Source organism: Mesoplodon mirus (assembly GCF_964341445.2).
Source record: "Mesoplodon mirus genome assembly, chromosome: 16".
In the NCBI taxonomy this organism is placed as follows: Eukaryota; Metazoa; Chordata; class Mammalia; order Artiodactyla; family Ziphiidae; genus Mesoplodon; species Mesoplodon mirus.
The window spans coordinates 44,626,680-44,698,768 of NC_138992.1; the positions used below are offsets into that span (position 1 = coordinate 44,626,680).

At 37.2% G+C, this 72,089-nt stretch overlaps 1 protein-coding gene and 1 pseudogene across 2 annotated transcripts in view; one reads left to right on the forward strand and one right to left on the reverse strand.

Moving 5' to 3' along the window:
- The first annotated feature begins 10,741 nt into the window (after window positions 1-10,741).
- TMEM64 (transmembrane protein 64) lies at window positions 10,742-44,313 on the forward strand. The gene is made up of 3 exons (XM_082600980.1): window positions 10,742-11,799; window positions 28,574-28,729; window positions 41,652-44,313. Exons 1-3 carry the CDS (start codon window positions 10,999-11,001, stop codon window positions 41,841-41,843), a joined length of 1,149 nt encoding a protein of 382 aa, XP_082457106.1. The 5' UTR covers window positions 10,742-10,998; the 3' UTR covers window positions 41,844-44,313.
- A 20,369-nt stretch (window positions 44,314-64,682) lies between these two features.
- The window catches only part of LOC309791990 (vascular cell adhesion protein 1-like), a 9,574-nt pseudogene continuing 2,167 nt past the window's right edge, over window positions 64,683-72,089 (reverse strand). Inside the window, exon 2 of the transcript in view lies at window positions 64,683-66,875. The product of the transcript in view is annotated as a vascular cell adhesion protein 1-like (transcript). The remainder of the gene's footprint in view (window positions 66,876-72,089) is intronic.

Genomic DNA, 72,089 nt, shown 5'->3' on the forward strand with positions numbered 1-72,089 from the left:
CAGAAGTCATTGTTAGACACTGTTATGATTAACCATTGTTATTTACTTATAACTCTTTAAAATTCTATTATAAAATATCTGGTTTCCATGAGGAAGTGTTTATCTTGACTTCTTGCCCTCTACCCCTTTACTCCTCCACATGGTGGTGGAATGAATTACCTGGGAGGAGGGTAAGAACTTAGGTTAATGTGTCTGTCCTCCAGATTCAAACTTTTCCTCTACTGGGTTGTCCAAAGGACTAGACTGGCAGCAGGTTGTTATACTTGGCTCTCACTCTAAGATACATTCTTCATCAACGTTTTGAACTTCGTTTTCCAGACTCATGTCTCTCTCAATTAGTTCAGAATTTATATGGTGAGAAGAAGGAGTAATTTATTAACCCCCTCTAATTCCAATAGTAACTAAATGCATTATGAAGCTTTTGTTTCCCACAGGAATTATGAGCATAAGAGAGTGAATCAGAAAAGTCCCTGGAAGGCTGCAGCCAAAGACTATATTTAATGTTTAAAAACAGAGTAGTATTTTCTGTCTAAGGGAGGGATCTGTTTCCAGTTTAGACCCAATCTGAAAGTTACTCTTCTAGTCAAAAGGAGAAAAGTATACCACGTACCTTACCCCCACTCTACTCCATTCTCTTCTTCCAACCTACCCCACCCTATCACTACCAAGGGGCAGAACACAGAGGCTGCAGCCCAATGCAAGAAGCACAGAGGGTTAATGGGCTGCAAAAACAAAGAGAAGTTAATGGCTTGTAAGTATTTAGCAATGAGGATTGAAGAAAGCAACCTCCTTAGAAATGCTATTGGCAGAGATTATACTGATGGAAAATTTTTTTAATTGCAAAAAGATAAAAAATGGTTTATACAAAGAGCTGACCATTTCAACAGCCCTGCAAGAGAAAAGAACAGCACGAACAGAAGAGGATCAGCAGAACCTTAAGAACAACAACATTCAGAGAAAAAGAAAGCAGATCAGTGACCGTTCCTTTGTTACACTTGGCTAAGGGATCAGTTGCTAGAAGGAGAAACTAGAAGTTAAAATCAAAACTTCACTGCACGTTAACAATGGGTTTAACAGAATTAGGATCAAGTTAGTCACATATACTTCTCTTTCCATTTTGTGGTTTCAGCCTGTCTCAATTTATCCTTCATGTTACACCTATAAATTCCTATGTATTGAGGGAACCTCCTACAGTTAACAGTAAACTAAGGTCTTTCCAGACCACAACTGATACTTGCAGTCAAGGTTCTGATACTCAGAGTAGGCACACTGGATAAACAGCACCCCTAGAAGGATGCTTCCTTAGGAAGGCTTGATCTTACCTGAGTGGGCTTCATGTCATACATTTTTAAGGTGTGACTGCTGAATGACCATGGCCAAGCCATCTCACTTCCTTTAGATGTAAAGGTCTAACCTGTGACACTGGCAAGAAAATGATCTGAAACTCTGAATGAATTGTTGGACCCCACTTTTAAGATTTTGGTAGGATAAGATTCTTTGAATACCTAAGTATTATAATGTTTCATTTACATTATGGAACATAATTTTAACATTCTGAGATTTCTTCCCTTTCCTTCATTCCCCATATTAAATCATTCCAAGCAATCCTGATCACACCTCAAGCCATTCTATTTCATCTTTCCAAAAATATGTTGAGGCCCATATACTCTGTCTCTTAGACATGTGAAATAATCTACTAATCCTTCCCTGATTCTCCTCATAACTTCCAATAAACTTTCTAAATTCAAATCTGACTCCTTTCTCAGCTATAAAAATTCCAGATATTCTCAATTGACTATAGAATAAAATCCAAACTCTAGAAAAGTGGTTCTTAAGGTGTGTCCCAAGACCAGCCTCATCAACATCACTAGGGAATTTGTAAAAAATGCAAATTCTTGATCTCCCTCACCCCAAACCCTCAGAATCAAAATCTCTGGGGGACCCAGTAAACTGTGCTTTTAAAAGTACTCTAGGGGAACTGATGCATGCACAAGTTTGAAAGCTACTACTAGAGAATGGTGACATCTGCCTTGCTTCCTCCAGACTCACAAGTGTGCTCTGTGCATCTGTCCTCAAATCTCACCACTTCCCAAGCATATCGTACTTTTTCACACTTCTGTGCTTTGGTACTGCCTGTGTCCAAAATGCTATTCCACTCTTCCACTGTGTGGTCAACTCTTACAAGGCACATAAAATCCTTTTGGAATGAGCAGGATATAAATTAGTGTATACTCATCCTTTAACACAAAGCTCAAATAATCATCTTTGCTGCAAAAATTTCACTCCCAGACTTAGTCATTCCTTCCTCTGTGCTGTCATTGTGTGTAACATGCTGTGTGACAGTTGTTTATGGTTGTAGCACTGGAAGAGGAATCCTTGAGGCCCAGCCTCACCCTCAAGGTGCCCTTTAAAATACTGAGATTATAGATTTTCCCAAGTAAATTATCGAGTAAGATCTTACTGGGTGGTTTAGCAGGCAAGTCTGTCTGCGTCTCCTGTGTTTGTTTGTTTTTTTAACTCCTTTATTTTAACTGAAGATGAATTCTCTTCTTTCTGGGGAGATTCCCTTCTTCATCCTCTTCAACTGAGAGCACAGATTTGAGAGGGGATGACACGAAGAGATGAGGGGAAAAAGTATCAGCCAGATGGGTTATTTATGCTTGGAGATCAGCAGAGTATGCCTTTCCTCCCTAACTGACACCTAATAAATGAAACAAATACTCTCTATAAATAAAAATAGACTATAATTTTTTTAAAAAAATACAAATTCAATTTTTTTAAATGTTCTCTAATCATATATTGTCTTTCAATTTTGACTTATGAGAAGAGTTGAAAGCCATGAGTACTTAATAAATGTTGGAGAAGATATACTTCCGTGCATGTGTGGCTAAAAAATAAAGGATTCATTTTGTGGAATTAATCAATATCAGTCTCAATATCAGTATCTAACCATATTTTCTATACTGAGAAACAAGGCTCATTAGCACTAGGATATTCTAAATTTTCCTTTCTCTTTCTAACAAATTTTTTTTGTTTTGTTTTGTTTTTTTGTTTTTGCGGTACTCGGGCCTCTCACTGTTGTGGCCTCTCCCGTTGCGGAGCACAGGCTCCGGACGCGCAGGCTCAGCGGCCCTGGCGCACGGGCCCAGCCGCTCCGCGGCATGTGGGATCTTCCCGGACTGGGGCACGAACCCGTGTCCCCTGCATCGGCAGGCGGACTCTCAACCACTGCGCCACCAGGGAAGCCCCCTAACAAAAATTTAAAGGTGATATTTTATACTCATTTTTCTCCCTGATATCCTATATGGTATTAATTAGTGTAGAGGCTAGACTGAGCAGTACCTTGTGTGTACATCAACTTACACAGTAACAGAATTATAACAACTGCAAGGTTTGGCATTTTCATCCAGTATCATGAATAAACAACAGTTTTCTAATTGAACCCTGAGTTACTATTTTCCACAGAATTGAAACTACTTGAAATGGGAAATACAAATCTTTCTGACTATTCTGAACTGGAAGTTTTATCTGTAGAGTCAGCCTATTGCTTTTCATTTTCTTACTGTGAGTAGTAATTACTAAACAATTACTTAGCTGATATGAGTGCATTCTTCCCTTCTTTCCACTAATCCTTACCTGCCATCTCTGACAAGATCCACTTCTTTTGGGTCAAATATATAGTGAAGAGCAATGAAAGAGGAGAGGGGAGCTGGAGATCCTCCTCAGGAAGATGTGTACTTGGTAAAGGATGGACAGGCATGTAAGCGAAAGGATGGCAGATCCAGTCTGGATGAGATTGTTGCATTTCCCACCATAACTGTAATGCTGGACAGAAGGCATTGTAGAAGATTGATTATATTCACAATTTAGCTCAGGTAATTAAGGAAGCCTTTAATTGGAAGTATTCTAGTTAAATACAACCCAGGAACAGAAGTAATAGCACTCTTTGGAAATGACTACCCCATCAGTAATTATCTTCCTTGTCTCTGCCATCCCAAACCTTTGGCATCACTCTGATGCACCTATCACACATGATTTGTAGTGGAGTTATTTTTCTCTTCTCCACAATTAGACTCCCCAAAGGTAGGAAATGCCTTTAATTCATCTTTACATTCTCAGTGGAGTCTATCAAAGTATGTACCTTCAATATGCTCTTGTTGAACAAATAAGTTAAATACACGTCATTCAGAAAGAACTAGTTGCTAACACTGAAATAGCAACTTCATACAGGGTCCAGATATACTCATTTAAATTATATATCTTAAGCAGGTCTGAAAAGAGAAGGCATTTGTCTTTTATACAGTGCTCCAAAAGGGTGTTCAAAGTATCCATCTTGCTAGCTAGAGAGCCTACTGAAGAACAGCCCTGTTCTCCTGTTACTACCATTTGATGCAATACTTACACTTACACTTCCTTTGGCTGCAGTAGTCATTGAAAGATGCCTGACGTGTGTTTATTTGACACAGAGTTTGTCATGAAGAATTCAAAGGCTTCTGGAACCCTATTATAAAATAAGCCAGATTCTAATTTTGATCCCAGAGCCCCAAAATCTCCCCCAAAACATACCAATCAAAGAGATAAATAGAAGCAAGAGAAAGGCAAAGACATCACAGGCCACCCAAGTCAGAAGAAAAAGAGATGCCTAATAGTGCATGAGAAATAATTTGCATGAATAATAACAAATCACAGCAAGCCAATTTTAACTGTTAGCTTCAATATTCACATATCAAATTGTATTTATCACTACTTAAATTTAAGTGAAGGTAACATTTTACAGTTCATGGAAATCCATAATTGTAAAATAGATAATTCAGAGTTTGCAGAGTAATTTACCATTGAATTAGTTTTTAATAGCATCTTCCCATTTTGCATTTAAATATGATTACTTAACAATGTTTGACTGAATCCCCTCTTCTACCCCATTCCCTGTTCTCACAGATACTAACAAAGAAAGGTATCTAAATGACAAGCACAGTGGAAAGTCTACAACAAGGAGGCTGGAAAAGTGTACCCATTGTATGACTGACACCTGAAGAGCTGAGAAGACAAATCAGTCCTTATTTGTGATCAGGGAAATTCATGGAACTCATGCCCTAGGCTACCAAAGGAGAAAGAAAAACTATCAGCATCTCCCCAAATACATTCAAATAAACCCTCAAATGACAGACTCCATTACAATTAGAAATAAGCACTGGCAACTCTGCATTCATTTCTATATCTCTTCTTTGAACTTCAAGCATTTTCTCCTCTGCATCTAATCCTTTCCCCAGATCTTAATCCCATTCCTTCTAATCTCCTTCAGAACCTGGCTTCATCACTTACTTTCCCCCTTCTGTTCCTTAACTGTTTTCTCACTCCAGCCTTCTTTATCTCAGTTTATAAACACACTGGAACATCTCACTTATAATATCCCCATCTTCCTCATCTTGCATTACCTTCTAGCTGTCATCCTTTCTTTCCTTCCTTTTTTTTCAGGATGATCAGAAGAGCTATTTAAACTCACTCTTTTTTTTTCTCTAATTTTCTATTGTAAAATACTTATAAAATTTACTATTTTAATCACTTTAAAATTTTTATTAAAGTATAGTCGATTTACAATATTGTGTTAGTTTCAGGTGTACAGCAAAGTGATTCAGTTTATATATATATATATGTATATATCTACACATATATATTTTTTCAGATTATTTTCCATTATAGGTTATTACAAGATATTGAATATAGTTCTAAGTGCTGTACAGTATGTCCTTGTTGTTTATCTATTTTATATATATCAATAGTTGTGTGTATATGGTAATCCCAAACTTCTAATTTATTCCTCCCCCTCTTTCTACTTCGGTAACCATAAGTTTGTTTTCAATGTCTGTGAGTCTATTTCTGTTTTGTAAAGAAGTTCATTTGTATCTTTATTTTACATTTCACATATAAGTGATATCATATACTTGTCTTTCTCTGACTTACTTCACTAGGCATTATAATCTCTAGGTCCATCCATGTTGCTGCAGATGGCATTACTTCATTCTTTTTATGCTAATATTCCATTTTATACACACACACACACACACACACACACATACACACACATACCACATCTTCTTTATCATTCATCTGTTGATCTGTTGATGGATATCTAGGTTGCTTCCATGGCTTGGCTATTGTAAATAGTGCTTCTATGAACATTGGGGTGCATGTATCTTTTTGAATTAGAGTTTTCATCTTTTCTGGATATATGTCCAGGAGTGAATTTCCTTTTGATTGAAAGTACTTTACCTAAGGCCCTAGTGGCTACTTTTGAAATAGATACCTAAGGGGCACTTATTGGTCCTTCTCTCACCTTGAATCCTTTGCTACATTGGGCACTGCTGACTCTTCCTTCTTTCTTAACATTCTCTTTTCCTTAGATTTCTAGTATAACAGTTTCTCCTGATCTCCTCAAATTACATGAACTTACTTTGAATTTGAAACCTGATTCCATCACTTTCCCTGTATAGCCTTTGGTAAGTTATATGAACACAGGTGTTGTGTTGAACTCATCAGTCTCTGACCTGTCCACCTATGTCAGTCAGGGTCCCAGCAGCAACAGCAGCCATAGTAAAGAGTCTAATCAAAGGAGTTTTATAAGGGATGGTGAAGCATCAGGAAACCATTACCAGAGCTGGGAAAGAGCTGGAAACTTAAAGGCCACTCAACAGGAACTTTGGACATGGAAGAATTCAGTTACTACCAAAAACACAGTGAAGCTGGGTTGGGAAGAGGAAGAATTCAGTTACTACCAAAAACACAGTGAAGCTGGGTTGGGAAGAGATAAATACCCTGACCACCTCTCACTCTACTATCATCCAATTTTCTTCTGGTGACTCTCTTTGGTCAAACCTAATTGGAAACCCAGAGCACAATGAAGATTGGGTGATGCAAACTCTAGAAGTCAACCTCCTGAGATGCACAGCAAGGCAGGGAAGAGTAGAGAATAAAACTGGATAGAGGACTAGCGAAAAATAGCCAGTAGATGAGCACACTACCTACCATCTCCTTCATTCACTTAAAAAGTATTTTGTGGGGCTTCCCTGGTGGCGCAGTGGTTGAGAGTTCGCCTGCCGATACAAGGGACGCGGGTTCGTGCCCCGGTCCTGGAAGATCCCACATGCTGCGGAGCGGCTAGGCCTGTGAGCCATGGCCGCTGAGCCTGCGCGTCCGGAGCCTGTGCTCTGCAATGGGAGAGGCCATAACAGTGAGATGCTCACATACCACAAAAAAAAAAAAAAAAAAAAAGTATTTTGTGTGTCAGGGACTATTCTCAGGAATACAGGGGATCACAAGACAGAAAAGATGCCCATTTTCATGGTGTTTTCATTCTCCTTGGGGAAGACAGATAGTAAAGCAATAATCATACAAGACAATTTCAAATGGTAGGTACAATGAAGGAAAGGATTATATGACTCTAACATAGATGAGGTGATGGCAGAAGAGCTTAAAGTGGATAATAAGAAGAAAGGAATAATAAGAAAGCTTTCTAAGAGGTAGGGGAAGAGTATTCAAACAAGGGAGATCATCGAAGGCAGAGTGCAAACGTCCTGAGGTTGAAACCAGTTTGGCTTATCCAAGGGAGAGACAGGAGGCCAGTGTAGCTGGGGGAAGGGTGGCAGGAGATGAGGTAGGAATGGTAGGTAAAGGCCAGATCATAAAGGGCTTGTAGGCTAGGCAAGGAGTTGGGTGTTTTTGCTAAAGCAACAGAAAGGTTTTAGGCAGAGGGTGGGAGGTCGGAACATTTGTAGGTTAAGACACATCTAATTAACATTTGTAAAATATAACTTTCACAGTTCTTTGAAAAATAAATTGTAGTGGGACAAAAATGGAAATGTCCCATTATAGTCTGACCAGAGCTCCCATGTTCAGGAGTGGTATTTTGCAAAGTGGTGGCACTGTTTGGATCAGGATGGGCACCTGATATAAGAATGGCCCAACCACAGGCTGGTTGGCAGCCCATGATGTAGCTTAGAGCTATGGGCTCTTGCAACTGAATTGTGCTCCTCTGAAATGTGTATTATAGGATAAGAAAAGGGTTAATTAGCTGTCAGTAGTGTGAGAACTGATCAAAGAGGTAGAGAAAAACAGAGATACAATGGGAAAGAAAAGAACAGCTTCTCTTTAGAGGTGCCTTGATTCCTAATAGCTACTAATATATCCATATAAATACTCCTGCTTCCAACCCTTTTAATTAAGGTGGCTTCTTGGTCTCTCTTTCTTGCATGCAAATAGTCTAATGAGCACACTGGTTTATCCAAGTTTTCGCTCTTCTTCTCATTCATTCAGTAAGAAGTGACAAAGATTTGCTCTGAAAACAAACAAACAAACAAAAACACCCTCAAATCTCAGTTGCTTTAAACAACCAAAGTTGACTTCTCATTCACTTTAAATACCATCATGAAGTGGATGGGACACTATGCTGCATCATCCTTCCAAGACCAAGATTAATAGAGCATATTCTCTGGAACATTGTTGACTGCCATGGCAAAGAGAAAGAGAGTTCCGGAAGGTCTTGCATCAGCAATTGAACGCTGTGCTCATGATGCATGGGCAGAATGTGTCACTCAGCTCACCCCAACCACAAGGAGGCTGGGAAATGCAATCTTACCATGTACCTGAAAGACAACAAGAAATATTTGACACACCCACCACCATTCACTCATCCATAACCATGGCTTTAACTGCTGTCTATATACCAATGTCAAAATTTCTAGGAGAGATGCCCCATTTTCCCTCTTTATCCATATTTTCAACCACCTACTAACATGCCACAACTGGATTGTATCATAGACATTTCAAGTCTCCTGTACCAAGACTGAACCCTTCATCTTTCTCACAAACTTTCTGTATTTTTTCTCTTGGTCAGTGGCTCCAATATCTATCCACTACCTCAAATAGAAAACCCAGGTGTTATCTTTGACTCTCTCTTCTAACACCCAATCGGTCGACAAGCCCATAGCTTCTAATGTATCCCAATTCTACTAACTCCATGACCATTACCTTACTTTAGTCCCTCCTGGATTCTTGCCCAAACAATTCTGTTAGCCTCCTGTCTGGTTTTCCTGCCTTCATACCCTCCCTTGTAAACTGAAATTTATTCATTCAACAAACATTTAAAGAGTGCTTACTGATTCTTAGATTAAATAAGTAATGGGCCCACCTTGAAGAAATTCAGTGTAAAGAGGGAAACATTGATGTAAACAAAAAATTTCAACACAGCGGACAAATGATAACTATGTAAAAAGAGGGTTGGGAACAGACACCAAACTGGGTGTGATGGTGATGGGAAGGTAGTGTTGGAAGCTTCTAGGGAGAAAGTAAAACTTTAGCTAAATAAGGGAGTTGCTCCTCCATGTGAACCACAGGAGTTAAAAAAGAGGTGAAGGAAGCAGCTTGTGCCTGACACCTTTGAGAGACTTTGACTCAGCCAAACCAACATGGATTGAGAGGAATAGCATGAAAGAGAAAGCAGGCACCCAATCAATAAAGACTCAAAGTGTCCTGGTGGCTACATGGCTGGTAAGTGGGTGGAAGATCATCCACTGAGGTTAGAAAAGAAAGAGCAAGTCTATGGGTTACAATACTTTTTAATTATGGATACCTTCCCATATTGATTCCAGGCACAGGGCCAAGCATCATTATTATTTTATTTAATCCTCACAACAGTTTTATGAGGTAAAATTGTACTATTGTCTTCATTTTGCAATTTAAAAACAAATACTGAGATTCAGGGATTAATGACCAGTTACATAGTTACCAAATCTGTTCTGCACCAGAGCCCAAGTTGGTATCTTTCTACCATGCTATGCTGAGTTTGAGGTGCCTACAGGAATTCCATCTGGATGTGTCCATAGGCAGGAGTGCAAGGGAGGGATAGGAAAAGAGACACAGACTTGGGGCTTATCAGCATATGGGGACACAGTGGGATCAAAACTATGGGCTCAGATGAGAGGGTTTAGCGAGCTCTAAATAAGGAGAAGGAAAAAAGAGGACCTGGGGAACACTAACCTTAGAGGGCAAAAAGAAGAAAGGAAACCAGCAAAAAAAAAGGGTTTGAGAAGGAGCCATCTGATACTGCGAATCCTAAAAATGTCCCTCGGTGAATCTTTTTGAGAAGTCCCTAGTCCAGGTGTCTGGCGCTCAGTAAAGGACTTCTGGGGTCAGAAGCAGCATTCTGTCATGGTTGGGCCTTTGTACCTAATTCCTTCAGTTCCTTAAGGACCAAACGACGACCTGAAACCTACACGGAGACTTCACTACCTGGGTAGGTAAAAATTAGCAAATCCTCCTTAAAGCAGATCAAGAACTTTTTCCTCTAGTGTCACCAAAGGAGCTGTGGATGTGAACGATCAGAGGTTACTGCAGAAACAACCAACAGGTATTAGGCAAGGATCCAAGCAGCTGGCGGACTGCGACTGCGTCCGAGGAATGGAGAGCTTGCCCTGACAGGCAGGCACGCGCACGCCTAATAGGAAGGCCGGGAGCGCCCGGCGCTCCCCGCTTTCACCGCGCGTCACCCGACTCTACACCTCATTGCAGTCCCCTCCTTCTCCGGTGCCCGCATACTCTCTGGTCTTTCTGCCCTCCCAAACGCTCCCCTCAGCATCGCAGCCCTCCCTACGCGGTCACTACCCCTCTATTTACCCGCTTAGCCGGCGGGGCTGTGCGTCACAGGGGCGGGGCCAAAATGTAGCTCACGCCAGACCCCGCCCCTCGCGCCTAAGGCCCCGCCCCCTCTGGCTGAAACAGAAAGGGCACTGCTTGTGCGGGGTCCGGAGTTTTCTCACTCAGCGGCATCATCCCACCGTCTCCGAGTCCTTGCCTTTTTCTGAGGCCATCTACTGCCACCTGAACGAACGCGGGGAGTCAAGGCCAGGCGTGCGGGGCGCCATGAACGGCCGCCGCCTGATGGGCGCGGCGGCGGCGGCGGCGGCGGAGGGACTGGTCGGCTGAGGGCCTGTTCGGGGCCGAGGCATGTGGAGCCCCGGCGGGAGCTTGCTTCAGACTCTGCCCCGACTTCTGCAGCACGACACCCTTCCGGGCCACGCAGAACTGCCGCCCTGCTGGGCCCTGCCGCGGGCGGCGGGCGGGGACGACTCAGCGGACCGCCTTCCCCGCGGGGGCGGGGCGAGCGCGGCGGAGGCAGCGGCGGCAGCGGCCTCCGGAGCCTTGCTCGGAGCCTATCTGGGGCACCACGGTCAGCCTGCGGCCTCTGAGCTGCCGGCGCCGGGCGCGGCCTTGGCGGGCAGCCCCGGGAGCGGCAGCGGCGGCGGCGTGGTGGTCGGCGTGGCCGAGGTGAGAAACTGGCGCTGCTGCTGCCTCGGCAGCACCTGTTGGTGCCGGAGCCTGGTGCTGGTCTGCGTGCTGGCCGCGGTGTGCTTCGCTTCCCTGGCCCTGGTCCGCCGCTACCTGCAGCACCTCCTGCTCTGGGTGGAGAGCCTTGACTCCCTGCTGGGGGTCCTGCTCTTCGTGGTGGGCTTCATCGTGGTCTCGTTCCCCTGCGGCTGGGGGTACATCGTGCTCAACGTGGCTGCCGGCTACCTGTACGGCTTCGTGCTGGGCATGGGACTGATGGTGGTGGGCGTCCTCATCGGCACCTTTATCGCCCATGTGGTCTGCAAGCGGCTGCTCACCGCCTGGGTGACCGCCAGGATCCAAAGCAGCGAGAAGCTGAGCGCCGTTATTCGCGTCGTGGAGGGAGGAAGTGGCCTGAAAGTGGTAGCACTGGCCAGACTGACCCCCATACCTTTTGGGCTTCAGAATGCAGTGTTCTCGGTAAGTGGTGTCCCGCTGGTCCATCTCTCTCCAAGTCTGTTTTTGAGCGATCTTGTGACAGCCCTGGGAGGATGCTCCAACAGATAAATGCCAGCAGAGAAGTGACATTAACAACAGGAATTAAAATTACTTTCCGTCGTACCCTGAGAAATCTCAAACAAATAAAGCAAGTCTAAGTCCGGCCCTCAATAGGAGATTTGGTAGAGAAAGAGCTACTCCTTTTTTGGCATATGAGTTTGATTAAAAATGAAGAGCCCTAGAGAGTGTGGGAGGGAGGCTCAAGAGGGAGGGAATATGGGGATATACGTATACATATAGCTGATTCACTTTGTTGTACAGCAGAAACTAACACAACATTGTAAAGCAATTATACTCCAATAAAGATATAAAAAGAAATGAAGAGCCCTTTTAACTATGAGGGGAGATGAGTGGAAATATCCATTTTAAACATTTGTCATCTGATTTCTGTAACAGCTTTGGCAACAGTCAGGGAGTAAAGGCTTCACATGCCTAGCTTTCTCTCTAACCTGCGTAAATGCATCCAGTGTTTTGACTCAAGTTTTTAACAACGTGGGGCTAAAGGAAGTGTTTGGGTGAACAGTGTAGAGGGTGGTTACAGACTCCATATTTTGGAGTTTCCTAAAATTTTTAATAGGCTTTTTTTTTTTTTCATCAAGTAATTTGCTTTTACAGTGTAATGGGGGGAAGCCTCCTTTTTATCTTTTTTGGAGGAACTTCATTTTGAAATCACTAGGTCGTAAGATAAAACAAAATAGGACAGATAACCTTTTTCCCAGTGAGAATATATTTGTCTTTTTACACACCTTCTATGCTCTTTTTGCCTTGTATTCATATGTTCTGCTTATTCAGTTTAGGTATTTCTAGTTAATGTACATCACATTGTAACTTACTGAGGAATAGAAACACTGCGAAGTGAGGAAACCATCCCATTGGAAGAAAGGAATGCAGTATTTACAAACTTAGTGTCTTTGGAACAAATTATTAACACTATCTGCCCTTGCTTTCCACTTTTCTAAGGTGAAGGGGTTGAACTGGTTACTGAGTTCCTCAAATTCAATGATTCTAAAGTTCAAAGAGTTCATATAGAGATTCCCAGGAACTCAATCCTTCAGCTAGACCTAAAGAAAACTCTGTGTGAAGAAAGAGATTTAGCACTCAAATCCATAGGAATCAATGTATTTTATGTTATTCTGACACATTGTTTTGTCTCAAAAATAAATTGTTAGTCTCTAGAAACTTTCTCATTTTGTTTTATGTTAAGAATAATTCTAACCAACCTACCTCTCTGTGATGAAGTTAAGATTTTTTCTTTTTTCTTCTTTTCTTTTTAAATGCCTTTTGCAAATCTCATGTTGATTCTAACCAACAGCAGTAATGACTGTAGATTGAAGCTTGTGGAGGCATGGAAAGAGATAAGGAGTTTTCTGTACAGATAAAGTTTGGTGTTTACAGGCAGTTTGGTATGTTCTCTTCCTTAATTTTTTACCTTTTCACAACCTCCTATAAACATGAACTTTGACCCAACCTTGGATAATAATCATGTATCCTAAGACTTTGAGAGTGGGAACTAAGGAACCTGAATAGTTTCATACCTTTAGTTTGCTTCCTCTCTAGTATAGTTTATTTCCATGTGCATTTTCTTGTCCACCTACCATGTGCCTACTATCCCAGGCTCTTTCCCACATATTATTTCTAATCTAAACTAACCCTGCAGAAGGTGATTATACATATTTTATAGACTATTGTCTAATAGTCTGAAACACAGGGCTGGTGCTCTGGAATTCTACTGTCCCCATAGAATCTGTTGACCTTGGTCAAGTTACTTATCCTCTCTGTGGTTCATTTTCTTATTTGCAAAATGGGGAAAGTAACGGTACCTACTTCATAGGATTATTGAGACAATTAGTAAAATAAATACATGCTACTGACCTTGGATTAACAAACATTCACATGTTGGCTTTTGTCGTCATTACTGTTGTTATTACCCAGGGTCACCTAGGTAGAGTCAAACTTTGCACTATGGTTTGAAGATAGGGTCTCAACCCATGACTCTGTTTCTTCATTGTATATTTAATACCTAGTATAGTCCCAGGTATATAATGTGGACTCTATATATTTATTAATTAAAAATAAGTTAGGTTTTTTTAAAAGTAATCTCTTAAACATATTAAACACGTGATTAAGAAGTTATACTCCGTACTTGGAAATAATTTAAGGTAATTATGTAATTGAAACCAAACTTGACAAGGGGCAATTCTCAGTTGGCCTTGTGGGGTCAAGAGAAAAGAAGGAAAAAAAGAAAACTGGCCTCTTGAAATAGGTATTATTGGTACAGTTTTACTGAGGAAGAAATGGAGGCTCAAGCATCCAGGAACTTGTTCAGGATCACCCACCTACCAAGTGGTGGAGCTGAGTTATAAACCCCAGATCAGCTGAAAAAGTGCATGGTACTGTGTGAAATTCTCACTCTTGGCCATAAGCAGGGGGGTTGTGGAGCCATTGGATATAGTCTATTATATCTTGTTCATTTCTATTATTAACTGTCTGCTTAGTAGCTCTTTCAACCAAAACTGTTTACTGAATTCACCCAGGGTATGTGAGTGAAAAGAAAGCTTAGTTTAGGCTCATTTTTGTTTTAGCCTGACTTTCCCTTCTGCCTTCTAGAACTTCATTCTGCCTCTACACTCTCTGCCTTCCTACCCCTCAGGCTGCCCACAGCTGCCCCCTTTCCAGGCATATTTCTTTTGTTTTCTTCTTCCCTACCTATCTTTTAAATTATCCCTTTTCCCCGCTATTTCAGTTAAAACTCATCTTCAGTGTCCACGATTGATTGATCTTTAATCAATGCCCATGATTAAAGAAATTTATCTGGGCCTGCTTCAAAGAGGAAGTGAAGTATAGTGGTCATGAGGGGCACAGGCTTTGGAAATAAACAGTCCTTGATTAGTCTGTGCTGAGTTATGAGGCTCCAATAAGCTAATGCAGTGAAGGCATTGAGTATTTGCCTGGCACATACTCAATTCTCAAAAATTATTAGCAATTATTATTCTTAGTGGTGGTGGTGTAGTGGTTTTTATATTTTAGAGCCAGGAGCTGATTGTAAAAGGTGAATGTATGGAAGAAGGAAAGGTGCTCTCCCTTGCTTCCTATCTATTCTTAACTTTATTTCTTTCCTTCTCCCACGTGTGCTAGAAAGGGATAAGCAAACTGACACTCCACTTTTGAAAAGCTTGAAATGGAAAATAAGTACATAACACTTCATTGTATCAATTCTTAGATTATAAGAAATATAATTTCCCAAGGACATATTTAAATTTTTTCCACTTTTAAAAATGCACTTATTGTTTCTGTTGGGAAATAGTTAACCCCTCCCCCCCGACCAGTGTTTTTTGATGCAATCTTGTATCTGTAGGTATTATTGTACATTAAGACAGATTTCTAGATGCGTAGTCTGTGTGTGTTTCTAGGTACTGTTCTTATCTGAGCACGTATCTAGGATGACTGTTTCTTACTGCTTCAGTCAGGATAGGCTAAATTATGCTACAGTAACAACCCCCAAACCTCAGTGGATTAAAAAGCAAAGGTTTATAAAAAATGCAACTTGAATTATTGTTTATGATGAAAGGGAGATAAATTTAATTTATATTTTGAATTCATCTTTTATGATTTGGGGGACTATAATATATGCTTCCAGCATTTATAATACAATTAAGTTTTTTTTTATTAAATAGACTATATTGCATATGATGCCATATTTTTCTCATGACTTCTCATAAATATACATTCTTTAAGTATAAAAAAAAACAAAGGTTTGTTTACTTACTTGACACAGATCCAGGTTCAACTTGGTTTGGGGAAGGGGTGGGGAGTCTCTGCTTTATGTCATTTTTACTTTGGGATCCAGGATGACAGAGCCACCATTTTTCACTTGGTTTATGTGACATGGTGAATTGCACACTGGTTTTTAAAGCTTTCACCTGGAAGTAATCTCACTTTTTACTGGCCTGAACAAGTTACATGGCTACAGCTAACTTCAAAGGGGCAGTGTGTGGGCCAGGAAGGAGAGAACTGGAGTGTTCATGACTCTGGCACTTGACTTACGGATTCTGCCTCCCAGGCCCTTTAGTTCAGTCCACTGCCACTACCCTGGCTCAGGCATCTCAGCCTCCCATCTGGTCTCCTTGCTTCTTAAACAAAGATTTCTAATTTTTTCTCTCTCCAGAAAGATCTTTCTAGAGTGCATATCCGATCTTGGTACTCCCTGAAGGGAAACTCTCAAGTGAGTTTTCTTCTCTCCTCAGGATAAATTCCCAACCCTCATCTTACTTCTATAGCCTCTCTCTTATCATTCCACAATTACTAAGTGCCTTTTGATGTGTTAACTTTTTTCATCCTCATTCTAAGAGATATACATGATCATTTCTGATTCAGACATAGCAAATCTTGTCTGTAGCCTCAGAATTTCAGGATTTCCTTTTTGTTGATAAAGTTGAAAACTGTAAACATTCATAAGAATAACATCCCATTCTGTATTGAGTAAGCATTAAAGCATTCTTGTAAGGTCTCCTATAAGATGCCCCCTTGGAGACATCTGAACTTCTACAGTTTAAAGTTACCACCAGTGAAATGTCAACTTTAATCCAAATATATTACACGATAATTGGTTGTTATGGGTAACACTATTCATATTGGTGCTTGCAACTTCCAAAGGGGTTTGATTTTGTTGTCGCTATTGTTCCATAGGAGATCCTAAAAATCATTCTCTGTTTTCATTTCGGTCATAGAAAAACTTCTCAAACAGTTCCACATGGGAAATTTTCTTTCCATCATGGTTAAATCTTTGAAACCTTAAACAAAAACATAAAACATAGCATGGAAGATCCTCTTATTCATATGTTGTATACCACTTTACAGTATGCAGAGCAAATTTACATACATGATATTGCTTAATCATCACAACAGTCCTCTGAGGAGTTATTAGTGACTTATAGGCAGTTATATAGAGGACAAAATATCACACACTTGAAATTAGATTTAGTTCTAACATTTACTCTGACATCTTGAGCTACTCTTTTGAGCCATACTTTCTGTTGTAAAATGTGTTTACTAATACCTGCTACAAAGCTGCGGTAAAATATATAGCTTGCTCATTACTTACTATTTCCTTCTGTCTATCCTCTGCGTTTCAAAAAAAGGACATTGATACTCAAAGTTTTTTGTTTGTTTGTAATTTAACCGTTATTTATATTGTACTTAATAACTGCCAGGCACTGTTCTTCTAACATGTACACATTACTTATTTAAGACTCATATAAACCCTAATCCTCATCTTAAGCTAAGGTAGTTGAGGCAGAGTGATGAAATAACTATCCCAGGAACATACAGTTAGTAAACTGTAGAGTCATGAACTTACCTAAGATTCTGTTGTTGATCTGAGAAGAGCTGGGTTGCTCAGAGATCTCCTTATTCCACTGATAGTTGCAGAGCACTTGCCCCAGGACCTCCCATGTGTCAGGCACTGGGCAAGGTTCTACACAGTTGAATTAGACATCATCCCAGGAAAATGATTTGAAAAAATATCAGAAGAATAATGTTTTGTGCATGTGAGAATTACATGAAATTGGAATTTTAACATCCATAAATAGTGTTATTGGAATACAGCCATGCTCATTCATGTATGTACAATTTGTGGCTCTTTTTAAGCTAAAACAGCAGGGTTAAGTAGTTGTGACAAAGACCCTATGGCCTGCAAAACCTAAGATATTTCCTACCTGGCACTTTGCAGAAAAAGTTTTCCTTAGAGCTACAGCAGTCACAGCCACCAGGCCTGTGCCCCTGCAACTGTAGGAAGAGGCCCTTAAGCGCTCATATATATCTTTTTACCTTTGTATTTAGCAAAACCCTTTTTTTAAAAAAGACCATATGTGGATAAAAAGAAAAAAAAAAAGAAAAAGAAAAGAAATGAGTAAATTTAAAAGTGCAAGGCCTGACCCATCATCCTGGCTCACTTCTCAGTGGAACCACTTTAGAGAATTTTATGTTACCTAACTGTTAGTTACTTTGGCTATTTTTATTAGCCCACAGTAGGTTAGAAGCAGCAACAGAAAGGTTCTTTATTTGTTTTGGGAGGGGCAGGGAGCTGTGAAACTGGTGTACTGACTAAAATAATGACAGCAAAATAAGATTAAAAACAAAGTTGAAGCAAATGTAACTAATGTATTTTCCTAGAGTTTGCCTTGAGTAATCAAGAAAAATATACATTACTTGTTCACAATCGAACTGAAATTTATTATAATTAAATAAAAGTATTTTATTGGCTAGTGACTGAAAGACCAGAAAAATGGTAAAATCTTAGCCTCATGGATTCTTTGGGGACCTAAGGTTCTGTCTCAGCTCCTGTGTGACTTTGTGAAGTCATTTAATGATCTGGCCTCCAGGTTTTGTTATTTGTAAAATGAGGTAGGTTAGACAGGGTCTCAGAGTTTGCTCTTAAAAAGACAAATGTTCTGAGTAACTAGCATTACTTTTTATTTAACAGTTTTGTGATAGTATGTTTTATAAAAATGTTTTCTCATCTTCTTACATTCTTATTCTGTGTTATTATAGATATAATCATTCATTCATACACAGATGATGGGTCATGATACTTGTCACTGTACCAGTATATCTAATGATTATTTCTTCTTACTATTAAAGTATACTGATTCATTGCCAATGGTACAGTTCAGATGAAATAGAAAGACAGAGGCACAGTCTGTGTTTTGAAGGAGCTTGGAGTCGTCAAGTCTTGAAGGTTGAGACATGATGACCAAGTTGAAAAATGTCATGCCACCTTAGCCCACATCCTTAGACCTCATAGTACCACTGAGTATAGCTGGCTATTACTTCCTCAAAACTGTGTTCTCCTGTTTGTGCCTCTTCAGTTATCTCACCAGCTTCTGTGATTTTCATGTGTCATATATGGGGTTAGAATTCACAAATCTGTATCTCTAGCCTGTTGTATCATAGTAACGAATACAGTATGTCTTATTACCCCTTCCTAGATAAAAAATTTTCTTTAGAGGCAGAGAGTCTTATTAAAACTTATTTTAACAGTATTTTCTTTTTCTGTCTATTAAATAAGTATTCATTGTAAAAACTTTGAAAAGTATAGTAAGTACAAAGAAGAAAAATCAGTAACATTTCAGTGTTTATTTTTCTAGTCTTTGCATTTGTTAATGCATGTGTTTTCATTATATAACATTGTGAGTGAATGTTATAAATGATTTTTGTGACTTTTTACTGAATGTAATGAACATTTTGGTCATTAAGTATACTACAAAATGACTTAAAATGACCACACAGTCAGCTGTGGTTTTCAATCTTTGTATCTTTATCCCTGCTTAGACCTGGGCCTTATGTGTAGAAGGCATTTGATAAATTTTTGTTGAATGAGTAGAAGTAATAAACCAATAGTTAGTCATAACTCTATAAAGAAGATCTTTTTAACTTATGTTCCAGAAATTATATGCAGTAAGATATATATATATATATATATTTCACCCCCCCCGCCCCTGGGGAGGAGGTTCAATGTGTGTATTAATCAGATTCTCAAATGGATCAGTGACCCCTAAAATATTTAGGAACCGTTAAAAGCAGTTCCTAATTTAGGGATAGTGAACTAATGAAAAAATCTGTATATATGAAGATGGTTTCTGCATTGTAGACAGATTTATTGTCCTATCTCTGTCAGTAGAAGCCTCTACACTGATGCTCTCTCCACCTGTTAGAGTGGGGTTTCTCAGAGCCCTTGCCTTGTTTTTTTTTTTTTTTTTTTTTTTTTTCCGGTAGCAAGACTTTTCTCAGTACATTCAGGGTTGCTTCCTGAACAGAGGGTCTTAACCTTGATATCACATTGACCTCAGAGGTTACTGGAAATGCTTTTAGTGTTCATTCAGTATTCACTCAACAAGTAACTGATAGGTACTACTCTGTGCCCACTGCTGTTCTAGATGCTAGAGATACAATAGCAATGAATAAAGCCATCCCAGATCCTTCAAGGTGCTTGCAGTCTAGTGGAGAAAACATTCTGGATATATCAAGGCTAATATTTTGCTGATAATGAATTAATTTCCATTTAATACATTATTTCTCTGAGGGGAAGGGGGAAAGCATGTTTAGTTTCTGAACAGCCAATTACAAGTGGACTTTGCATCCTGGCCTGTTTATAAACTGGCAACTATTATGTCTCCACATTTATAAACAAAATAATTTTAATGTTGATACAGTCTACATCCAATCAACATATATTTAGTATCTGATATATAGTAGGCATCATACTAAAGACTAAGGACACAATGAGGAACAAGACAGATGGGTCCCTTCCTTTACAAACTTATAGTCTGAGGAAGGGGTAAAGGGCAAACAGATGGTGAAACCTTCCGTTACTCTCTAGTGTGAAGGGACTTGGTGAGTAATAGTGTTCTGTCAGAGAACTTGAGAGCAGTTCTTAATGCAGACTTGGGAGCTTGGAATAGGTGTCCTAGAGAAATTGATGACTGAGTAGTGAAAGACAGTTTGGGACTTGACCCAAGTAAAAGGAGTGGGAGGAAGGATATAAGTGTTCTTGCCAGAAGGAGCAATGTACAAAGGCCCAAAAAGAAAAGAGCAAGGAATGTTCCAAGAACAAGAGAATTTTGATGTGTCTGGAACATAGTGTGATGTGAAGCATGAGACATTCAGAGCCCAGGTCATGAAGCAGTTTGCATGTTGAAGAACCTGACCTTCATTCTGATGGCAGTAGGAAGGAGTTTAAGCAGGACTGGATTTGCCTTTTTAAAAGATTTCTGCAAAAGTTAGCATAGGTTGTGAGTGGAGGGTAGGTCTAGAGTATCAAGACTAGAGAGGGGGAGACTGAATAGGAATAGGGACGGACAATGGGTAGATTTCTAACATATGTAAAAGGTAGAATCCATAAGAGAGGGTAGATGATTGGATGTGAGAATGAGGGACGAATGAGTGTGTGACTGACTTCTGAAGTGTCTAGGGCAACTGAGATTGGGAACACTGAAAGAGGTATTTTGGGGAGGGAAGGGAATGGGCAGTTAATGTTTTTCCTTTAACCAGTTTTTAAAATTTCATGTTTCTGGAAGTGAAAACTAGTTGCCATTTGTTGACTATTTCTCCCTCTCTGTTTCTGAAATATTGATAGTAAGTATCAATATTTAGGATATATATTATAAAATATATAATTTATCAATAATATTTAGATGAAAAGAGCAAGTGTAGTCATTTTAACTTCTTTTGACCATTCCTTAAAAATTATTATAGGGATTCATGATTTTTTTCTGTATAATATTACTAAATATATATTTTAATTGGAATTTACTTTAATAGTAACTTTGTCAATAAGCAGCATTGCTTTTATATAAACTAAGAAACACACCTATACAGGAATGTGTAATTTGCCAAAACTAATAGAGATTCACAAAGCTTTGGATAAAATTTGAGTTCTTCCATACACAGATCACCTTTATATTCTTCACTCGATCTGTGTCAAGATATTCTTTGTAAAAATGATAAAGTTTCTTAGTGTGTTAAATTAAAGCCCGTAAAGCCGTTGTGTAAACAGCCGTAAATAGAGAAAGCAGAGGAGCTGGAGGCAGGGTTGCCAGGGGAGCTGTGCTTTGTGCCGTGCCTGAGAGGACAGCAGGCCTCAGGTTCAGTGAGCATCTGAGTGATCCATCTAAAGACAGAGGTTCTCTTATTGTCAGCTTCAAAAATATGTGTTCAGAGAAGAATCAGCTCTTGCTCTTCAGAATTAAGGGTTTCTTTCTCTTTTTTTTCCTTCAGATGGGCACGTCTTTGTTTTCAGGATCTATCTGGTATATGGTAAAGTAATATTCTACAGTAACCCCTACTGACCCAGACAAGTGAGTTACATCTCTAAGTAAATCACAGTACCTCTGAGAATAAGAATGTGTATACTTTCATGGTGCTTCTAGAGTTTTAAAAGCATGGGAAGATGGCAATCAGGTAGCATTCACCATCCCTGGAACTCTCACTGGAGTATTTCTGATCACAGAATCTAACCAGCAGGATAACACTGACATCCTAGGCTGAGATTTCTAGGAGTCTTTGAAGTAGGAAAACAGTCCTGAGCCAAGATCCCAGGGTATTGTAGTCAGGAATTCCAGTGGGAATATTCTAGGCTCACATTTAATGTCTTTTTGGAAAGTAGGACAAGGAGACATTTCTTTTTTTTTAAACAACTTTATTGGAGTATAATTGCTTTACAATGGTGTGTTAGTTTCTGCTTTACAACAAAGTGAATCAGTTATACATATACATATGTTCCCATATCTCTTCCCTCTTCCGTCTCCCTCCCTCCCACCCTCCCTAACCCACCCCTCTATGTGGTCACAAAGCACCGAGCTGATCTCCCTGTGCTATGCGGCTGCTTCCCACTAGCTATCCACCCTACGTTTAGTAGTGTATATATGTCCATACCTCTCTCTCGCTTTGTCACAGCTTACCCTTCCCCCTCCCCATATCCTCAAGTCCATGCTCTAGTAGGTCTCTGTCTTTATTCCCATCCTACCCCTAGGCTCTTCATGACTTTTTTTTTTTCCTTAGATTCCATATATATGTGTTAGCATACAGTATTTGTTTTTCTCCTTCTGATTTACTTCACTCTGTATGACAGGCTCCATGTCCATCCACCTCACTACAAATAACTCAATTTCATTTCTTTTTATGGCTGAGTAATATTCCATTGTATATATGTGCCACATTTTCTTTATCCATTCATCCAATGATGGACACTTAGGTTGCTTCCATGTCCTGGCTATTGTAAATAGAGCTGCAATTAACATTTTGGTACATGTATCTTTTTGAATTATGGTTTTCTCAGGGTATATGCCCAGTAGTGGGATTGCTGGGTTGTATGGTAGTTCTATTTGTAGTTTTTTAAGGAACCTCCATACTGTTCTCCATAGTGGCTGTATCAACTTACATTCCCACCAACAGTGCAAGAGTGTTCCCTTTTCTCCACACTCTCTCCAGCATTTATTGTTTCTAGATTTTTTGATGATGGCCATTCTGACCGGTGTGAGATGATATCTCATTGTAGTTTTGTTTGTTTGTTTGTTTTTTGCGGTACACGGGCCTCTCACTGTTGCGGCCTCTCCCACTGTGGAGCACAGGCTCCGGACGTGCAGGCTAAGCGGCCATGGCTCATGGGCCTAGCCGCTCCTCGGCATGTGGGATCTTCCCGGACCGGGGCACGAACCCATGTCCCCTGCATCGGCAGGCGGACTCTCAACCACTGCACCACCAGGGAAGCCCTGATTTGCATTTCTCTAATGATTAATGATGTTGAACATTCTTTCATGTGTTTGTTGGCAATCTGTATATCTTTGGAGAAATGTCTGTTTAGGTCTTCTGCCCATTTTTGGATTGGGAGACATGTTTTTTTAAAAGTCGGTGGGTAAAGGCTTACCGGGGAAAGACGGTTGGATGGGTCTCTTTGTGGGAACAGGTATTCTAAATTAGTGTTGTTTGTCAAAGACTGGAACTAGATGCAGATTCTGAATAGGATCATGGCTTATAGGAAATGCCAGATTAGAATAATTTAGAACCTGTTTATCTTTAATACACTTAGTAATAGTTGAAAAACTGTATGTGTGTGTATTATTGTTTTGTTCTATTGGTTAAATTATTTGACACACCAGCAATACAGTTTACAATGATTACCTGAAATTAGTTTCTTTGCTTTATTTAGCTATGCAGCTTTTCAGAAAAGAACTGTATGTAAATAATAACACTTGATTTTTCTGTAGAATGAGGTTCGGTCATGAAATGTTTGATAAACTTTGATTTATGCTTTGGACAAGGGTCTTGTTAAAGAGTTAAGTGGCAGGGTTGTTTCAGATTTATGATATCTGTTCTTAAAGTAGCCGCTTGGATATTATTGATGTCATCCATAAATGTCAATTATGTGTTCTCTTTGGAGAAACTTCATTACATTTAAAGATTATGAACTGAAGCTTTGCATTCTGATATTTTGAAACTTAAATATTTATTTTAAAAATAACTTCCATAACATATAATGTCATTATTAACTGCAGTGTAATAATTTTTATGATTCATTTTTGTCATATTTATTTATTTTATACATTTGACATGTTTAGTTCTAAAGAAAGTTTTCCATTCCTGTAAGTGCTCCATACTGATAGAGGAACCTTCCTAATACTTAGCCCCATTCATGTCATTCTTTGATTAGACTCCCCAGAGCTTTTCTACTGAGTACAAACTCATTCTCCTTTAACCCAAGGCCTGTAACAAGTATCACCCTGAATACTTGCCCTGTCTTTATTTGACAGGATTCCCTTGCCCTATAAATAATCCAAACTGTACTGCTAACTTTACTAATACATCCTATATGTTCCCTACCACATTGTCCTTATTCGTTCTCTTCTTGGAACACCTTAACTTCCTCATCCCACCTATCTTTGCCTGCCAAACTCATATTAGCTTGTGGAGGTCATTTCAAATTCCTCTTATTCCACAATATTGCCCTTTGGTCCCCCACTCCTACAGAGATTTTAATCCCTGTTTATTCTTTAATACTTTCTGTGTAGTTCTTCTCAAGGCTCCCTTTCTGCCTGTTTCTGAAGTAGTGTGTGTACTTGTCAGTGTGTAAATTCTTCAAGGTAAAAGTTGTGTCGTACTGCCTCTTGCAGGCACCTACCAGAGCATCTTGCATAGAGCAGTCTTTGAGCCAGTAATTGTTTAGGTGAATCTTTAACAACCAGTCACTGCAGTATTCTTTCTAAACCAGCAGTGGTATATCTCCAATTAATCATCTATGAGTAGAGATAAATGTATCTTTATTGAAAACGTGATTTACATAATTATTAGGTTAGATTGTAGTTATAGAGTAACCTGTAGCTGATTAAAATACCAGATCTTAAAATTAATAAAAATGAAATTTAATAAAATAGCCACTAGCTTTCTTATATAACAGTAATACCCAGATGTGGAAAAGTTATTCTCAAAATTAATGGCAGTAGCAGCAACAACTATAACACAAAATGCTTAGAAATAAACTAATAAGGAATAACTGATACATGTGAATAAAACCACCAAACTTTAGTAAGAAATATGGAGGATTTTTAAGTAATTATAAAAACATTTCTTGATAAGAGGACTGAATATTCTGGAGATCGCATCTCTGTCCAGATTAACTTATAAATTTACCTTAATCCTAGTATAATATTTACTAAGTTTTTTGAGTGACAGAGTGATCCTAAAATGTATCTGTAAAAATGAATAGGTAAGAAGGTTATGCAAATTTTAAAAAGAAGAGTAATAATAGGGGTTTGAAGGATGGGAAATTCCTCATATTAAACTGATAGGCTTTACAATAATTTGGTTTCAACACAAGGTTTAAGATATCAGTGGACAGTATTAGAGCCCCAAATAGACCCCTTTATATATAGTAACTTCATTTATAATAAAGTAAACATCATAAGTTGCTGGAGAAGTTATTGATTATTCAATAAATAATGCTAGGAAAATTGGCTACTGGGGAAAGGGAGGAATAAGGAATCCTCACCTTTAATTCAAATAAATTACAGAAGGAATAAGTGGTAAATATTAAAAAGGAAAATATAATAAGAAAAGAAAGATAGGCAGAAATTAACAATGGGCTCTGAAAAGATGTTCTAAAGCTAAAAGCAATGGGAAATCAGAGGAAACAATTAATAATATATATAAATAATATATGTATAAATTTAGAAACATTTGAATGTCAAAACATAAAATTAAAGAGACACTTTAAAGGAAAATATTTACCACATATAATGGACAAAAAGTTGCCCTTGCTATAAAAAGAATAAATATCATGAATAAATAAGAAAACACTTAACATTTCAATGAACATTAGCAAATGTGAACAAATAAAGCCCTAAAGAAGTACAAATAGAAAAATGTATATTTAAAACTAATGTAAATATAAATTAAAATAGTACAGATTAAACAATGATCAAACATTATTTTTACCCCTATCAAACTAAGAGAGATTGAAATTTAAAACTTAAATTTGGTAAGAGTATGATGAAATGGACACACATATACATTACTTACTGATAGGTATGTAAAACTGTGAACCTTTTGGGAAAACAGTTTTTACTGTTTGATCCAGTAATTCCATTCCGAATGATCTTTCCTAAAATAATGGAGTTGCATATTAGTCATTTCTTGCTGTGCAACAATCACTCCAAAACTGAATGGCTTAATAAACATTTATTATCTCACAGTTTCTGTGGGTTGGGAATTCCTGTACAGCATAGCTAGGTGCCTCTAATTCAGGTTCTCTCTCAGTACTACAATCAAGATGCCGACCAGAGGTGCAGCCATCTTACGGCTCCACTGGGGGAGAATCTGCTTCCAGGCTTACTCTGGTGGCTGTTGGCAGGTCTCAGGTATTTGCTAGCTGTTGGCTGAAGACATCAATTCCTTGGTACAGCAAGGACCTCTCCATAGAGCTGCTTACAACATGGTAACTTAACTTCTTGAGGGAGAGATGGAAATCCTGTTTTTTTTGTAACCTAATCTTGGAACTAATATCTCATCGCTTATGCTGTGCAGTCTGTTTGCTAGAAGAAAGCACTAGGTCCAGCCCACACTCCAGGGGAGAGGATCACACAAGGGCATGAATACTACGAGATGGACTTATTGGGAATATTTTAGACACTGTTCTCCCACAGAGGTTAATATATAAAGGTTTTCATATAGGTTTAAAAAATTTATAATAGCGTAAAAAATACATAATCACATATACACAAAGAAAGAAAGAAACAATTTTAGATGTTCTACAGCATAAGACTGGTTAAATTGTGCTACATCCACACAGTGTTATTGGGTTGGCCAAAAAGTTCCTTTGGTTTTTAAGTAACAATAAAATATACATTTTTAATTTTCACTGAGAACTTTGTTGAACAGCGTATTCACTGTTTTGTTCCACTACCTTCTGCCATTTTCAGGCAACTTCATAATTCCATCTTTCCAAAACTTTTTCTGAGCAAAGAACTGTTCCAGGTGCCTTTTACATTCTTCCAGGAAATTGAACTTTTTTCCATTAAGAGAATTTTTTAAAGACCTAAATAAATGGAAATCCGAAGGTACAGTGTCTGGTGAATATGGTGGGTGAATCAGAACTTCCCAGCCAAGCTGTAACAGTTTTTGCCTGGTCATCAAAGAAACATGCAGTCTTGTGTTATCCTGATGGAAGATTACGCGTTTTTTTGTTGACCAATTCCGGACGCTTTTCATCGAGTGCTGCTTTCAGTTGGTCTACTTGGGAGCAGTACTCGTTGGAATTAATCGTTTTGTTTTCCAGGAGCTCATAATAGAGGACTCCCTTCCAATCCCAACATATGCACAGCATGACCTTCTTTGGATGAAGACCAGCCTTTGGTGTGGTTGGTGTGGTTTTGCTTGCCTCACGATCGCTTCCATTCCATATTATTGTACAGTATCCACTTTTCATTGCCCAACACAATTTGTTTTAAAAGCAGAATGTTTTTGTTACGTTTAAGTAGAGAATCGCATGTGAAAATACCATCAAGAAGGGTTTTTTTTCTGCTTAACTTACAAGGAACCCAAACATCAATGCGATTAACATAACCAAACTGGTGCAAATGATTTTCAACGCTTGATTTGTATATTTTGAGTATGCTGGCTATCTCCCTTGTGGTTTAACGTTGCTTGTTCTCAATTAATGTCTCGATTTGATCGCTATCAACTTACCTGGTCTACCTGACCGTGGAGCATCGTTCAGCAAGAAATCTCCAGCACGAAACTTTACAAACCACTGTTCAGTCACAGCACCTTCTCCATACACTGCATAAATCTTTTTTTTTTTGCGTTTCAGTTGCGTTTTTACCTTTCCTGAAATAATAAAGCATAATATGCCGAAAGTGTTGCTTTTTTTCCTTCCATCTTTAATAATAAAATGGCTACACAAAAATTCAATTTTGATAAGTTATTTTTTAAATGCACACCGATATGACAGCTGTCACAATACAATCTAACAAAATTGTTTCGAATGAAGTTAAAGACACCTAAGTGCTACTAGAGCCATCTTATGGGAAAAAAAACGAATGAACCTTTTCGCCAACCCAATAGTGTAATTGTATAATAATAATAATTTCTACCTTTTTGAGTGTCAGTCATGTGCTAGGCATTTGTTAAGATATTTACAAATATTTCTGATCCTAACAACAACCATGTAAGGTAGTGGTTATTATCCTCATTTTACAAATGAAAAAAACTGATATTCAAAGACTCAGCCTTTAAGTGTCATTCTAGAGTTACCTGGCTTCAAAGCCCAGTGACCACATTGCCATTTAAGTATGCTTATGAAGAATATTTAAATGACATGAGGAAGACTTAAAACACTGTTTTGACAGAGTGATCTGTGTGTGCGCACATTTTATTTACGTGTAAGGAAAAAACAATAGTCACAAATGTTAGCTTTCAATGGCAGAATAATAGAATATTAAAACTTTTCTTTAAACTTTTATTTCATTCTAAGTCTTTTACATTATGTATTCCCTTTATAATCATTTTTAAAAACCAGAATGCTTTGAAAAGTAGTTCAGCTTCCTCTACTCCAAGGGAAAACTGCTAGCAAGACTTGTACCACAGTTTTATGTGAAGTTGAAATTTTATGTTGTAATGAATCATTCCATTTAATCTGCTCTTCTAGATTACCGATCTCTCCTTACCCAACTATCTGATGGCATCTTCGGTTGGACTGCTTCCTACCCAGCTCCTGAATTCTTATTTGGGTACCACCCTGAGGACCATGGAAGATGTCATTGCAGAACAAAGTGTTAGTGGATATTTTGTTTTTTGTTTACAGGTGAGTTTAAGGCCAAGGCTTGTCTTTTTTTGTTTGTTTCCTTTTTGTATGACATTACTGATTTAAATCTAAGAAATTTCACTGAAAATAATTTAAGAAGATTTTTTTTCCTTTTTACACCTTTTCTTGTTCTTTCAATACTACTTCATATTTTGACAACATTTACATTTTTAATTGTGGATATATGGAAATATATAGAACTGAATTGACACTTATTGAAAATTCTCTTAAACACAAAAAAAGGAATGACAAAAATAGGGTTCTTTTTGCAGTGATTATTTTCAAAGTCATGACTAAATCAAATATTCTATTTTGAGTTTGTATGAAGTGTTAATACTACATTTCTAAAGATAGTGAGATTTGGTGGGGTTGGGTTTTTATCTTAGTTACTTTACCTTCAAATTTTGAAGGTATTGAACTCTTCTACTGGTATTTTTTAGATTATTATACTGGCAATGTAAATTTCTTTCTAGTACAATTTGATAACAAAAATTTTTTTAGAAAGTATTGCTTTATAAAAGGTATAGAAGTATTCCATTACAAGTTCAAATAATATTTGTATAATAGATTATTACTACCATGCAGATTATAGCATAGTTTGGGGTACATACAATTCAATATAAGAGGTTAATAAAACAGGAAAATCCTGCTATGTAGGCAGACTTATTCAGTGCCTTAAATTACATGCAGGAAGAGTTAAAAATTCATTTGCTTGCGATACATTTCATTCCTGAGATTTACCAAAATATAAAATCACCATAATTTTTGATGATTTAGTAAGATGGTGCTGATGATGGTCACTAACGTTTATTGAATGCTTTATATGCCATATATTTAAGCTCATTTAATGCCTACCAAAACCTTAGTAGGCATATAATTTTATTATCTATTATCTCGAGCCAATTGTACATTCAGTGATGTCACACTGGTAGCTTGAAATTGGTCATGACGGAGGTATCTACAGTTATGGAAAATGGCAAGTGCTCTAAGTCAAACTTCCCACCTCTGATCCCTAAGAGCTAGTTTACTAGCACACCACTGAATAATAATTTGTCTAATGTCAGAGCTGCAAGGGGTAGAATCAGAATTTGAACAAAGGCAGTTGGTTCTAGAGACCATGCTCATAACCAACGGTCTACTGAGCAGATAATACTAGTGAGATAGCTGACTTAACTTACTGGTCCCTTGACTTGTAAGTTTTAATTTATACTATTATTGAATATATGGTGTCACATTGCAAATTTACTGTTAGTGGTATTCTCAATTTATTGAGGTACTATATTGTATTAAAAATACTACGATAAATAAAGCCAGAGTTAATTTTCTTTGTGCTTATGCAGTACAAGTTTAGTAAACAAAGTAAGCCCAGGAATATTTACATTAAACTATAAATAAAGCTTGTCAGTGAAAGGGCTTGCTTTAACAAAAATTTTGTAATATTTTTGATACTCAGGAAGTCAGTTTTTATTTTTCTTTACTATTTTTTCTTCAGAGCTACATTTTTTTAAGATAACCTGCTATAGGTTTAGAGTTTTCATTACAGTTGGTTTATTTTTATTAATGTAGCATGCCAATCACATACTAAACTTTCTATGTGTTACATAGTATCTATGTTAATAATTTATGTTTATAATCATCCCAAGGTACTCTAAGATTCTGATGTACACTACATTCTCAGATTGATTTTTTTAGTATATTTAAGCATATTTTATGTTTTTCAAGTTTCCTGAAAACAATTTGAAACATCTTTTTTTCTTGACATTGTAATTAGAATTCCTCATTATTAGTAGTTTTCAGAAGATATTCACTATTTGATACTTTATATTTCTATACATCTTAGTAAATTACTCAACTATAATCAATGGAATGTAATAGAGCAAACTAGTTCATGCATTTGTCAGTGGTGTTTCTTAAAATATAGGATGTTCTTTTTTTCTAAGAGATTTCTTACCCCTTTGCTTGAATTGGCAAATTATATAAACTTAGGATACAAAACAGGGGGAAAAAGGTAAATGTTTCTCAGCCCAGACATTTACAAAAAACAACCACCACAACAACAAAAAAGTGAAGGCATGTTTATGCCTTGATTGGATATATTGATGATGTTACTTGTAATTTGTTTCAGGGAGGATTTAATTTAGCTTACAAAAGATATACAGGAGAATAAAAAGAGAGGAGAAAGAAGTCATCTTGAAGGAGAAGATTAGCATAGGAAAAAAGGATGAAGCTTAGGTTAAAGTTAGCAGAGTAAATAACATGAGGTTCCTCATATTCACTAGAAATGAGCCACAAATTTGCCTCCCACTGTAGCCACCTAAATAGAGTCCTCAGTGTCTGTAAAATCAAAGAAATACCAAACAGATGTTCAGAGGAAGACACAACTATTTACTGTACTGAAATCCAACTTAGATTCCATGGTTTGTCAGTTCAGTTAATCTTTCCCATATATTTTTGTGTGTACTCATCAGCCAAAACCCCAATCCTAGATAAATGCAGGTTTTGATCTGCTTTGCACCTGCTCTTTTGGGGAGGTCATACAACCAAGCAAGTTGGTGATATTTAATTCATGGTTGCAAATCTTCAGCTAGTTTCTCAACCCTGCCCTATATTCTGTTTCCTTTGTCTTCCCGTTCCCCCATTTTCCTCAATGACTATTTCAAACTTACCCTCACCCTCCTCACAGTTTTTTCCTCCTCTCCTGGCTTCCTTCTTCATTCTCAACAGATTACCTCTCTTGCTTAACAGAAAAATCAAAAGCCTTTAAATGGGAAACCCCTCAATTTCCAACTAAGACACGTACTAACCATCTTATGTTCTGCTCCTACCCTTGGCCTGCTTTTCAGTTGACAGTGGAAGAAATCACTTTCTGTATGCTTTCCTCTTTAAAGCTTGTCTTTCTACTTGTGTTTGATTCCTTTGTTTTTATTTTTATTTTTTTATTCTTTTGTTTTAATAGGGAAACTTTTTAAAAAGTTTTTTGTTTTTTTGTTTTGTTTACTTCACTGGGCTGTTGGGAAGAGTCAGTACACATTGCCAGGCCCTGGGCTGCAGAATGCCATCTGGGGGAAAATCCCATGTAAAGATGTAGCCCATTCACCCTTGTTGGGATTAGAAAGACTTTTTCAGTGGTTCTAAACTTATTTTCTGTGGGCTCACCAAATTCTTCCCTCAAGCTGTCATCACTAACCTTCTCTAAATCAGATACACTTTCCAGTTCTCATCTTAGCAACCGAAGATTCTGTTGACTATGCCTTTTATTTATTTATTTTTTACTTTTGTTTTTGAGTTTCTTTTTTTTTTTTCCAAACTTTATTGGAGTATAATTGCTTCACAATGGTGTGTTAGTTTCTGCTTTATAACAAAGTGAATCAGTTATACATATACATCTATTCCCATATCCCTTCCCTCTTGCATCTCCCTCCCTCCCACCATCCCCATCCCACCCCTCCAGGCCGTCACAAAGCACCGAGCTGATCTCCCTGTGCTCTGCGGCTGCTTCCCACTAGCTATCTACCTTACGTTTGGTACTGTATATATGTCCATGCCTCTCTCTCGCTTTGTCACAGCTTACTCTTCCCCCTCCCCGTATCCTCAAGTCCATTCTCAAGTAGGTCTGTGTCTTTATTCCTGTTTTACGCCTAGGTTCTTCATGACATTTTTTTTCTTAAATTCCATATATATGTGTTAGCATATGGTATTTGTCTTTCTCTTTCTGACTTACTTCACTCTGTATGACAGACTCTAGGTCTATCCACCTCATTACAAATAGCTCAGTTTTGTTTCTTTTTATGGCTGAGTAATATTCCATTGTATATATGTGCCACATCTTCTTTATCCATTCATCCGATGATGGACACTTAGGTTGTTTCCGTCTCTGGGCTATTGTAAATAGAGCTGCAATGAACATTTTGGTACATGACTCTTTTTGTATTATAGTTTTCTCAGGGTATATGCCCAGTAGTGGGATTGCTGGGTCATATGGTAGTTCTATTTGTAGTTTTTCAAGGAACCTCCATACTGTTCTCCATAGTGGCTGTACCAAATCACATTCCCACCAGAAGTGCAAGAGTGTTCCCTTTTCTCCACACCCTCTCCAGCATTTATTGTTTCTAGATTTCTTGATGATGGCCATTCTGACTGATGTGAGATGATATCTCATTGTAGTTTTGATTGGCATTTCTCTAATGATTAATGATGTTGAGCATTCTTTCATGTGTTTGTTGACAGTCTGTATATCTTCTTTGGAGAAATGCCTATTTAAGTTTTCTGCCCATTTTTGGATTGGGTTGTTTGTTTTTTTCATTATTGAGCTGCATGTGCTGCTTATAAATTTTGGAGATTAATCCTTTGTCAGTTGCTTCATTTGCAAATATTTTCTCCCATTCTGAGGGTTGTCTTTTGGTCTTGTTTATGGTTTCCTTTGCTATGCAAAAGCTTTTCAGTTTCTTTAGGTCCCATTTGTTTATCTTTGTTTTTATTTCCATTTCTATTGGAGGTGGGTCCAAAAGGCTCTTGCTGTGATTTATGTCATAGAGTGTTCTGCCTATGTTTTCCTCTAAGAGTTTGATAGTTTCTGGCCTTACATTTAGGTTTTTAATCCACTTTGAGCTTATTTTTGTGTATGGTATTAGGGAATGATCTAATCTCATACTTGTACATGTCCCTGTCCAGTTTTCCCAGCACCACTTATTGAAGAGGCTGTCCTTTCTCCACTGTACATTCCTGCCTCCTTTATCAAAGATAAGTTGACCATATGTGTGTAGGTTTATCTCTGGGCTTTCTATCCTGTTCCACTGATCTATCTTTCTGTTTTTGTGCCAGTACCACACTGTCTTGATTACTGTAGCTTTGTAGTATAGTCTGAAGTCAGGGAGACTGATTCCTCCAGCTCCATTTTTCATTCTCAAGATTGCTTTGGCTATTCGGGGTCTTTTGTTTTTCCAAACATATTTTGAAATTTTTTGTTCTAGTTCTGTGAAAACTGCCAATGGTAGTTTGATAGGGATTGCATTGAATCTGTAGATTGCTTTGGGTAGTAGAGTAATTTTCACAATATTAATTCTTCCAATCCAGGAGCATGGTATATCTCTCCATCTATTTGTATCATCTTTAATTTTTTTCATCAGTGTCTTATAATTTTCTGCATACAGGTCTTTTGTCTCCTTAGGTAGGCTTATTCCTAGATATTTTATCCTTTTTGTTGCAATGGTAAATGGGAGTGTTTTCTTGATTTCACTTTCAGATTTTTCATCATTAGTGTACAGGAATGCCAGAGATTTCTGTGCATTTTGTATCCTGCTACTTTACCAAATTCATTGATTAGCTCTAGTAGTTTTCTGGTAGCATCTTTAGGATTCTCTATGTATAGTATCATGTCATCTGCAAACAGTGGCAGCTTTACTTCTTCTTTTCCAATTTGGATTCCTTTTATTTCCTTTTCTTCTCTGATTGCTGTGGCTAAAACTTCCAAAACTAAGTTGAATAAGAGTGGTGAGCGTGGGCAGCCTTGTCTTGTTCCTGATCTTAGTGGAAATGGTTTCAGTTTTTCACCATTGAGGATGATGTTGGCTGTGGGTTTGTCATATATGACCTTTATTATGTTGAGGAAAGTTCCCTCTATGCCTACTTTCTGCAGGGTTTTTATCATAAATGGGTGTTGAATTTTGTCGAAAGCTTTCTCTGCATCTATTGAGATGATCATATGGTTTTTCTTCTTCAATTTGTTAATATGGTGTATCACATTGATTGATTTGTGTATATTGAAGAATCCTTGCATTCCTGGAATAAACCCCACTTGATCATGGTGTATGATCCTTTTAATGTGCTGTTGGATTCTGTTTGCTAGTATTTTGTTGAGGATTTTTGCATCTATGTTCATCAGTGATATTGGCCTGTAGTTTTCTTTCTTTGTGACATCCTCGCCTGGTTTTGGTATCAAGGTGATGGTGGCCTCGTAGAATGAGTTTGGGAGTGCTCCTCCCTGTGCTATATTTTGGAAGAGTTTGAGAAGGATGGGTGTTAGCTCTTCTCTAAATGTTTGATAGAATTCGCCTGTGAAGCCATCTGGTCCTGGGCTTTTGTTTGTTGGAAGATTTTTAATCACAGTTTCAATTTCAGTGCTTGTGATTGGTCTCTTCATATTTTCTATTTCTTCCTGATTCAGTCTTGGCAGGTTGTGTATTTCTAAGAATTTGTCCATTTCTTCCAGGTTGTCCATTTTATTGGCATAGAGTTGCTTGTAGTAATCTTTCATGATCTTTTGTATTTCTGCAGTGTCAGTTGTTACTTCTCCTTTTTCATTTCTAATTCTATTGATTTGAGTCTTCTCCCTTCTTTTCTTGATGAGTCTGGCTAATGGTTTATCAATTTTGTTTATCTTCTCAAAGAACCAGGTTTTAGTTTTATTGATCTTTGCTGTCGTTTCCTTCATTTCTTTTTCATTTATTTCTGATCTGATCTTTATGGTTTCTTTCCTTCTGCTAACTTTGGGGTTTTTTTGTTCTTCTTTCTCTAATTGCTTTAGGTGCAGTGTCAGATTGTTTACTCGAGATGTTTCCTGTTTCTTAAGGTGGGATTGTATTGCTGTAAACTTCCCCCTTAGAACTGCTTTTGCTGCGTCCCATAGGTTTTGGGTCGTCATGTCTCCATTGTCATTTGTTTCTAGATATTTTTTTATTTCCTCTTTGATTTCTTCAGTGATCACTTCGTTATTGAGTAGTGTATTGTTTAGCCTCCATGTGTTTGTATTTTTTACAGATCTTTTCCTGTAATTGATGTCTAGTCTCATAGCATTGTGGTCGGAAAAGATACTTGATACAATTTCAATTTTCTTAAATTTATCAAGGCTTGATTTGTGACCCAAGATATGATCTATCCTGGAGAATGTTCCATGAGCACTTGAGAAAAATGTGTATTCTCTTGTTTTTGGATGGAATGTCCTATAATATCAATTAAGTCCATCTTGTTTAATGTATCATTTAAAGCTTGTGTTTCCTTATTTCTTTTCATTTTGGATGATCTGTCCATTGGTGAAAGTGGGGTGTTAAAGTCCCCTACTATGATTGTGTTACTGTCGATTTCCCCTTTTATGGCTGTTAGTATTTGCCTTATGTATTGAGGTGCTCCTATGTTGGGTGCATAAATATTTACAATTGTTATATCTTCTTCTTGGATCGATCCCTTGATCGTTATGTAGTGTCCTTCTTTGTCTCTTCTAATAGTCTTTATTTTAAAGTCTATTTTGTCTGATATAAGAATTGCTACTCCAGCTTTCTTTAGGTTTCCATTTGCATGGAATATCTTTTTCCATCCCCTTACTTTCAGTCTGTATGTGTCTCTAGGTCTGAAGTGCGTCTCTTGTAGACAGCATATATATGGGTCTTGTTTTTGTATCCATTCAGCCAATCTGTGTCTTTTGGTGGGAGCATTTAGTCCATTTACATTTAAGGTGATTATCGATATGTATGTTCCTATTCCCATTTTCTTAATTGTTTTGGGTTCGTTATTGTAGGTCTTTTTCTTCTGTTGTGTTTCTTGCCTAGAGAAGTTCCTTTAGCATTTGTTGTAAAGCTGGTTTGGTGGTGCTGAACTCTCTCAGCTTTTGCTTGTCTGTAAAGGTTTTAATTTCTCCATCAAATCTGAATGAGATCCTTGCTGGGTAGAGTAATCTTGGTTGCAGGTTTTTCTCCTTCATCACTTTAAATATGTCCTGCCACTCCCTTCTCGCTTGCAGAGTTTCTGCTGAAAGATCAGCTGTTAACCTGATGGGGATTCCCTTGTGTGTTATTTGTTGTTTTTCCCTTGCTGCTTTTAATATGTTTTCTTTGTATTTAATTTTTAACAGTTTGATTAATATGTGTCTTGGCGTATTTCTCCTTGGATTTATTCTGTATGGGACTCTCTGTGCCTCCTGGACTTAATTAACTATTTCCTTTCCCATATTAGGGAAGTTTTCAACTATAATCTCTTCAAATATTTTCTCAGTCCCTTTCTTTTTCTCTTCTTCTTCTGGAACCCCTTTAATTCGAATGTTGGTGCTTTTAATGTTGTCCCAGAGGTCTCTGAGACTGTCTTCAGTTCTTTTCATTCTTTTTTCTTTATTCTGCTCTGCATTAGTTATTTCCACTATTTTATCTTCCACCTCACTTATCCTTTCTTCTGCCTCAGTTATTCTGCTATTGATCCCATCTAGAGTACTTTTAATTTCATTTATTGTGTTGTTCATCATTGCTTGTTTCATCTTTAGTTCTTCTAGGTCCTTGTTAAATGTTTCTTGCATTTTGTTGATTCTATTTCCAATATTTTGGATTATCTTTACTATCATTATTCTGAATTCTTTTTCAGGTAGACTGCCTATTACCTCTTCATTTGTTAGGTCTGGTAGGTTTTTATGTTGCTCCTTCACCTGCTGTGTGTTTTTCTGTCTTCTCATTTTGCTTATCTTACTGTGTTTGGGGTCTCCTTCTTGCAGGCTGCAGGTTCATAGTTCCTGTTGCTTTTGGTGTCTGTTGCCAGTGGCTAAGGTTGGTTCAGTGGGTTGTGTAGACTTCCTGGTGGAGGGGACTAGTACCTGTGTTCTGGTGGATGAGGCTGGATCTTGTCTTTCTGGTGGGCAGGTCCATGTCTGCTGGTGTGTTTTGGGGTGTCTGTGGACTTACTATGATTTTAGGCAGCCTCTCTGCTAATGGGTGGGGTTGTGTTCCTGTCTTGCTAGTTGTTTGGCATTGGGTGCCAAGAACTGTAGCTTGCTGGTCGTTGAGTGAAGCTGGGTGTTGGTGTTGAGATGGAGATCTCTGGGAGGTTTTAGCCATTTGATATTATGTGGAGCTGGGAGGTCTCTTGTGGACCAGTGTCCTTAAGTTGGCTCTCCCACTTCAGAGGCACAGCACTGACTCCTGGCTGTAGCACCAAGAGCCTTTCATCCACACGGCTCAGAATAAAAAGGAGAAAAAGTAGAAAGAAAGAATTTGTAGAAGTAGAAAGACCGAAAGAAAGAAAGAGAGGAGGGAGGGAGGGAGGAAGGAGGGAAGGAAGGAAAAAAGAAAGAAAGAATATAAAGTCAAGTAGAATAAAGTATGATAAAATATAATAAAGTTATTAAAATAAAAAATAATTATTAAGAAAAAAATTAGAAAGAAAACGGACAGATAGAACCCTGGGACACATGGTGAAAGCAAAGCTATACAGACAAAATCTCACACAGAATCATACACATACACACTCACAAAAATTGGAAAAGGGGAAAAAAATCATAAATCTTGCTCTCAAAGTCCACCTCCTCAATTTGGGATGATTCGTTGTCTATTCATGTATTCCACAGATGCAGGGTATCAAGTTGATTGCGGAGCTTTAATCCGGTGCTTCTGAGGCTGCTGGGAGAGATTTCCCTTTCTCTTCATTGTTCTCACAGCTCCCGGGTCTCTGCTTTGGATTTGGCCCCGCCTCTGCATGTAGGTCGCCGGAGGGCGTCTGTTCTTCACTCAGACAGGACGAGGTTAAAAGAGCAGCCACTTTGGGGACTCTGGCTCACTCAGGCCGTGGAGAGAGAGGGGTACAGAGTGCGGGGCAAGCCTGTGGCTGCAGAGGCTGGCGTGACGTTGCACCAACCCGAGGCGCGCCGTGTGCTCTCCCGGGGAAGCCATCCCTGGATCCCGGGACCCCTGCAGTGGCGGGCTTCACAGGCTCCCTGGAAGTGGGGCGTGGACAGTGACCTGTGCTCGCACACAGGCCTCTTTGCAGCGGCAGCAGCAGCCCCAGTGTCCCACGCCCGTCTCTGGGGTCTGCGCTTTTAGCCGCGACTCGCGGCCGTCTCTGGAGCTCTTTTAAGTAGCGCTCTTAATCCCCTCTCCTCGCGCACCAGGAAACAAAGCGACTATGCCTTTTAAAAACACCTTCTTCTCTTAGCTTCTTTGATACCACTCTCCTGATCTTTTTTGCTGTTTGCCTGGCTCATTTATCAGCACCTCCTTCTCTTTTCACCCCTAATTTGGTCTTCCTCAAGATTCTAGCCAGAGCTTTTTAGTCTCACTCTGAAAACTTCTTCTTGGTAAATCCAGTTACTGTGGTTGCTGCTGTTATGTTTATTGCAAGGACTCCCTAATACACATCTTCAGCTTAGCCTTCTTTCCATACCTTTAGACCCATTCACTCAATTGCTTTGGATATCTAATAGGCACCTCAAATTCAGCATGTCCTAAGCAGAACTTAGCATCTCATCCACACCTTCCCCCAATCAGTTAACATTTTTTTCATCTCTTTACATTGTATCGCCATCCACATAGTATCAAACTTAGGGTGTTCAATAAGTATATCTTGTGTTTTTAAGAGAGCTCACATGTTAGAGAACAAAGACAAGATTTAAAGGCCTACGTTTAAAATAACTAATTTGGGGCTTCCCTGGTGGTGCAGTGGTTGGGAGTCCGCCTGCCGATGCGGGGGGCACTGGTTTGTGCCCCTGTCCGGGAGGATCCCGCGTGCTGCGGGGCGGCTGGGCCCGTGAGCTGTGGCCGCTGGGCCTCCGTGTCCAGAGCCTGTGCTCCACAGTGGGAGGGGCCACAGCAGTGAGAGGCCTGCGTACCACAAAAAAAATAATAACTAATTTGAAGGGAACCCTTTTACAGTGTTGGTGGGAATGTAAATTGGTAGAACCACTATGAAGAACAGTATGGAGTTTTCTTAAAAAACTTAAAATAGAACTACCATATTCTCTAACAATCCCACTCCTGGGCATATATCCGGAGAAAACTGTAATCCAAAATGATACATGCACCCCAATGTTCATTGCAGTACTATTTACAATAGCCAAGACATGGAAGCAACCCAAATGTCCATCAACAGAGGGATGGATAAAAAAGATGTGGTACATATATACAATGAAATAACTACTCAGCCATAAAAAAGAATGAAATAATGCCATTTGCAGCAACATGGATGGACCTAGAGATTATCATACTAAGTGAGGTAAGTCAGACAGAGAAAGACAAATATCATATGATATCACTCATATGTGGAATCTGATTTTTAAAAAAGATACAAATGAACTTATTTACAAAACAGAAACAGACTTACAGACATCAAAAACAAATTTATGGTTACAAAAGGGAAAATGGCAAGGGAGGGATAAATCAGGAGCTTGGGGTGAACATACGTGCACTACTATATATAAGATAGATAACCAACAAGGACCTACTGTATAGCACAGGAAACTCTACTCAATATTCTGTGATAGCCTATATCACCTATATGTGGTAGCCTATATGTGGTAGCCTGAATCACTTTGGTATACATCTAAAACTACCACAACATTGTAAATCAACTATATTCCAATAAAATTAAAATATTAAAAAAAGAAAATGTTTTAAATAAGGATGAATAAAATGAATATCTTTGTTTCCTATAACATAAAAAATAAAATAAAATAACTAATTTGCTTAGAATTGTATTAAGTAATGGGTATTCACTTAATGTACAGATTCCCTTGTGCAAGTTCCAGATTCCCCCATCTACTCAACCTACCTTACTCCCAGTATCCTGCCCTTCCCCCTACCTCCCTCAACACTTGTATCTAGAATATTTCTCCCATAAAATTATAGGTAGACTTAATTGAAACAGTGTTATATTTAAGGATCACTATCCTTAGAGCAGCCTTTGAAAGCTTGCTGGGACATTAAACAATATCTACTGAGAGTATTTGCTATGAACTCTAAAGAACCACTTTAAAATGAACTTTGGAATAAATACCATGTAAAAGATGTAGATTGCTTAGACATTCATTGCGCTGAATTGTATGTAGAATGTTTAAGCACAGAGGGACCACAACTTTTGGACAGTGGGAGAAGCCCATCTGGCTTAAAGGGACTTACCTGAAATCACAGCACTAGTGAGTGGCTAAAAGAAGACTAGAACCTGATTTTCAGTTTAATGCTTTTTCTAGTTATCCCTTTGACTGGTATTTTTCCCCTCACCATGTTTCTTTGTTTTTGTTTTGAAAAGTATAGACAGTTTCATGTTCACAATCTCTAGTTAATTTCTTTTGAAGCTTCTTGGCATTTCAATTTTTTTAATTGTTTAACTTAATTTATTTATTTTTGGCTGCGTTAGGTCTTCATTGCTGTGCGCGGGCTTTCTCTAGTTGTGGCAAGCAGGGGCTACTCTTTGTTGCGGTGTGTGGGCTTCTCATATGGTGTCTTTTCTTGTTGTGGAGCATGGGCTCTAGGCACACAGGCTTCAGTAATTGTGGCACGCGGACTCAGTAGCTGTGGCTCACAGGCTCTAGAGCACAGGCTCAGTAGTTGTGGCACACAGGCTTAGTTGCGCTATGGCAAGTGGGATCTTCCCAGACCAGGGCTTGAACCTGTGTCCCCTGCATTGGCAGGTGGATTCTTAACCACTGCTCCACCAGGGAAGTCCGGCATTTCATTTTTTAAAGTGTTTCTTAATATTTTTAATTTTGGCTGCACCAGGTAGGTCATTTGCAAATGGTAGTGCTTCTCTCTAAAGTGGGCTTAAAAATACCTACGGACATTTATAATTCTGCACAGAAATAATACTACATTAATAAAGTTTAGCCAGTATCTCTATTGTAGAAATTTTTTTTATTCCTTGAAGGAAACTTTTTGGTACAAAGAGAGAAGCTTGACTTGTATCAAACAAACATCATTTAATATGAAATAAAAGGGATGCATAGTTGCCTTGTGTTAACTGGATACCATATAATGGTTACCTGTAGATTTTGGCCCTCCACACCCAGCAGTCAAAGGAAGAATAAATGACAACTGTGTGTCAACTATTTAAAAATTTTACCTAAGGGTATTTGACAAGCATCCTGTTTGTAACATTTCTAAGACAAATATTTATTGGATACATTTCTCCCCTTTTTCCATGTAAAATATTGTTAACTGTAATATTTTATTTTTATTCACAGATTATTATAAGTATAGGCCTCATGTTTTATGTAGTTCATCGAGCTCAAGTGGAATTGAATGCAGCTATTGTAGCTTGCGAAATGGAACTGAAAACCTCTCTGGTTAAAGGCAATCAACCAAATATCAGTGGCTCTTCATTCTACAACAAGAGGACCCTAACATTTTCTGGAGGTGGAATCAATATTGTATGATTCTAATGAAATGTATGATTGTCAGAGCCTAGTGTGCGGTCCAAGGTCTAGCAGTCCCCTCGCTAGTGGGCAGATGCAAGTTCTAATTGTATTACAGCACAAAAAAACAAAACAGAAACTGACTAGTTTTTAAATTGCACATTTTTTAAAAAGCAAGAATAATTTTCTGGATAGGTAAGTGTAAATGTAGATGCAATTTTGGCTGCAACTCTTTATCATGTATTATACCCAGAATGGCCTATAGGTCTGCACTTTAGTTTTTCTTCATTGTTTTCTTTATGGGTACTTATGAACAGAGAAAAAATCCAAATTTTTTTTGCTTAGTGTCTTTATTTATAAAGTCTATGAAGAGTTGTAAGCATCTTTGCTACTTATAAAGATGAGTAAAAGTATGCAATTTTAAATGTATAATATTATTGGACATTCTTTGCTTTGGTAGTCTTTCCAGAAAGGATAAACGGTGTTGTTGTTGTTTTTTTCTAATTGTTTTAGGTGGGACCACTTTGCTTTCCTTTTCCTTGCTAGTTAGAAAATAGACATGAACTTTTGTTTGAATGTATTTTTGTAAGAATCAATTATACCGATACACACAAGCTTAAATCCTACATTGTGGGACTGAAGTGCTCTTAAGATACCTTTTTTAGTTTCACTGTGTAATATGCAAAGCAAAAGGGAAATTATTTAAATGGGTGGTGGCTCAAATTAGAACTTGAGTTCTAATTTCATTACATTGGTTTTACCCTCCTTAGGTCTTCCATCAAAGGGCTGTCCTATTGTAGTCTTACTAAAACATTTTATTAAAATAAACTTCTTTTTCTTTTTATATTCATAATTAGGCTTTGAGATAAAGATGTTATTCCTTTAAAGTGGTGGGCTTACCATCATTAAAGATGTCACTCAGGTGGCCTTGTTTGATCAAAACGCCTTTCTAAAAAACCAAGCTTTAAAATCATGTTTATAATTCCATTGAAGTACGTATATATTTTTCCCATAGTCTTCATCTTTAAAACTATAAGTAATGTTAACTTAATGCCCAGATTTGTATTATTTGCCGTACTGTAGAGTAGGCTTATTTTGTTTGGTTTTTGGTACTTAATTTTCTCTAAGACTCAGGAATTCTGAAATGTGAAATTAAGTCTTGCAATTCTTTCTCTTGTAGAATGAATTGAGTGTATTTATTCATAGCACTTATGTGTATAGAATATAATGATTTGGCAATATGATTCATGTGACATATTATTCATTTATCACCTTATATTTTTAAAATAGCTTAATTGTGAACTTAATGATTCGTTTTTTTACAATGGAGATTATAGATATGAATGCAAATTTTCTAATAGGTATCTCTTTTTTAGCTATGAAGATGTCACCTTATCAGAGACCTCCCATTTGCCTTTTCATTAGGGTAAAATCTTTGCCCTGATTTACTAAAGTGCAAAAGAATTATTTGTAAGCAGATTATTTTAGTTTTATTCTAAAGATGCATTTGACCACTTTAATGTGTAAATTTTTTGCCCTGTTGCAGGTATAGTTGTTTTCCTGTCCTTCATAATGCCTAAGTTTGCTCACCTTTGAATAACAGTGAAGTTCATATGTACATACCAAGAAGAACTCAGTGCAAATGATCTTATAGGCACCTGGGTCTATAGCATTCAATTGGCCTACAAATCCTTCCTTCTTTTATTGGTAGAAAAAAATATATAGTATTGGAATATCATTATTCTTTTTTGAATCCTAAGTACTTATTTGGTTATCTTTAAAAATTATTTAGTTTAATTATCCCAATAAACAATAGGTTTGATTTATTCTTTTCTGTCTAACTTGACAATATTTCTCTTGTGCTTCTTGTTTGTGTTTAGTTTTTGGTAAATAAATCAATAATTTAAGATCACTACTTTCATACACTTGTATTACACTTCATGTATTTTGAAGTGCATTTATTTAATTAGCATTTTGTAACTTGAATAATTTTGCCAAATGAATACCTTTTGGTAGTTTGTCATGAGTTCTTCCAACTGTTGCATTTTGCTTAGTACTTAAAATAAATATGTAAAGGTAAAAGAGAAGTAATTTTTCTGTATTCTGCCAACATAATTTTATATAATAAAATCATCCATTTTTACTTAAAATAGTATGGATTTACTATTTCTAAAATACTAATCTAAAGCTGCTGTTTTCCTTTTGTTCATCATCTCTAGCCTCCACATAAACTACTATCCCTTATAGTCATGCTATTTGATAGCTGTTTTTTTATATGAGCTGTCTATAAATTGTACAAAGCATTACCATGCCTTATTCACTCCATCTTTAACCCTGTATCCCAGATTTCTGGCAGCAACAAATTTCTACAGGATCCTTTTATGTTGCCCAAATATTGCATCCAGTTGTAGAGTATATATTTATAAGAGAAAATGTTTTGGATTTCTCAAATCATTTAAGTGCAATATAAAGTTGCTTTATGCATATTTTTAAAAGCACACAATATACCTTATCTCAAATCTGATGAAAGATATGTTCTATTTTTCTATTTTTAATTCGTTGGGCCTTTATCTTAGTTTTCCACATTTTCTGGTTTATTACTAATGATTTTGTTTACTCTTTGCCAAGTTCTGTCATGTAAATTATTTTTAAACAGCAGCACCTCTTTTAAAAAACACATAATAATTTACTTAGTGTTTTCATGTCCATTTTCATTTGATCATCTGATTTGTGAAATAACTTGAAATCTGTACTTTGGTTTGTGAAAATAATAGAACCAAATCTCTCTCATTAGAATGTGTATTTTGAGTTTATGTTCAGAAGTGACTTTGTGGGTTTGTTCAGAACCAACCATACTCTCCTTTTATGTACTTTGTAACCAACTGCAAACCTTTTAAGAAGACTTTCCCCTGATAGGATCAAGCCTATGACTATAAAACATTTCCCTCCCTGAGAAGCTATTAAGTTCAGTATCTACTCTTATTTACCATTGCTCTCAGGCTTCCCTGGTGGCGCAGTGGTTGAGAGTCCGCTTGCCAATGCAGGGGACACGGGTTCATGCCCCGGTCCGGGAGGATCCCACATGCTGGGGAGCAGCTAGGCCCGTGAGCCATGGCCGCTGAGCCTGCGCATCCGGAGCCTGTGCTCTGCAGCGGGAGAGGCCACAACAGTGAGGCTCGCGTACCGCAAAAAAAAAAAAAAAAAAAAAAAATCCATGCTTTGCCCTTACTCACCTATTTATTCATAATCTCTGCAGGTAGGGCCTAGGCACTGACTATTTTTTAAGAGCTCCAGGTACCTTGATACCCACTGAAGGTTGAAACCACTGAGAAAAGATTTTTCTCTTAAGATGGAAGTGACTGAAGACTGTTTAAATACTGAGGAAAATGAACAATCTATCATTTATATAGCTTATTGATTATATGTTATAATTTATTGATATGAGATACCATTAGCTTATATCAGAAGATACTGATACTAGAGAATTAAACAGATCATTGACCTGGGGGTTAAGAGACATATGCACTTTATTTCTGACTGTCACCAATTTGCTATATAATTTTGTGCAAGTCAAAAAATATCTACACATGTATACAGTGTGGAGGCTATGATTCTGTACCTAAGGACCATTTCCATCTCAATTTCATTTTATTTTTCATCTACTTCTTGAGCAGAATCATGGCTCTCTAGAGTAAGTATCTAATTTGTATCTACAGTTAAATATAGTTCCAATTCCAATTAATCTTAGGATGTTTCCTTAACTTTCCTTTTCTTCCATCTCTGAAATAAAAATTGCAAAATGTTTACAGGATGAAGCACATCCTAAGAACTGCATGGCTTAGAGGAAACTCATACTTCGTTTACTGCGTTCTCTTCTACTCACAACATTCATACTCCAGGGAAATTTATTTTTAAATTAGTTTGTTCAATTTTGGAAAAACGTGTTTTAAAGCTGAAAGAAATTAAGATTCATCTAGTTCTGCATTCTCATGTTGAAAGAGAAGGACACAGGATCAGAGAAAGTTAGCAACGGAGCATCTTATTCCCCCATTCTGTGCCTGCTATACTAGTCTACTCTTTAGCAGATGGGAAGCCTACATAAGCAGTGACAGAAAAGCATCCAGCCTGTGTTGCCTTGGTGACATGGGAAGCTTCAGAAGCACCACAAAGCCCAGGGACCATCACCCTGATTAAGTGAAAGTTTTATTACGTATCCACTTAAACTTGATATAATTTGATTAAGGCTGAATTTAAAACTCACTTTCAAAATATCAAGCCCTAGAAAATTGCATCTATAATAATAACAAATAATTATCAAAATAGTTTGAGGCAAATGGAAAAATATGTATTCCAATCTCTTAGTTTTAAATATTTGTCATTGAGATCAAGAAAAAATGGATTTTAGGGCACTTAGGTTAGACAGTATCACTCAGAAAAAATTTGTTATATGTAAAAATAGTTATAATTCCCATGAAGCAAAAGAAGCAAAACCTTTTTTCAAAATACAGAGAAATTTACAAAAAGTAATTAAAAGGAAAAGGAAGGTAGCAGTTCTTAGGTAGCAGTTGCAAGCGTTATCGTATCTCCTGGATGTAGAAGTAGGGCATCAGTTGAGTTATAAGATCATTTCGGCTCCAGCATTAGTCTCAAGCTTAAGAAATGATAGTGAAAGTTCTAAGTATGCATATGGTTATAAAATGCTTTCAAGGTTAAATATGTGCACTAAACACTCAGGAGTAGATGTCAACTGAGCTTATAATCAGACTTAGGTTATGGACTTTTTGTACTTATTGATTTGATAGACAAAATTAGAGCTAAAATAGGATTTATTCAAACTGAAAGAAACAATTTTAGTTGTAATACTACAGAAAAGTTGAAATTTTATAGAAACTACTTTGACAAATCATTTAACTTAAAGTTCTGAATTATTTAAATGAGTTAACTCTGCAGAGAGGAAAGTGAACAGTAGTTGGCTTCTGATTCAATTTTTGTACTGTATCCCCCCCAAATAAGTTAAATGCAAAGCACTTATCCCATAACAGACATTTAAGAAAGGTAAATTCCTTCCCTCACTGCTCCCCATTTTTTCAGTGACAGACTTAATTACCATTTCTGCAGGGGACACTGTATAGAGGCTCCATGGGCAAAAGGGAGGCCCTAATAGTCTCACTGAGATATGAGACCAAATAATTTAAAATTATGTCTCTGTTGGGTATCAGAGTTACTCTTGGCTCATCAGTTAAGAATAAGCCTATTTAGGTGCAGCTTTTAGTACCATTTAGTATCACATAAGTACACTAAATTTCTTGCCTTGTTACTCCTGACAGATGAGCTGAAAACTCTTCATGTTGATTTAACTCGAAGTCAAAGTCAAAATTGATAAAGCATTTTAAAATTTTATAATCAAATTAGAAACACCTCTCTCATTTTGACTTACCCTTTCATATCATCATTCAAATAAAAAAATAATAAATAGAATGGTGTACTATTTTTCTTACAGGGATTATAATATATTTAAACTTTTAGCTGTTCTGTTAGCTGGGAATGAGTGAGCGGGACTGTACTATTCTTGTAACATGAAAGAGGCAGTTCATCCCATTGTTAAATCACACATTGAATTCTCTCAAATTATCATGTCAAGTTAGTCTTCTTACAATAATTATTCCAAAGCATTGTTCTTGATTTTTATTTTAATAAACTGATGCATGGATCATCTGCAATAATGAAAGTGTGAAAATGTCCAGGAAAGTTTAAAAAAAAAAAAAGTAACAAAAGAAGACTTTCTATGCAAAAATTTCATATGTAATGTCATTGAAATCAGAAGAAATAGTTAGATTAATGGAACAGAAGAGAAAGTGTAGAATCAGACCCATGTATACATAAGAATATATTATGTAAAGAAGGTGATATCAATAAATAGCATTGTGAAAACAAGCTATCTTTTGAAAAAATTAAGGTGAATTAAAGATTTAAAGTGGAAAAAAAAAGAATTACAAGGTGCTACCCTCAGAATTAATGAACAAGGATAAATTTTAAATTTCTAAAAATAATTCAAGCCTAATTCCACCTCCCTAAAATTTAATTTTTTCAACTATTATCCTACACATATTGTTTAATGCAGAAATGTATGTTCATTATGTTTTACATTCCATTTTATTTAATGTTGCATGATTTGTCTTAAATCTATTTAGTATTTTTAGTTATTTTAATGAAATCTTATCTTTTTAACAGGTATATATAATTCACAACTAACAATTTAGTGTAAAGATTTTTGGATTTTTTCTCTATAAATATGTATCTAAATATGTTTGTATGCATTTATCTCACTGACAAAAATGGAGACATACTATATATACTATCACAATCCTTAATTTTTTTCTCTATTCAATATGTTTTAGAAATGACATAACCTTTAGAATCAAATTCTCTCATTTTGAAGTTCAAAACAAAAAGACCTGTGGTTTTATTTGGAAACCAAATTGTAAAGAAATCATTCTTTTCTATATTAATTTCTAGGCTGCATTTAAATTTTTTTCTACTTTATCTATTTTAAAGAATTTACTATTCCAAATTATTTTTATTTTTATCTGAGATTCTACTTATTTTGATTGATTAATTTTTGCCACTTTTATGTTTTGTTATTTTACTTTATAATTTAAAAATTTATACTTCTCCCTTTTCCTTTTTCCATTATGGTGTTACTTGTATGATGTGCACTCTATTTACATTAATATTTTAATAATGTTTGAAAGTAAATATCCTACTTTTAACACTTTATAAATGAGTTAAAGCAATTCACAGTCATAATACTGCAATTATCAATTTATAACTAATCAAGCATCCTATATTTTTGTTTCTTTTTAAGGAGAGAAAAATAATTTTATGCTTTTTAATGATGTTTTCTGTTCCCTCATTCTTCATCATTAATTAAATGGGAAAGTCTTTTTGTTAGTTTTAACTAATGTTTCAGTATTCATAATAAGTAGTAATATCACATCCCTTACCTTTCTAGAGTATTCATAATTACTCTTGTTCTGTCAGTAATTACACCAATTTTTAGTTATAGTAAAGTTTTTTACTCATCTCTAAACTACATAATACTTATTCTAAATACTGAACTGCCTCTGTTGGGACCTCTTTATCCCTGTCCACAGGTTGTCTTGAGTTTTCTAGAGATCTTTACAGGAAACATATACTTGGGTAATAAATATTGCAGGTCTAAAAATGTTTTTAGGTACTTTTATACACAGATGATAGCTAGATTCAACAGACTAATCTTTGACTACATACTTTTAGTTTTTAATTCAACTTTTTTTAATTTTGAGATAATTGTAAATTCAATTCACATGCAGTTGTAAGAAGTAAGAGATCTTGTGTACTCTTTACCAATTTCCCCAATGGTAACATCTTGTGAAACTAAAGCTCAATATCACAACCAGGATTTTGACACTGATATAGTCAAGAAACTGAACATTTCCATCACAAGAAAGGAAATTTCTTTCCTTTTATAGCCACAGCATGCTGTTCTTTTATAGCCACATTCATTTCCCTCCTCTCACCTCCTCCTTTATCCCTGGTAGCGAATAATCTGTTCTTCATTTCTATAATTTTGTCATTTCAAGAATGTTATAAAAATGGAATCATACAGGATGTAAACTTTGGGGACTGGCTTTTTTCACCAGTATAATTCTCTGGAGATACATCCAGGATGTTGGATGTATCAATCATTTCTTCTATGTTATTTTTTCTAAAAGTTTTATAGGTTTATAGTTAAAGTCAGTGATTCATCCTTGACATTGAAAATTTTCCCAGGACATGTTTGATCTTGGTTTCTGTTTGTTGGTTTTCTTCTTTACTTCCTCCCCGACTCAAATCATATTTCTTAATATATTGAAAGGCATCTTCAGTTTACAGTTGTACCCCTTATTAGTGATTCTGGGGGGTTTTTTGTGTGTGAATTCTTTACTTAGCACTTCTGTTATTCAAAAATTTGTGTCTGTATCTTTTCTTTTCACTGGTGCATATCCTGCTCTTAAAACAGCACCTGCCACATGGTAGGTGCTATATAATTAACTGTTAAAGGATTAAATAAATATCTTTAATGTTTCTCAGCTTATCTGTCCTTTTCTTTCTTTGTTATTTTCCCCTCGTATTTTGTATTTCTTCCTTAAGTTTATATACTATTTCACTAAATTCAATTTTGGTTTGTTTTTTTGTTTATTTTTGGTTTTGTTTTGTTTTTAAAGGTACAGATTTTTTTTAACATCTTTATTGGAGTATAATTGCTTTACAATGGTGTGTTCATTTCTGCTTTATAACAAAGTGAATCAGCTATACATATACATATATCCCCATATCTCCTCCCTCTTGTGTCTCCCTCCCACCCTCCCTAGCACATCCCTCTAGGTGGTCACAAAGCACTGAGCTGATCTCCCTGTGCTGTGCAGCTGTTGCCCACTAGCTAGCTATTTTACATCGGTAGTATATATAAGTCCATGCCACTCTTTCACTTCTTGATTGGACTATTCCAATGATGATAATATCTTGTTTCAAAGACCTGGTGTTTATAAAATATTTTGAGATGGAGTGCAACAGTGTCCCAGAGGAAAGCCTGGGGTTGCTCAAGGAAGGAGCACAAAGTCTAGTGGTGACCTAATGAGGTCATGAGATTGGTTTTATACATGAGGAATAAATAAACACACTGTGTATAATGGAAGTCATGTTTCTCACTGTGATAGGAAGGAGCTACAAATATGGAAAGCAGGAATGTTAGAATGAACTTTTTGGCATTGGATTAGAATTTCAGTCTTGATTTTCTAAACAGAAATAGAGATATATAAATATATATTTATATATAAGTATGTGTGTGTACACATATGTTATATATGCATATAGATTTTTTTTTCTATCTCTGTTCACTGAGATGGTCTGGGAGCAGTGGCACTCCAATAATAATGAGAACACCTAGTACCCAGATCTTGGTTTCAAAATGCCATTCTCTGCTAAAAGGAACCAGTGCTCCTTGGACAAATGGTTAATCCTAGTTGGGACAAATGGCTAATCCTAGGTTTGTTTTTTTCGTTGTTGTTGTTTTTTTTTTTTTCACCAGGCAAGGGCAGCTGTGTTCTTCCTTCTCAGACACTTTCTCACCCAGCCTGAGCATGACCCAGCCTCATTCCCACCCCCCTTTGTCCCTCCTTTAGTCTCGCTCTTTTTGTGAACAGAGCAGAACAATGTGGTCCTGGAGCTGTTTTTTTGTGGTGAAGAGAAGGAAGTGCTCGAAGAATGATAGGACACCTCAAAACAAGCAAACAAACAAAACAAAAGAATCAGGAGCCAGCCTGAAAGGACTCCTGCTGGCCAAATCTGGAACAATTTGAGCACCAGCATAAATAAAGATAAAAACAAGTCATAGCCCATTAATGAAATAAGAGTATATGAGTCAATACTGAAAAAAAAAATTAGTAAAGAAATGGGAAAAATTTTTTAGAGAAAGTAGAGAAAAGCTCTACTTTATAGCAGAATGCCAACTAATAAATCTAGAAGTTATTGTGGAAATAAAAAATCACCATTCAGCAACTACCATACTTGTGGTGGAGAAATCTGGCTGGTACCACCTTTAACCAAGTGCATATCACCAGAAATCGTATCGTCAAAATTGTATACCACCTATATGGTGGCCATGGAAGTGCCCTGCTGAGAAAACATACCTTGGAGAGAAAAGCTGCTGACACTTCCAGCCACTATCCCTATGAATGCTGAGGTCCGCTTCTCTTAGTCTACTGCCAGCCAATCACTGAGCATGGTGGGGATACTTAAGCCTGTCCATTCCTGCCTGATGTGGGATTCCTCTAACAAGAAACATTTTCTTGGGGACACCCCATCAGTCTGTCTTGAGATTTTCTCAGAAATGCACTAGAGTGTGAGTTCTTACCTCCTTCTCACCTTTCTCAGGTGTTTGTCCCAAATATTGGTCTAAAGACCCTCTCTCTGCCAATTTCTGCTTCTCCTTTATTCTTCACAGGCATTTCTCCCAATAAGTCTCTTTTGTGTTTAATTCAACTTGGCATCTTTTTCTTGGAAGACAATCCAATATGAGGCAATGAGGGGGAAAAAAGCATCACTTCTGTTATATTTATGCCAAACAATGCATAATCTGAATCTCTTTATGAGACAAACCCACACTGAGGCATCTTGTACAAAATAATTGACCTGTAATCCTCAAAAGTATTAAGAGTATGAAAATAAAAGACTGAAAAACTTTTCCAGGTTAAAAACGTCTAAAGACACAATACAACTAAAATGTAACATGTGATCCTGGATTGAATCTCTTAGTCACAAAGTCATTATCAAGATAATTGGGGCTTCCCTGGTGGCGCAGTGGTTGAGAGTCCACCTGCCGATGCAGGGGACGCGGGTTCGTGCCCCGGTCTAGGAGGATCCCACATGCCGCGGAGCGGCTGGGCCCATGGGCCATGGCCGCTGAGCCTTCGTGTCTGGAGCCTGTGCTCCACAACGGGAGAGGCCACAGCAGTGAGAGGCCCGCGTACCACAAAAAAAAAGATAATCGGAAAACTTGAACTGGTTCTTTGTATTAGATGGTAAAAATGTCTTGATGGCAGGAGAAGAGATACTCACTGAAGAATTTAGGGACTATGAATGCATCATCATATCTGAAACTGAGTTCAGGAAGACCTTTGTCTTTGCCCTATACCTGAAAATTTCCTGTAAATTTGGAATTCTCATTTTTCAAAAAGTAAATCTGGTGGTATGTGGAGTATGGATTAGAAGAGGCCAAGAAGTAAAGTCTCCAGACTTTCACAGGTACCCAGATGAGAAAGAGTGGGCCAGCAGATTTGGCAAGCAACAATATATTCAAGGTAGATTTAAGTGATAGAATTAATGACTCATTAATAAATTGGATATGGGGGCGGTTAGAAAAAGGGTGTGTTTTTTTTGTTTGTTTGTTTTTGGTTTTGGCTGCACCAGACAGCTTGTGAGATCTTAGTTCCCCAACCAGGGACTGAACCCAGTCCCACGGCAGTGAAAGCATCGAGTCCTAACCACTGGACCACCAGGGAATTCCAAAAGAGGTTATTAAAAATAAATTTTTGTTTCTGGCCTTAGCAACTGAGTGGAGGCTAGCCATTCAATGTAGCAAGGAAGATGGAGGGGTTAACAGGCTTGGGAAGAAATTCATGAGTTCTGTTTTAGACATGTTATAATTAAGAATCCGAGAATTATTAGGCAATTGGTTATATGAGTCTAGAACTTAGAGTAGAAGTTTGGGGCAGAGATGTAAATATAGGAGTTATTAGCATATAAAAGCCATTGAGATGAATGAGATCACCTGCAGAGAAAGAGTAGACATTGAAGAAAGGAAGTCCATAAATTAAACCTGGATGATCTCCAACATTTACATATCAGTTAAAGGAGGAAAGCAGCTAAGTAGACCAATTCTGATGGAACCTATTTAAATAATTGCTCATCTGTCCCATACTTCTAAAATGCAAAGTAGATAGGATCTGCATATTTATCCAAGAAGAAGGCATGCCAGAGTGCTAGGTTTTTCAGCTCCTCTCTCTCTATGATAATTTTCCCTTAGGCTATGTGGACTGACCATTCCTTCCTTCCAGCATTATCCTCCATTGCAATAGTAGCTGAAAACAGATGAGCTCTAAATCTGGTTTTAACTTTGCACATGCAATAATAGTCTCATTCCTTATAAGAACTTGGGAATTATTGTTTCTCCTGGGGCTCATTTAGAAGCTTCCTAGCGTTAACAAACAGGTAACTATTTGCCTTATTACATATATAAGAGAGAGAAAACTACTCTCACTTACAATTCACTAGCAGTATAATCATCAAAGGGGATTGTAAATGAAAGTTTTCTTAAGAAATACAATTAGCTTGAGACTTCTTAAGTATTCTTTCACAAAATTTTAACTCTCTCTCTGAAAGATACAAAACATATGTGCATTGATTTTATATATTTTACGTTTGCTATTACACAAATTCAATAAAAATAGCTGGCATTTTTATTTTTAAAGATAGGTCATGGGCTTTTTGGGTACCCCAGTAACTGGTGAATGGGAAAGAAAAACAAAATTAAGTAGCCATTAAAACAGTTCTTCCTAGGAGCAGGATAAAATGGATGATCCTGATGACATTTTGGCAGGGGGATTTCTCAGAATATGTCACAGATATTCATAGTGACTCCAAGGAAGATATCTGGTCCAGTGTTCATAGGATATGTACTTTGTACACACTTACACAATTGTATCAAGAGAGATATTTAGAAAGCTGATGTTGAAAGACTTGAAGAATCTTACTTGATCTGTAAATTTAATAGAAAGAGTTCTATCTCAGTTCTTCCATTCACCTGTGAAAGACTTCACTAAATGGAGTTTGGCCCTGACATTTCCCTCAGTTCGTGTTTTCTGTCCTTCTCATGTTTATGAACAAGCATAGCTAGAGTTCTTGGCTCTAACCCTCCAAAATTTTAATAGTAAAATCAGTAGTAGTAGCATATTGAGTTACTTGAATGGTATTTGCCACTGCACCGAGTAAAAGAAGGGGCCAGCTGGAGAAAATCTCTCTTCCTTATCACTAGCCTGTACACAACTGCTTTTCTTCCCTTTCCTAGAATAGACCAGGGACCCTGATTAGGGCTCAGCTGAAGCAGAAATACAGAAACCAGATGTTTCATGGAGTCTTAGTCATAGGTACTAATGTATATTTAATTAGTTTACTTCAACATGCACATTCTCTCAGAGGCACTTGTCTTATTCTCTGTTTTGTTCATCACTGTATTGCCAACACCTAGAATAGTGCTTGGCATCAAGTAGATACATTACAAACATTTGATGACTTACTGAATACTAAAATGAATATGACGTTGTGTAGATGGAATATGACTTGCTTACTTCACTGTATTTAATAAATATACAAAAATGTTGACTCTAGGGAATTCCCTGGTGGTCCAGTGGTTAGGACTCTGCACTTATACTGCTGAGGGCCTGTGTTCAATCCCTGGTCAGGGAACTAAGATCCCGCAAGCCGCGCGATGTGGCCCCAAAAAATTGTTGACTGTAAATAATTTTTCAATTTTCATATTTGATATAAATGCTAGGGAATATAACTTAATACTCATAATTATACTATACCAGGGCTCGTTCCTTTTCTGCATTATTGAAAACAGGAACATTTAATTTTTTTGTGAATTTAATAGACACTTTCTGAATACTTTTATAAATTCACTGAGGGATATTGTAGAGCTCAGTGTAATAAGTACAGTCATTAAGGTTTAGAAATTCGTTTCTTTCTTTACTTTCAGTAATTCAATGTTTATTTTCTTAAATCTTTTATCAATACCTTAGAAATTTTCATAAAAATGAGGTAATTTATTGATTAATTGATTAACCCTTTGATATTTGTATAGGAAGTATTTTTCCCAATTTATTTTCGTTTTATTTTTCTTAGAGTTTTATAGATATCTATAATAGCCTGATATAGCTATAAGTTGTTATATGTAAGCCTCATGGTAACCACAAAGTAAAAACCTACAGAAAGTACACAAAAGGTAAAGACACAGGAATATAAGCATACCACTACAGAAAGTCATCAAATCACAAAGGAAGAGAGCAAGAGAGGAAGAAAGGAACAGAGAAGAACTACAAAAACAGCAAGAAAACAATTAACAAAATGGCAATAAGCACATACCTAGGAATAATTACTTTAAATATAAATGGACTAAATTCTCCAATCAGAAGACATAGGGTGGCTGAATAGATTAAAAAAACAAGACCTATCTACATGCTGCCTAAAGAGACACACTTTAGCTGTAAGGATATACACAAACTGAAAGTGAAGGGATGGAAAAAGATATTCATTGCAAATGGATACCAAAAGAAAGCTGGAGTATTTATACTTATATCAGACAAAATAGACTTTAGAACAAAGACTAAGAGACAAAAATAATAATAGACAAAAAGGGATATGATAAAGGGGCTAATCCAAAGAGAGGATATAACATTTAAAATATTTATGCACCCAACATAGGAGCATCTCAATATATAAATATTAACACACCCAAAGGGAGAAATAGACAGCAATACAATAATAGTAGGAGAGTTTAATACCCCACTATGCCAATTGATAGATCATTGAGACAAAAAAAATCAATAAGGAAACATCTGCCTTAAATGACATGTTAGACCAGTTGGGCTTAACAGATATTTACAAAAGGTACCCTCCAAAAGCAATGGATACACCTTCTTCTCAAGTGTACACAGAACATTTTCTAAGATACATCATGTGTTAGGCCACAAAACAAGCCTTAATAAATGTAAGGGGATTGAAATCGTATCAAGCATTGTTTCTAACCAACAGTAGAAATGAGAAATTAATTACACAAAGAAAACTGGAGAATAAACATGCTATGGAATAACAAATAGGTCAAAGAAGAAGTCAAAAGAGAAATCAAAAAATACTTTGAGACAAATAAAAGTGGAAATGTAACATACAAAAATTTATGGGATGCAGTAAAAGCAGATTGAAGAGGGATGTTCATAGAGATAAACACCTACCTCAAGAAACAAGAAAAATCTTAAATAAACAACTTAACTTTACAGCTTAAGTAAGTAGAAAAAGAAGAACAAACAAAGCCCAAAGTTAGAAGGAAGAAAATAACAGAGATTAGTGCAGAAATAAATGAAAGAGACTAAAAAGACAATAGTAAAGACCAATAAAACTAAGAGCTGGTTCTTGGAAAAAAGTTAACAAAATTGACAGACATTTAGCTAGAGTCAACAACAGCAAAAAAAAAAAGATTCAAATAAAAAAAAAGATTCAAATAAATAAAAATCAAAAGTGAAAAAGGAGATATTATAACTGATACCACAGAAGTACTGAGGATAATGAGACCAATATGAACAATTATATGCAAAAAACTGGACAACCTAGAAAAAAATGGATAAATCCCTAGAAACATACAACCTACCAAAACCAAATTATGATGAAATAGAAAATCTAAACAGACCAATAACTAACAAGGAGATTGAATCAGTAATTTAAAACTTCCCAAAAAACAAAAGTCAAGAACCATATGGCTTCCTGGTGAAATTTCACCAATATTCAAAGAAGAATTAATACCAATTCTCCTCAAACTCTTCCAAAAAATAGAATAGTGGGGAACTCTTCCAAATACATTTTACAAGGCCAGTATAACCTGATACCAAAACCAGACGAGTTTGCCATACACACACACACACAAAGAGAAAATTACAAGCCATTCCTAATGAATATATATGCAAAAATTCTCAGCAAAATATCAGCAAATCAAATTTAACAACACATTAAATGCATCATCCAGATGCAAGAATGGTTCAACATCTGCAAATCAATCAGTGTGATACACCACTTTACACCAGTAATAAAGTGAAGGATAAAAATGATATGATCATCTCAATAGATGCAGAAAAATAATTTGACAAAATTCAACACACATGTATGATAAAAACTCTCAACAAAACATGTATAGAAGAAACATACCTCAGTATAATAAAAGCTGAAAGCTTTTCCTCTAAGATTAGGAACAAGACAAGATGTCCACTCCCACTACTTTTATTTAACATAGCATTGAAAGTCCTAGCCAGAGGAATTAGGCAAGAAAAAGAAGTAAAATGAATTCAAATTGGAAAGGAAGAAGAAACTTTCAGATGACATATTATATACAGAAAACCCTAAAGAGTCCATCAAAACACTATTAGAACTAATAAAGAAATTCAGTAAAGTTGCAGGATACAAAATCAATATACAAAAATATGATGTGTATGCTTATTAGTGTATGAGCCATCATAATGAGAAATTAATAATCCCATTTACAATTGCATCAAAAATAACAAAATACCTAGGAGTAAAGTTAATCAAGGAAGTGAAATACCTGTATATCAAAAACTAAAAGACATTAATGAAAGAAATTGAAGAAGACACAAATAAATACAAAGATATTCCATGTTCATAGGCTAGAGAAATTAGTTTTGTTAAAATATCCATACTATCCAAAGAAATATACATACTCAGTATAATTCTTTTCAAAATTCCAATGGTATTTTTCATAGAAAGAGAACAAACAATCCTAAAAGTATATGGAACCACAAAAAACCTAAAGAGCCAAAGCAATCTTGAGAAAGAATAAAGCTGAAAGCAGCATACTTCCAGATTTCAAACTATATTATGAAACTATAGTAAGTAAAACAATATAGTTTTTGGAATAAAAACAGACACATAGATCAATGGAACAGACTATAGAGCCTTTACAACAAAGGAACCAAGAATACACATTGGGCAAGGAGCAGTCTCTTCAAAAGATAGTGTTGGGAAAATTGGACAGCCACATGCAAAAGAATGAAACTGGACAACTATCTTACACCATACACAAAAATTAACTCAAAATGGATTAAAGGCTTGAACATAAGACCTGAAACAATAAAACTCCTAGAAGAAAACATAGTCAGTAAGCTCCTTGACATGGGTCTTGGCAATGATTCTTTTGTATCTGACACCAAAAGTAAAGCAAAAAAGCAAAAATAAACAATTGGGAATACACCAAATTAAAAAGTTTCTGCACAGCAAAGGAAAATATCAACAAAATGAAAAGTAAACCTACTGAATGGGAGAAAATAATTGCAAATCATATATCTGATAAGGGGCTAATATCCAAAATATACAAAGAACTCACACAACTCAACAGCAAAAAACAATCCAATTTAAAAAATGGGAAGAACACCTGAATAGACATTTTTCAAAAAAAGACATAAGATGGCCAAAAGCTACATGAAAGATACTCGTCATCATTAATCATCAAAAAACTGCAAATCAAAACCACAAAGAGGGCTTCCCTGGTGGCGCAGTGGTTGAGAGTCTGCCTGCCGATGCAGGGGACACGGGTTCGTGCTCCAGTCCGGGGAGAACCCACATGCTGGGGACCGGCTAGGCCCGTGAGCCATGGCTGCTGAGCCTGCACGTCCGGAGCTTGTGCTCTGCAACGGGAAGGCCACAACAGTGAGAGGCCCACATATCACAAAAAAAAAAAAAAAAAAAAAACAAAAACACAATGAGATGCCACCTTGCACATTTCAGAATGGTTATTATCAGAAAAAATAAGAAATAACAATTGTTGGCAAGGATGTGAAGAAAAGGGAACTCCTGTGTACAGTGGTGGGAATGTAAACTGGTGAAACCACTATGAGAAATGGTATGGAGGTCCCTCAAGTAATTAAAAACAGAACTAGCATATGATCTTGCAATTCCACTTCCGGGTATTTATCCAAAGGGGAAGAAAACACTACCTTAAAAAGATATATACATGTCCATGTTCACTGCAGCATTATTTACAATAGCCAAGATATGGAAACAGCCTGAGTGTCCATCGATGGTGAGTAGGTAAAGAAATTGTGGTATATATCTACAATGGAATATTATTCAGCCATAAAAATAATGCAACGTTGCCATTTGCAACAACATGGATGGATCTTGACAGCATTATGCTAAGTGAAATAAGTCAGGCAAGGAAACACAAATACCACATGATCTCTCTTAGATGTGGAATCTTAAAAAAAAAATGCTCATAGATACAGAGAACAGACTGGTGGTTGCAAGAGGCCATGGGTGGGTGAATTGTTTTTGTTTTGTTATTTTAGTTTAAATAAATCTAATTTAAATTTTTTAAAGAATTACAAACAGTATTAATTAGCAATAATAATTTTAAAAAGAAAATGAAAATAGGCAAATCAGAACAGATTTGTTTACAACTAAAGACATGTCTCAAGGGAAAAAAATGGTGACATTTGCCAGTGAAGCCATCTGGTCCTGGGGTTTTCTGTGTAGAGAGTTTTGGGGCTTTTTTTTTTTATGTAAGAAAATAATAGATACCACAGAAATTTTACCCAGTATCTCCCAGTGGTAGCATCTTGCATAAGTATAGTACAGTATCAAAACTAGGGATATCACAACTATTGCTACAGTCAAAATATACTACAGTTCTATCAACACAAGGATCCCTCATTTTCCTTTTTCATAGCAACACCCACTTCTCTCCCGTCCCCACCCCCTACTTAATCCTGGCAACTATTAATCTGGTCTTCATTACTATAATTTTGTCATTTCTTTTTTTTTTTTTTTTGCAGTGCCACCCGCCACGTGAGATCATTTTTCCCTGACCAGGGATCAAACACACACCCCCTGCAGTGTTTCAAAAATGTTATATAACTCATGGCATTCTGCATGGCACCCAACTTCAGGAAAGCCTGAGACGCCATCCTTGTGGGGAAACACAAGTAAGGCCGGATCCAGGGCTCAAACCAAAGCCTCAGGCAGGGGGTCCACAGCCCTCTTTCTGAACCCCCCAAAACTCTTATGCCCTAGACTCTCAGGAGGCCTGCCATGCAGAATGCCATGAGTTAGAAGCTGGGGGAAGGAGGGCTTAGAGATGCTTGAGGGACGTCCTTAACCTACGTGAAATGTTGGAAGTTGAGGTAAAAAATATGGCTTTGATATCTTCATGGAAAACTGCATTATTTCAATCCTGAATGTGGTTCAGTTCCCTTACTGACTTATTATTATATAAACAAGTTTATTTAGCAGTGATTGTAAAATGAAAGTAATTAACATGCAATGTTTTTTTGTGGGGAGACTAAGGGGAAACAGGTGTTCAGCCTAGAAAAACATTTCTCATTGGATTTCCTGTGAAGTCAGTGTGTCTTGGGTTTAACTTTGAAACAAATTAAAAAATTTTAAAGTTAAAAAAAAAGTTATATAAATGAAGCCATACAATATGTAATCTTTTGGCAACGGCTCTATTTCACTCAGAATAATTCTCCAGAGATTCACGCAGACTGTAAATAATTTGAAAAGAATTCAATCTAGTAATGAAGAAAGTGTAAATGAAGATGATTATGATACTATTTTGTTAAACTGCCAAAGCTTAAAAAACAAACACACAAACATCCAACATATGTAACACTGCAGGGAAATATATACTTTCATGAAAAACAACTAAGATAGCTAACATTGATTGAATGCCTATTACTCAGGCAAGGTTCTAAGTATTTTTCTGTTTTAATTTACTAATTCTTACACAACGCTATGAAGTAAGTGCTACTATTATCTCCATTGTATATATGAGCAAACCAAGCACTGAGAGGTTAATTTGCCCAAGGTCATAGAACTAGTAAAGGTCAGAGCCATGACTCAACATTTATTTCCTAGTTATTTTCAAATAACAGATAAGCATTATTGTAACATCAAAAATTCATCTGCTCACAATTAAAAATCATTTGCTCTCCTAAGGTAGTGACCAAGTGTTCTGGCATCATAATTATTTCAATGCTTCACTTTATCTCCTATGTCTTACAGTGCTAAGCACCAGAGCAACAAATAAAAATTGGTATTATTATCTCTAATACAAATAATAACCAAGTTATTTCTATATTTATAATTTTTAAATTTTTTTTTCTTTTTGATTGTGTCCAAAAGCTCTGAAATCGTGATTATCAATACTTAATTTAATAAAATGCTATAACAGTAAAGTGTATTAACATTTTACTCAGTGTTATTTCCCAAGTTCTAAAATATCTGAGGCATCTACAAAAAAAATGAAATTTATTTCTTAAAAGGGGGAATTTATTTTAGACATACAGACACAGATATTTAGAAATGAAGGGGAAAGAAATCAATTACCCTGAAAATATCATCACCTAAAATAGTGTTTTAAAACTGTAAGCATTCTTTATGGAATCAGAAATCCACATTAACTCAATGGGTTGCAAACAATCAAAACTATTATGTTTATCTAAATGATTTCTGAGTGTATATAAGTGAAACATAGTAATAATTTATATAGATTATGTTAATCATTTAAATAGTGTACGCGGGCCTCTCACTGCCGTGGCCTCTCCCATTGTGGAGCACAGGCTCCGGACGCGCAGGCCCAGCGGCCATGGCCCACGGGCCCAGGCGCTCCACAGCATGTGGGATCCTCCCAGACCGGGGCACGAACCCGTGTCCCCTGCATCGGCAGGCGGACTCTCAACCACTGCTCCACCAGGGAAGCCCTGTCTGTCTACTTTTGTAATAAAAAGCTATTTACCATTTTTTCCTCTGATATTTGTTCCACTCTAAAAGTGCTGTTACAGTTTTTCAATTTTAAAGCTATACTTTATAAATATATGTACATATATAATAATCGGAGAAAGAATATTACATAATTATCTTAACATTACTCAGTTAAAAATAAACTATTTTTCTAAACTTTAAACTACCATTTTATGATTACTGTGGCTTGTTGCCTTTAAGTTGTGATTAAAATTACAGCAAAGCACTTATGCTTTCAGGCAAAAGTGTTGTAAATATGATCAGCTTATCATTATACATGCAACTGTGAAGGTATATAGACAATCTACCCAATATTAACACACCAAAACCAAAACAAAACAAATAAAAAGTAGTCACTGAAATGTCTGTGAGCCAGAGCACATTTGCATGTGAAATCCCTTACTTCAGATACACAGACTTATTCTTGTCACTAGAAATAATAACAATAAATGTATCTTTCTTTTGACCCCTGTGCCATTATAAATCAAGGTTGAAAATGTGTTCATCTTGGATTTTCTTCTTTTTTATGCTTCTTGAGAGTATAAAATACTACCCCATACAAAATTATTGTGTAATTTTGTAAAGAGATTCCTTTGTAGCAAATTCTCCATAGGTGAAAATATAGAGAACTCAAAATAACTCTCAACAGATTTCAGATATTAATTATATGTTCTAGCGGGAAAAAAATACCCATTAAATTTGCCTTTCTGCCATGGAACATATGAATTGGCTAAATGAGATGCTAATTACATGAATGAGATAGAATCTCTGAGAATTAAATTCTATTTAATATTTAAGTATTAACTCTCCTTTCATATTAACAACTATTCAGTTTGATTCACATATTTTGGCTCTTTTCAAGGCAAGTAAAATTACTTCTTGACTTCATGAAATTCACATTCAATTTTATAAAGTTTTCAGGTAATGATACTTATGCAAAACCCATATTATCTTAGGTTCTTAATGGTCAAAATAAGTAATTTAAATGATATTTTCTTTAATGTAGAAAATAGTTTCATTTCTGAAATGGGACTCTGTGTTTAAAATACTGTAAATTACATCATGTTTGCCCACTGAATTCTATTGTATATCTAGAATTATTCTTTGGGGAAATGTAAGCCACAATCTGGTTTAGATGTGACATGGCTCTTAAGGGCAGAGCATGAAGATTTTGATGGTTATAATGTAGCACTAGCTCTAGTGACCCATTCATCTCATGGGAAGTTTGTGTACCTCTTTACTCCATATGATCCGGCTTACTCATATTTGGATAGTACCAAAGTTTGAGTACAAGGTAACAGCTAACTTTTTTTGAGCTCCTACTGTGTATTAGACATAATTCCAAGCACTTTCAGGGATGATCTAACTCTGTGGGGTAGAATTGATTAGCCCCCTTTACAAGCGAGGAAACTGAAAGTCAGAGAGCTTTCATGGTTAAGAAGGGCTTGAGAACACAGTTTGATTTCAGAGATGAGTTTAGGACCACTATGCTATGCTGCCTTCCCATTTTCAAGACTAGAGCTTCTCAATCATGAATGGGTGACAAATATGTTCAGATATGGGCCCTCTCAGCCCTTGGGATTGATGGACAGGACCTGGAGCCCAGAACCCTGGTCTGTTCCCACGTCTGTGAGCAGCTTCATTTAGTTACACCAGTGCGGTACAAAAAGATGATTTTCTACGTGTGCCATAGTGTGAAAAAGTTTGACAAGCACGCTGCCCTAGAGCAAGGAAAACATTTAGAGATAAATATATTAACTGTGTTCCTAATTTGTAACTGACATTAAATTTTCAGAGTCAGCAATCTTCTGACAAGGGATAATTTATATACCTTATATAATTCTACTTTATGTTGCTTTGCTAATAATTTCCTCCACTGATATTTTGTTATGCTTCATATTAATTCTTAACTGGCAACATTTATCCTGACTAGAATTACCATGAATTCTTTTTTTTTTCAATTCCAGAAATTATCACTTTACTATACAAAAAAACTAACATTTACAAAGGAAAATCAAAAGAAGTTGCATTTTTAGACCTCATTGGGAAAGTTACACAAGAGTCTGATGAACAAACAATATCATAAAACGTCTCCGTACCATGTCAGTACCATCCAGAGAAATCCAATCAACCATTATACCATAGGTTAAAGTGTTCAGTACCTGAAAGTCAACCCAGTGTCCTCTTGGTTTATCATTTGCCTATAACAGTGTAAAACTCTAGCATCTTTGCAAAACATGGAATTGTTGTCTATGAACTTTATAGGAATAAAATTTTGTTAAAGGAAAAAAAATAGTACAAAGATGACATGGTTCCGCTGCCAATCAATATTAACATGCATTAAGTTATAACAGTCAGTCCAAGCAACATTTTAATAATTTTAGAAATGTGACTATAGTGTGCTGATATTTCAAGCAGTCTTGCTCTGGCATAGTTTTATTTTACATATATCCAAGTCATGTTATTGCATATACACATCAAGAAACTACTCCAGTTATCACATCTCAAAGGTAGTGCCTATTTTTTAGGCCAAAATTTTCCTTTGGCTTCTTTCTCACAACAAGGGGCATAGGCAGCCATTCTTTCCAAGAGTTTACTACATTCAAGGAAGTCTGGACTCCTAGCTTGTTGTTTTCCTCATGGAATGATGAGCAGTATTGAGGATTTGAACTGATAAATAGTATCTCTGAACATTTCAAACACTAGCTACACTTTTGATTTCTGTGCTTCTACAAGACTGTATGACCCTTTCATGTTAGCTTTTCTAGCAAAGTAAATAATCATTCCAATGGCAGGTATTATTATGGAGGATGCACAATAGAGCACAAGAAGTTCAGGAGAATAATAGTCCTTGTTACTTTCTCTTCTTTTAACATCAAGTGTTATGCTTGTTAATTGCAAACCAACTTCATTTTTAGATTCACATTCATATACTCCCGCATCCTCTAACTGGGCCCTATGGATGGTATATGGACCATCTGTAGACTTAGGCTTAGACTCTGCTTTTTTCTTCAGGATTATCAAAGATTGGGGAACATTTCCACACGTACAGGAGATAATGACAGTATCTCCTTCCTTGACATTCTCAGAAGGAAAAGCTGTTAAGTTGTATATCTTTTGGAACAACTTGGATAATTAATTTGACTTCTTTTCTGCTTATTCCAACCTGGTTAATGCCTTCACAGACATAAATACCAGAATCTCCCATTTTTGTAGACATTAAGTTGAGAGTGATATTCTCAGAAAGAGGCTGTAGATCCCCATTACTTAGCAGCCTGCTCCACAGGATTTTCGAAGCTGGAAGGCCATCGCTAGAGCATGTCACATTCACAGATCTACCTTCCTCCAGGATAGAGGAGGGGCTGACTAAGAGGGTTGTATTGCCGAGAGCAACATTAATATATAGTACCTGTGTACTCTGCCTTTGTTTAGGTTCAAATTCCATTTCATCAATAGGTAACTTAGCCAGACAAACAAGAACTTTTCCTGTATCTTCAGTGGTGGGGATGAAGATGATTTCCAATCTCTTGGTCTCTAGGGATTTCTTACTTACATCTTCCAAAAAGATTTTATTTTTTATAATACTCTCCCCTTTAAGTAATTCAATTTCCAGCCGGTCAAAAGGATACACATCAGGAACCTTGCAGCTTACAGTGACCAGGTTTCCACTCACTAACAGACGACTCATCTCAATTTCTGGATCTCTAGGGAAGGAGTAGAGTTCCACCTAGATTCCCTTTTCCAGTTTCTTATGCCCACATGTCATGGTACACAGGTAAAAATGTTCATTCTCAAATCTCACAGGGCTCAGGGTCAACGTGGATTTGGACCCCTTGCTCCTCACCTTCCCATTCAGAGGGCTGTCCATCTGGGTTCTCCAAGAGAAAGTTGGGGACTCGCAACCCATGGCATCACAGGTCAATACAACTGAGTCGCCAATCTGAGCAGCAATCTGGGATCCAGGAGAGATTTCTACAGTAAACATTTTCTCTTGAACAATTAATTTTTCCTCTTTTCTGTCTTTCCCAACCAGGTTAACTCCTTCACACACATAAATTCCAGAATCTTCCATCCTCATAGCAATTAAAGTGAGAGTTGCATTCTCAGAAAGGAGCTGTAGATTCCCATTGTCTAATTTCTTGCCCCAGAAAAATCTGTGGAGCTGGTAGACCTACACTGGTACATGTCATCATCATGGAGTCACCTTCTTGCAGGCTTGTGAAGGGATTCACAGATATAACTGTGTCCTTGGGTGAGACGTAGACTTGCATTTTTGTAGTCCCCCTGTACTTGGGGTTGAGAATCAATTTCATTAATATGTACTGTAGCTTGACAAACAAGAGCTTTCCCAATATCCTCATCAACAGGAGTGAAGGTTACTTCCAAACTCTTCATTTCCTGGGACTTCATTTCTGAAGGCCCCAGAAAGTTCTGTGTCTTCACAGAACGGTTGCCCTTCAGTAATTCTATCTCCAGCTTTTCAAATGAGTAAACAGCAGGGACCAAACATGTGACTGTGACTGGCTTCCCAACTTCCAGGGAGCCACTCAAATGAATCTCTGGGTCCTTAAGGAAAGAGTAGATCTCCACTGGGATTCCTTCTTTCAGTTTCTGAGACTCACAAATCACTGTGCACAAGTAATAGTGTTCATTCCCCAGACTAACAGGATCCATGGTCAGCATGGATTCTGCCCCCTCATTTCTCACCTTCCCATTCAGCGGACTGTCTATCTGAGTTCTCCAGGAGAACAATGGGGATTCGTAGCCTGTTGTGCTTTAAGTCACTGAGATGGAGTCACCAATCTGAGCAATAATTTTGGATTCAGGGAAGATGTTGATTTTAAAAGCTTGAGCTGCTAGTATTGGAGGGTCTCCTGCCGAGGTGGGGGGTGGCTGTGGCTTACCACGGGGACAAGGACACTGGCAGCAGAAGCTCTGGGAACTACTCCTTGGTGTGAGCCCTCCCAGAGTCCGCCATTAGCCCCATCAAAGAGCCAGGGAGGCTCCAGTGCTGGGTTGCATCAGGCCAAACAACCACCATGAATTCTTGAAATCATTAAAATGGGATTTTAATTATTCTTGATAAATTATTTTTTACTGTTCATATGGACTGCCTACTTCTCAATCAGAATTGACAAATATTTTGGCTTGAATCCTGGAGTACCACAAAGCACATGAGGGTGAATACAGTATTGATGAATAAGGGAATGCTTTCTTCTTTTCTTTTTCTTTTTTTTTTTTAAAGATGAGGGGGCAGGCTCCCCAAATCCAAGGAGAAGAGTTGCTCAGGGACTTCGAGGTCCAGCCTTTTTTTCTTGCCCCTGAAGATTTCTACTGTGGTCCCCCCACGCTTCCGCAGCCCCAGGCTCGGCTCCATGCCACTTCCCACACCTCAGCCACAGTTCACCTTGGCCCGCCACTGACGTGGGCCCAGCTCCTGGAAATGCTTTCTAAAGAAGTGATGCTTGAAAGTTAAAAAAAAAAAAAATATGGAGAGTCTGCTTCTGTTTTGTAAATAAGTTCATTTGTATCATTTCTTTTTAGATTCTGCATATAAGTGGTATCATATGATATTTCTCTTTATCTGTCTGATTTACTTTACTCTGTATGACAGACTCTAGGTCCATCCACCTCACTGCAAATAACTCAGTTTCATTTCTTTTTATGGGTGAGTAATATTCCATTGTATTTATGAACAACATTTTCTTTATGCATTCCTCTGTTGATGGACATTTAGGTTGCTTCCATGTCTTGGCTGTTGTAAACAGTGCTGCAATGAACACTGGGATGCATGTATCCTTTCAGACCATGTTTTTCTCTGGATATATGTCCAGACTTAGAGAATGACTTATGGTTACCAGGGGGGAAGGATGGAGGGAAGGGATAGTTAGGGAATGTGGGATTGACATGTACACATTGCTGTATTTAAAGTGGGTAGCCAACAAGGGTCTACTGTGTAACACAGGGAACTCTGCTCAATATTATGTAACAACCTAAATGGGAAAATAATTTGAAAAAGAACTGATACATGTATATGTATAACTGAATCACTTTGCTGTACACCTGAAACTATCACAACATTGTTAATGAACTATACTCCAATATAAAATAAAAAGTTAAAAAATAATGGAGAGAATAGGAGTGCTGTCTTAATGAGGAAATTGAGCTGTTTAGAAGCCCTTGTACAGCACTGAAGTGAATTTTGAGACTTCACATCACTTCAATACCAGGAAAAAATTAAGACAGAATAGTTTAGAATCCCTGGGCACCTTAGAAACCGCACAGGGAAACCCAACTGGCAATCCCAACTGTCTTAAGTCAAAGTGTAGTGATGCATAAACACTTGCTCTCAAGTGTTTTCACTGTGTTTAAAATGATTTGTTCACAACGCATTAACCATGGAAGCTCATCTGGAAGTGTGGTTTGTGGTTTTCCAGATTTTACCTCCATAAAAGTTTTCAGGTAAAAATAAATATTGCAGGTGAGTCAAAAAGGAAAAAAAAATAATAATTTCCTCTTGGTTGCAAGAGACAGAGAATGATTGCCCAATTACACATGTTCGTTCTGGTTTAGAACTTTGATGGGGGCCATCCTTGGAATTTGGACAGTTTGCCATCTGGTCTGAGTATGTGATTACACATGAGATACCAGGGAGGGGGAAGGAAAGGTGACTCCAAAGTTGTAAGCCTCACTGATTCAGTAACAATGGGCCATTGTCAAGGAAAGTATTACCAAGAAGAGGAGCTGGTTGGGTGTGTTTGGGGTGGATAGGATGATGAATTCTTTGAAGAACATGTAGATCTGAAGGAATGAGGAGGAAATCCAAGTGGAGGTTTCATGAAAGCAATTGAAAATGCTTGTCTGGAGTTGTGTGGAGAGATGAGGACTGACGGTTTGTGTTGGAAGTCATCTATTCATAGCCTTAGGAGTGAAAGTGATCTTCTCTCCAAGGAAGAAAGGGAAAAGATAAACTAAAGGGCACATTGCATGGATAACCACCTTCACAAGGGGAGAAAGGCGGAAACAAAGGAGACAGGCCACACTGGCCTCTGTGGTGTCGAACCCACCAAGCATAGCCCCCTGAGAGCTTGCTCCTTCCATCCTCAGCCTGGAATGCTCTTCCCACAGAGGCAGAGGTGCTTCCTTTGTGCGCCTATAATACTCTAAATGTTTCTGATGCTACATTCACCACAGATTATGACTTCTGTTTGAGTTGTCTCACCTGATACATAATAAATATTCAGTGAATGAATGGGAGAAGCGGAATGAGAAGAGGTTGTGTTCAGGGCCACATTTCAGAAATCAAGATCTTGGAGTTCTCATAAGTTGGTCAGACAATATGTTATTTCAAGGAAAATATAATCCAGTGCTCACTGTGTGCCAGGCATTCCTGGAACAAAAGCCAGATGTTTTGGGACTTCCCTGGTGGTGCAGTGGTTAAGAATACACCTGCCAATGCAGGGGACACAGGTTTGATCCCTGGTCCGGGAAGATCCCACAAGCCACAGAGCAACTAACCCTGTATGCCACAACTACTGAGCCCGTGTGCTGCAACTACTGAAGCCCACGGGCCTAGAGCCCGTGCTCCACAAGAAAAGCCACTTCAATGAGAAGCCCACACACCGCAACGAAGAGTAACCCCCGCTTGCTGCAACTAGAGAAAACCCACGAGCAGCAATGAAGACCCAATGCAGCCATAAATAAATAAATAAAAGCCAGATATTTTAAAGTAGCCTCAAGACAACTCTCTCCATTTCTTGGCTCTGGTTTTCTAAGTACCAGCCTCATCTTCAGGCAGGTTTTTTTTTTAAGTGGTAGCAAAGTCAACACTCACTCCTTCAAAACGATTCTGTCTCTGCTGGAGTCATTTGCCTACCTTTGTGAAACTACGGAAGTTTGGGCCCCTGATGGATTACCCAGGCCAGAGGGGGGACAGTTTTGAGAGCAGAGTATGATATGAGGGCAAAATCAAAAAGTAACAAGTTCATTCTTGAAATCATAAAAGAGGCCATCTAGTGGCATTGTGATCTGAAACAACAGTAGGGAACAGAAGGGGAAAGAATAAATTCACTCTCCCCCTCTTCCATCTTATTGTCAAAATTACACTGTACTGTCAGAGACAAAGATGGATGCTGTTCCCTGAGACTGCCTCTGCTGTGTGTTTAAAGTTCTGTAGATGAAGGAGAGTTGAAAAAGCATCACCTGAGAATAAAGCCACTTGTTAGTGTTAGAACACTGAGCTTTGATTTTTTATTTATTTAAATCTTGCCTTTGGTATGATATGAAAATATAAATCTAACATAAAAGTTTTATATAAACTTTAAAAAGTTCTCTAAAGTCCCATATATATAATGTTGTAGGTATATCATGAGCTTTGTAAATAGACCCAGGTTCAAAGCCTGCTATACCATTTACTATTTGTGTGAAGCCTAGACATATGAATTAAGCTTTTGTGTTTCATTCTCTTTGGTATTTACCTTAAGGGTTAACTAAGAGAGTGCATGAAAAGCATTTAGCACATTGTCCAGTGAAATAGTCAATACTGGTAGGTATTATTGGCATTATTGCTGTGGCTTAAGAATTTCATTATTATGGTAAATAAAATATGCATAAAACATAACATTTTAACCATATGCAGCTAAGTGGCATAAAGTACATTCACATCATTGTACAACCATTACCAATATCCATCTCCAGAATTTTTTCTTCTTCCCAAACTGTAACTCTGTATCAATTAAACAATAATTCCCCATCTCTCCTCTCCCCCCAGACTCTGATAACTACCAAACTTTCTGTCTCTCTGAGTTTGTCTATTCTAGGTTCCTCATGTAAGTGGAATCAGACAAGATTTCTCCTATTGTGTCTGGCTTAATTAAGATTTTTTTTTAAATAACAAAAGCTAAATCCGGACTTTTTAGTCATTGATTCCTAGGGTTCCTGTACTACATAGGCCCCAATAGATGAGCCTAAATTCCACCATCTTGGTGATAGTATCTACTAATTATAGGCACAATCTTAGTAGGTGAGAAATAGTCTCTACAGTGCAGGCTTTAGATACCCAATCTATTTCCACAGCATCACAGAAGCAGAGTTTTTTTAGTATCTATAGAATCTGAAAATATTTCTGAAAGATAGCTCAAGTGCTTGGGTGCTTTAACTGTGGATAAGGATAAAACTTTTCACAGCTTTTTAGTAATCAGCCTCAGGACCCCTGTCCCAAAGTGACTGTAAATTGTGCAATCAGTAGGCAAAATAGATGACAACGAGGCATAAAACTTTATTATTAAACAATGATATAAACCTAAATAAGATTGTTCAGAAAAAAACTCTATTTAAAAATTTTCTCTCACAACCTGTTTCTTTTTATCATATTATGAGCTTAATGAGTTATTTCCCTGCCTGGCAAATCTGCATTCCTTCAGTTTTGCATTTCCTGGACAAAAAGCAAAAACTGTTCAGCCTGTAACCATCAAGTACCAAGCAAGTGGCTTCTGTAGCAACAAATCACCCACATGAAGTCTCAGTGTTTTTATCTCTTTACTTCACTGACTTTTCAATGCAAATTTGGCTATTATCAGTCAAGTGGAAGATCCTAAAACTGCTGCTTAAAAATCTGGGAGCAGACTCTTTCTCCATAGCTCAGCTCCTTTGAGCCTGGTCTCTCTAATGTCCCTGACCCATATTATGATAATCATCACTACAAACAACATATGCCACCACTGACTGTAATTTCTATTTTCTTTGTATAATCTTGGGCAAGCAATTTATAATCTCTGAACCTTAGGGTTTAATCTATAAAATACGCAGATAAAGACAGTTTGTGAAAATGCCTAGCATGGCATGTGGCATGTGATAAGGCACACAGGCAAATATTAGATTTAGGAAAGAAGCCTGTGTATGTTGTACTTTTCCAGCCCTCTTTCTCCTTGAGACTATTTCTCATTTCTCTCCTAACAACCGTCTCACAGCTTCTTGCTCTAGTATTTAGGAACTGAAATTATCACCTCATTTGCCCTTCCACTAGCAAGACCTGTCCTAGCATAAGCTAAGACTGCCTTAATCATTGCCCTTCCCACTTAATTATGTTTATCTCTTCCACATCCTGGGCCCTCA

Bases quoted from the DNA above. Each gene is read 5' to 3' on its own strand.
- TMEM64 (XM_082600980.1), top strand. From the start codon at position 10,999: ATGTGGAGCCCCGGCGGGAGCTTGCTTCAGACTCTGCCCCGACTTCTG. The intron at 11,800-28,573 runs GTAAGTGGTGTC...CTGCTCTTCTAG, and splicing joins TTCAGAATGCAGTGTTCTCG to ATTACCGATCTCTCCTTACC. The intron at 28,730-41,651 runs GTGAGTTTAAGG...TTTTATTCACAG, and splicing joins ATTTTGTTTTTTGTTTACAG to ATTATTATAAGTATAGGCCT.